This window comes from Echiichthys vipera (genome assembly GCF_963691815.1).
Source record: "Echiichthys vipera genome assembly, chromosome: 21".
NCBI classification, from domain to species: Eukaryota; Metazoa; Chordata; class Actinopteri; order Perciformes; family Trachinidae; genus Echiichthys; species Echiichthys vipera.
In genome coordinates this window covers 8,877,891-8,949,979 of record NC_139846.1, presented here as the reverse complement: position 1 = coordinate 8,949,979, position 72,089 = coordinate 8,877,891, and the positions used below count along the sequence as shown (strand labels likewise).

The 72,089-nt window shown below is 40.2% G+C and overlaps 1 long non-coding RNA gene across 1 annotated transcript; it reads left to right on the top strand.

The window, feature by feature from the left end:
* The first annotated feature begins 13,435 nt into the window (after positions 1-13,435).
* On the top strand, positions 13,436-67,521 carry LOC310963398. Its single transcript, XR_014593690.1, has 4 exons — positions 13,436-13,583; positions 35,695-35,763; positions 66,717-66,853; positions 66,978-67,521. It is a non-coding gene; the product is annotated as an uncharacterized lncRNA (long non-coding RNA).
* Positions 67,522-72,089: the final 4,568 nt, after the last annotated feature.

Below are 72,089 nucleotides of genomic sequence, written 5' to 3'. Positions count from 1 at the left end.
GTCTCTGTCGGTGAAATGAAATGGCATTTTAGAAAATGGATAAAAAATAAAGCTTTATGTCAGAGAATTTATTTCTCATCTGGAAATAACATTGCTGCCCCTGCACAGGGGGACAAACATGCTTTATGTAAACCTTCTGATGACTGATCACAAGAAGCAGATTTGCAGAACTAATTTAAGCTCGAAGGTTGCCACATAGATTATCCTTGATGTTTGATATCCCATACGTAATCACTGCATGAAAGAAGGTTTTAAACTGGAAATGATGAAAAGCTGCATTATAATCTAATTCCATGCAGCAGCTTGGGTAAGTGATCAAGTAGCACTCACAGACTATTAAGCACATGGAGGTTATCCAGATAGAAAAGCAGACTCAATTTCAGCTGAGTAGTCATACACTTCGCTGTCCCAACTTTATCTTTTGCCACTGGTGAGTCTAAGTCCCCGGAGAGCCTCTCCCTCGCCGGCAGCCATCGCTCCTGCCACTGCTCATTAATTAACCTTTGCTGCAGCTATCATCAGTCAGAGAGCAGCCTTATATTCTGGAGAGGAGTAATCATCGATATCGTGTAGGCTATTGTGCTGGAGAATTAGCCCTCTGATGGAGAGCAACACCATCACTGTTAAGAGTTTTAAAACTTCAATATGAATTTGATTTGTGTCCTTCAGATGGAGAGGGATGGTTTCAGACTTTACTGACAAGGTGCACGCAGCAGGCGATGTCACTCTCCTGTATGTGGTAATAATCCCTTTGGTAAAAATTGTCTGTGAGGTCCCCACATCCCACTATTCAGATGTACCTGCTGATGAGGACGCTGTGTTTGGATATGGAGAGGCGCACATCTCTGGAATTGCTATTAATAAGATTTGACTTGTGAGGAAATATGGCACATTGTCAATTTGCAGCTGGTGGCAAGTCATTTCTGTAGTGAAAATGGGATCTTCCGTGCCAATAAAGAACAGCAGCAACTGCTAATGAAGCCCAGTCTGGTCTTATAGCGCAGGGAAATCAGACCAGATGAGACATTTTGAATTTCACTTCAGGCAGATCTTTATACTGAAGCTGGCTCACAGCTGTGAATAAAAAATGCTCCTTAAGGCATTATTATTGCCAATTTTCTTCCCCCTTCAGTTTGACAGAATGTATACTCTCCATCAGAATTTGTCATTTGAGATAATTCCACATTAACAGCAGAGCTAGACGATTAAGAGTGCATCTCTAAGGATTTGGAGATCCTAGTGCATTTCAATTATTTTATCTATTTTTTTTTTTTGTTTATTTGCCATATAACTATTCTTAAGTGCAGTTTACTCTATTCCCAAAAGCTTAAGATTTTTTTTTACCATGCCTGTGACTGAAAGTCAAATGAGAGTCTGTGGAAAATTGAATTTTCTGTGCTTTAGTTTAACACGACATGGTGATACGACCGAGGACTTGCTTTGAGAAGTTTTGACTTTTTGACTTTGGAAGCGAGACCCTTCAATAAAAAGCAGCTTAACCTGTCTCCCTTGACTTTTTTGGTTAATCCCCTCTCTTGTTCTGAATATCACAGACACTTTTTGCAAGGCAGATGGAGCTCTGTCTTTAACTCCTGGAAATTGAGCCACTGTCGTATGACTTTGCTCAGAACTCCAGTGTTTCTCCTATTTCAACCATTATGGTTTGCTGGCTGTGCAAAAAACGAGCAGAATAATGTGTAAACTGGAAAATGAAATAAAAAGAAATGATTTAGCTGTTGTCTGACTAATGTGAGTTTACCAGTTCTGTTGTGGAAAAGGGTTAGCCACGGATGTAATTTAATTAGCTGTTTCTGCCTGTTAAAGCAAAGAGTGGCTGTGCTACAGTGTTTGAGGCCTGGTGTTATTCTTACGTGTAGGATTGAATCCAGCTGGCTGGCCGACAGACAGGCGGGGGAGAGGCCCTTTTCGTGGATGACACACTCAGTAGTCCTTCATTACTGGGAACCAGAAACCATAACCCGCCTGTCAAAGTGCTGCCGCGGCCACTGCTCTTCCGAACCATGTGTAGGCAGGGCATGTCTGCCGAAGGGATCTTTTTCATGTTTATGTCAAATACACTATAAGACTGATAGGAGAGCTAGAAGAAAGGATATGAATGCATGTCATACAGTTTTGTGGGGGCGTCCCTTTCGGCCTAATTACGTTGAGCATGAGTCATTGATCTCTAGTTAGTGGAATTTATGTCTTGTGGAGGAGTTACGGCCCCTGTGCCATTGGTCACAGTGTGCCTTGGAAATTACAGTAGAGCAACAAGTTGGTGTACAGTCTTTCGAAATGAAATGCATGATTACTTCTTCCTTTTCCTCACTTACTTATTCTCATCTCACAGGCTTTTGGATAGAGAGGAAAGGGAAAGCTACTTTTTTCAAGAAAGAATTGACTGGAGACCTGACTGGGTGAGGGATTCCTGCACTATGAGCTTCAGAGATAAGAGAGTCATTATACTCTACACAGATTTTATATCATCCCCTTCCCATAACTGTCCCACATGGTGTGGCTATCTACACAGTCCAAGAATGCAAACCTAAAATTAGTTATTGTTTCCCCTTTTCCTTTGTGATGACCCTTCTTTTCTTTGAAAAAATCCATTTTCTCTTCCATGCTACCACACTCTGTGCAGCTTCCGACAACAGTGTTTTATTTTTAAAAGAGACATCTTGACACTGACAGACGGCATGAGGAAAGGGACATGCGTCACTCTTCTCTTATCCCCTGTGATTTTTAGCTGCAGTCGAAGCCAGATGGTCAGATTCTCTGTTCATATGGTTGCTGTTCCTTAGAGATCATCTTTCTTGGCCTGCTTGGCAAAAACGTAAAAAAAAAAAGATTGAGGAGATGCGAAGAAATGATGAGAAGAATTGAAAAGGCAGGGACAACACAATCACTACTCCTAGGAGAAATTGGAGTAATCACGTTGACGCAAATGTAAGAAACAACACTTCATAGTTGTCACAAATAGAAAAATAGGCAGAAGAAACTAAACAAAAAGAGGTGTCACCACCTTGTAAGAGGTGATAGTAAAATGGGTCATCTTTGCTGGTACAGATGGTGATGGTTTGTAGGTTAAACCAACTGTGAAATTGCCCTTGATGACCTGTTCTGTACAGGATAAAATGACCAGAAGCGTAAAGGACAACTTCACAAAGAGCCACTGCATTAGGGTTTGTCTGTTTTAGTCTACAAACACTGCCTAGCTGTGCGTGTTGTAGCAAAAGACTATTTGTCCACCACCTGGTTGTATTAACCTGGTCGGGGGCCCTAGGGCAAAAAAATGAGTTGCTGCCATTACACAGTATGCTATTTGTGTAATTTTATTAGTCACAAATTGACAAAGGTCACAATGGTCTTTGGGGGGTTGCTCCATAGATGTGAGAAATCGGATACAGCGATTGAGGTGGAGCCCCATTCATTCCTGTGAGAGTTGCTCAGTGAAGCATGAAGTCAAAAAAGTCTAAAATTACTTTGATGCTTGCCACTTCTTCCACCATACTTCTGCACTGTAGGGTCAACATGATTAAATGATTTAATCATGTGGCTCTTGTAGACGTTTGAAATGTTATCAGACCAAATGAATCAAATTCTGAGATTAACACGAGTCATTTCGTGGGGATTATGACGCTAGAATAAAATGTATCCATGGATTTAAAGATGTCTTTTTCGCCATGTAAATCAATGGGGGAAAGTATTTTTGGCCTAAAAGCATTACCACAACCAAGTAATGTAATTCAACCATTTGGTCACCAGGTCAAATTGGCTTCAAAGTCTGACAAACTTTCTGGGGACCTGGGTAGCTCACTTTGCCTGGTTGGTAATCTGTAATCTGTCTGCTACAAGAAACGTATTAATGGTTCAACAAAGGTAGACTGCAAGCTAGCAGACGCAGATGTAAACAGTGCAGACTTTGAAATGATAAATAAAAACTCTTTTGCATGTTTGATGTGACAGGAAATACATTCACAGTTTTTATTGTGAGTTTAGACATGAATTTGCCTGGGGCAGTGCGAACTGACACGAAGATGTGTCCACACAAGTTGAAAAATGCTTTCACTTATGTGGTAAACCGTTGTGCACTGTGAGGGGTGAATAAAGACAAACTGTCCAGCCAGGAAATTAGTGAGGTGAAAATTCACTTTGCTTTCTGTCTGAACACACTTTTATCAGCACACTGATGTACGATGTCCAAACCTCTGGATGTTAATATACCTTCTTGGCAAGAAAACTCCAGAAGTAAGAATCCACGCCCTTTTCTTCAAATCATCCTAATTCATACTATACTTTTTTGTTTTATAGAATACTTTTCTGATGTCTGTGTTTTCTTAGAATATAGTTAGAAAAGATGTGTTTCAATTTATACATAGAGCCACAGTAGTTTGTTTGAAATGAATTGAAGATTGGACAGTAGGCATGAGAAGGGAATCACTAAGGGAAAGGAAAGTATCCTCCACGTGAGAGCGACTGCCTCCAAGCCAAAACGATTCACAGATGCCAGTGTCTTCCCAAGACGAAGCACCCTGTGACTTTAAAATGCAGACAGCACTCTCATGTTATGACAGCAAAGAAATTAAGTGGGGGAAAAAAACACAGAAGAAATGTTTATCATTAAATATATCTGTGAAATCGAAGAAAACAGGAACCTAATGGATGTTGCTTCAATGCTAGAAGATTTTTGAAGTTTACTAGAAAGGCCATTTCATCTCTTACTTAATCACTTTCTGCCACAAAATCCAAAAAGAAGAAAACGATGCACTAAATGTTAATGCTCTTGTACAACACTGCACCTAATTTAGAGACTTTACAGTTCAAAACGTCTCAGAAAAATTTACGGTATGTAGGCTGTAAGATTGGATATTTACTCGCTAGCTTATTTTCAACAGCTGCTCTCCCGACTGTTGGGGTTATGTTCTAAATCAGGGCTGCAATTTTGCTTTGAAAAAAAATGTTATCAAACCGCTACTTTCCCCTCTGTCACAGCAAAGTTGGTTTTAATAATTCATCCCTCCTGACAAACCTCCTCTGGTCCCTTGAATTCCTGCAGTAAAGATTATCAACCTGAGGTTTACTGTGACTGAGAGGTGACACGGCTGCACGCTGGTGCTCTGGGTGTTTACTTATTGTCATTTGTGTCCTTTAGCAAACAGTCTTTGACAGGTTTTGATTTGACTGGAAGGCACAAATGATGGCATTACTTTAATAACCAGCCGTGGTCACAGTGGCTTTGCTCCTGAGCATTGACTATAATAGGAGTAATGTGTGGATGGTGTCCCTCTGGCTGGGCTGCCTCATTAAATGGCTGGAGAAGAGTGACTGGCTGCAGGGGCGATGAATTATTGATGAGAGAGCCTGATTAATTGAAATTTTCCTCCACAACGGCAGGGTATGTGCGTGCGTGGGCATATATGTGTGTGCACTTGGAGTAAGTGGCTTTATTTTGACTATAATCAGTTGATGCATATAGTGCAGCTGTTTTTCTATTTTTTAGTCTGCACAGTCCCACAATGCCAAACATTTACTGTATGTGCACTTACAAATATGACCGTAAATTATATTATTCACATAAGCACAGTCCACGTGGGAGTAATAACCCCAGGCAATCTGCAGAATGTGAGTGATTAATAAACAATTGGAGATATTTGTGTTGAGAGACTGAAAGCATCTCCCTCGATGTCGGTGTCCCGCACCTGCGACACAGGACAAGTGGTGAAAAATAAAAGATGAAGCTGTCAAGAGATGAGAAACAGGAGCAAATTGACACACCCTCTTTACAACGGTAAAGAGGGTGTTTACAAGCTGCGTTTGAATTCAGAAGTTGATCTGAAGGCTGACGTTGAGGTTGAGCCTGTGGCTCTTCCACGAATGACTAACTAATGATGCATTCGGGAGCTCGTCAACTCATAAAGGTCAGACTTTTCCTGGATAGTCACCAGGAAGGTTCTTAAAATGGTCTACAAAATGAAAATGCAAGTTATAAACTGAAATAACTCTTGTAGATTTCAAAAGTATGAGTTGTAGATCACATTCTGTTAATTTCAAAATGCTGTATTAGTCCTCTATACCGAGCAATTTGATGAGGTTTCAACAAGTAATAGACAAGCAATTCATCTTAACATATAAAAACAATGTAGAAGTACAAATGGCAGTGGCCTTTTCATTGGTCTAGCTAAGTGGACGGTTCAAAGATAATTTAAATGTATGAAAAAGAAAAATCATTATTTCCTGTGAAGTATTGGACACCTTTTGTCTCTTCCATCCTCCAAAAGTTTTGAAATGAAAATGGGAAAAAAGGAGTCACCCTTTGGTCACACACACTGAGGCTACATCGTGTGACAAATGAAAGGAAACATCAACATAAATAGGCATAACCACGAGACTACCAAGAGCTGCCAGAACAGCCTCAGCACTCTTTGTCATAGATTCTCCAAAAGTATTTATGTGGACTCTACTGGAGGAAGGAACACCATTTTTCTAAAACAATGAATATATTGGTTGTTTGGTCCATATAATGTCAGAAAATGATGACAAAGGTTTCCCAAGTCCAAGGTGACCTCCTGGAATCTTTTGCCTTGTTTTCTCCCCAACCTCAAAATACTCAGTTTACTGCCAAATGAGCCAGAAAATGTTTACATTTGAAAATCAGAGAAATTAAATCAGAGAATTTAGACATTTCCTCTTAAATAAAAATAACTCAAAATATTGAATTGATTATTGAACGTTTTTGGTGATTGATTGAATAGTACCCAGGATTTGAATGGTTCTATGCACCATATTGCCCATTATTTTGTCCCCCCTCACTATATGACGACAAGCTTTCCTCTCCATTGCTACAGACATATGATGCTGCTTTTAGATGTGGCCAAACAACACCTATGGACTAGTTTCATTCGGGCATACCCTGTCCTTATTCAACCCAGAATAATGCTGCAATTCTCGACCCTGGACAGGCCTTGTCAGACTTTTGAAACAGAAACAAACAGGGACTTTGGAAGCTCCAGCCCCTGATTTGGACACATCTACGACACCTCCATTATCTTGTTTCCTTTCCATCCTTTGTCAACATGCATATACAGACCATTCTGTTCACTGAACTTCTAATAAGAGCCATAAAAGATGCCATCAAGATTCTGTCTGAAGTCGTGCCAGAGGAAATTACAAGCCATCCTGGCAACCAACCGCCAATAACAAATGACTTATATATAAAGCTGCATTGTTTTGAAATTCATGAAGGCAGAATATATTACGATTCAGTTTTTAAAGTGCTTAAAGTGCGTAAACTCATTTTTACCCCTTAGTTTGATGTGACATTTACTGACTCCAATGAAGATCATTGCATAAGCTTCCATATCACTCACAAAGTGTTACGAAGTGTAGGGTAAACCTGAGGCAGAGCCTTGAGGCAAGTATTCTACTGAAAAAATGATGTGATAGAAAGAGATACACTACCACTTAGTGCATGGGTACTGCAAAATTTTGCAGCAGAATAAGGGGTTGAAACTGTGTTGTGCATGTGCAAAGAGCTGTTGTTTCTCTGAATGTCTGGCTCTGTGGCAGCTACTGCAGCATAATGAGTCCCGGAGCTGAAGCTGCAGTCCACACACTGTTTACATTCATGTTAAAGGTTGACGTCTTAAGCATTTCTTTGCTCCCTCTGGAACCACGATAGATAAAGTGAACTTTTTTTTTTTTCACTATGGAAACGACACGCGGCATTCAGTTTATTGTCATGACCGAGTGCTGAAAGCGTCAGTATGTGCCAGTGAGTACTACAGCACAACATGTTTACTTTCCTCGCAGACATTTCAGGCCTGCACTGATCATCTCACTGAGACCAATTAATTGATTTATTTGATTACCAAAAATAATGTGCACAGTTACGGTGCAGTCAATTACCAATGCACATTGGAACTGGTCGATGTAGAGGAGTATCGGAGGAAGAAAGATTGAATGGAGAAAGACTGTGAATACTGTGATTTAAACCTTGAGGATGATAAAATTCCTTTTATTTTATACTGCCCTTTATATCATGATTTACGCCAAAAGTTATTTCAAAAATAATGCTCCTGAGTTCATAGGTCTGGAGGATGGAGCTTTGATTGAACTTCTTTTTAATAAAGTGTGTGCATTTGTCCAAAGCATGTGACAGGAGGAGGAAACTGACAAAAAACATGAAAAACTCCTGTGTTTATGCCCATGTATTGTGTTGGTTTGTTATTTATGGGCCATGTCTGTGAATCTGCACATATTCTATTCTACTTTTTTTTTTTAACTTATTTATTTATTTTGTATATGCTTAGTTGTTAGTTGTTGTGGACATATGCTGGCACACCGGAAGGCTTAGTTTTGGTTGTATACATTTAGGTGTCTGTATGATACTGCATGGGATGGGTCATGGTAACATGACCAGACACATAAATAGAATTTCATTCATTCATTCGTTTTCCTGTCTCCCACAGCAAAAAAATAATACGTGGATAGCCTATAATATTCTAAAATCAAATTCAACTACATAACTAAATTACCCTTCTCCATTAACATATTGTTGTGGACTCTTAACTCATTAAAATAAACTGTTGAGATCATTCCTCTTTCAGGCCCTTTGGGGCTATAGACAATCCAAATAATCCATTACAACTCAGATTGAAGTGAAAGCCTCTCCGCTCCTTGAGGCATTACCGAACTTCAATACTCAAATAATGTAGTTCATTAACCACATGTCCACGTCTGCTGAAACGCCTGACAGTTTTTGATTTAATTTGTTAACTTGAACGTAACATTGTATTTACGACTGACTTCAGCTGTCTCCGCACATAGAACCTTTACCAGGATATGGGTGAGTAAAACAAGTATTCTCCTCACTCATGCAGTAAAAAAGTAGTAAAAACCATTTTAGGCAATCGTGCCATAACTAGATAAGCTCGGAGGCTTCTTGTAATCAAATCCTGCAAAAGAAAGGAACATTGGAATCAGTAGATATATTATCGTTTTCTCATAATATCTTAAGTTCCATTTCACGCTTAGTTAAATTTGGTATTGCAGCACATAGATGGATACTGGGTATACTTTCTTCAGTTACGTAAAGTAATAGCTTCCAAATGAAAGGGGAGGTCTTGCTGTTTCTTTAGGATACATTTCAGTATGTTAACTCCAATCAAAATGGAATGAATGGCCTTCTTTGGCAATTTCTATACTGTGTTAATAAATAATATTACTGTTTATATTATTCAGTGTCTTGGGGAGAAGGCCCACAAACAAAGCTTCTTCTTCACTTCTTCTCCTCTAAGATGTTTTCCTAAGCCTGGAATTTCTCTAAATCCTGTATACCCCTCAAAAACTCCAGATGATTTAAATGAACCTTAAAAATAGTAGGTCAACATGAAACAAAAAAGACTACAGTCATGCTGGTGGATCTGTAATAAATATGTGTATGCTAGATGCTAGTGTCAGCATGCTAACATGTTCACCTGATATTTTGTATGTGTAATAGTTAACGTTCACCATCTTAGTTTAGTGTGTTAGCATGCCAACATTGATAATTAGCACAGCTGAGGGAGAAACCACAGTATTTTTGTAGCATTGACAAGTACAAACTGACCAGTTGATGGTGCTATCTGAACAGTCGAAAAGTATTGAGGATCAGTCTTCTGGGCACCATGGATATATTTTCTGTCTGTCTTTGTGTCTGTCTTATCACTGTCTTGTCTCTGTTGGTCCTGCTGTCTGTCTCTTTCTCTCTTTTTTTCTTCCTCCCCAACCGGTCAAGACGGATGGGCGTCCTCCTTAGAGCTGGGTCTGTTTGACGTTCGCCTGTTAGAGGGAAGGTTTTTGTCGCCACTGTGCGCACAAGATTACTGGATTATTACTGTATATAATATGTTTTTAACTTCTTCCTATCCCTTTTGAACATGAACTATATTATTTGAGTCATGTATTTATCATTTAGGATTCTGAGGATCCCATTTGCTTGTTTTGCTTTTTTTGCTTTCCTCTTTACTTCTCATTTGCTTTATTTGGTTTGTATTATTATTTAGTTTTTAACATGTTCAATTCAATTAAAGAGATTAAGATTCAATTAAAAAACATTTGTTTTATTATTGTTATTATTATTAAAGATAGTGTAACTTGTTGCTGCTCATGGGGGGATTGTTGGGTCTCTGTAAATCTCTGTAAGTCATACAGTGTGGTCTTGACCTACTCTATATGTAAAGTGTCTTGAGGTAACTTTTGTTATGATTTGATACTGTAAATAAAATTGAATTGAAAATTGAATTTACCAATCTATCAAATACTTGTAGTGCTATTTCAATTGAATTGAGGGACATGCATGTCTGTACAAATATCATAACAATCCATCCAATAGTTAAAGCGATATTTCAGTCCGGAGCAATGTGGTGTTAAATGATGCGCAGATTCATTCCTGCAGCGCTTTATATGCAACCATAAAGTCCTAGATGATTTTTTTTGTATCTTGTGCATCCACACACAAAAATTCTCAGGCCTTGGGAGTCAATAACACAAATATAGAACTAAGACTGAGAATAATGCAGATTTTACCATCATTAACTTTTGATTAGTGTGCATTGTCTTGTGTGATTAAACTGGTAAATTCAGAAACATTAAGTCAAAAGGTCTGATGAGTCTGTGATGAGTCAACTTGTTCTTCTTTGAAATGTTCTAATGTTCTATCTTTTAGTCGAAAAGAGCATGAAGCTATTAGTAACTGTCCACCACATCACATCATTTTTTTTCTCCTGCTGTGTCCTTTCTAACTGGCCCTTTCTCATCTAAAGACCACTTACTGAAGATAATAGCTTATTCCTCAGGAAATCAATCAATTTCCCTTTAAAGATTGTCGGCTTGCATTTTGGTTTGCTACTTCTAATGGTGTTTGCTCAAACTGTTTTCTCTCAAGGGCAACTAATGTGAACAAAGGAAAACACTTTTCATGGAATTCACATCCTGTTTGAATAGGATCTAAGTAATTGTAAAATAACAACCAACGATGATAAATCTAATCTCTTCAAGGTCTTGTAACCTAAAGGTGCACACTTTAGAAATTCATTTGCACATTCCCTTCACTGCTCTTTTGATAATATGCGCCTTCACTCACGGCTAGTGCAGAAACTTCAAGGACTGAAAATTAGATTTCTTGATTTGATGTCATTTTTCATCAAGGTTTCTCAGCCTGGGCTGATTGCAGTGCCAACATTTGGCAGACGTAATGTCAATATCAACCCGGTTAGCTGTGTTTTCTTTGGTTGCCGGGCCAATTTTCTATAGACTTTCATCAGGGTTATTGGCAAGGACACTAGGTTAATATTTGATGGGAAAAGAAGAAAAATAAAACAGGTTGTTTGATGTTTCAAGAAAGTTCTCATTAGCAGAATCCAATATTTTGAAGAATGTATTGAATTATCACTATCAATCACTACCCAAGTTTAGCATTTGAAGAGGAACTGATGGATGTATTGTGTATTGTCTTGAATGATTCTTTCACATCTTTTAATATGACATTAATGCTTTTAAGAGATCCTTTCTCAGATTCCTAATGGTCAAGTATTTAAGACACATTTGCAGTATGTATTGTCCTCTTGTGTGTGTGTATGTGTGTGTTGTTGTTGTTTTTGAGTTGTGTCCTTGAGTTTGAAGGATGCTATAAAATCTCTCATTAGCTTTCTCTGTTACCTTCAGGATTAATTTTAAGTCACTGTATGTAACAATTGAATAGACATAAGTGACAAAAAATGACACCAAAAACAGAAAAATAAACACTTTCCACCCAGAATGCAGGTCGACACATTTTCCTTGCAAAAACTTAAACGTATGCAGCATACGTCCACAAGAAAAAACCCTGAGCAATAACTTGTTCTGAGTTTGATTTTAAAACATAATAAGGATAGAAAAGTGGCATGTTTATAAAAATATTTCTGCTGTTTTTGTTGTTTAGCCCCGTAGAAAACCATCTGTCAGATGCTCTACTGTGAACTTCGGCCGTCATTAATGGGTGACAAACAATCAATATGTGCTATTTCAGAACTTCACTATCTCTATTACTATTGTGACAGCTGTCTAGAGCTGCCTGATCTTGTTACTCGGGCTTTGTTGTGTTGAAATATCCCTTAAGGAGGTCCGTCAGAAAGGCCATCACTTTGGATGGCAGACACCTGTGTGGATTGACTTCTCAGTTTTAGAAGCAGGTGGAGTCATGTAGAGTTGTGGTTGATGGTTTTAGTTAGATTTTGATTATATTTGTCTTACAGCTAGCTAGCTGTCTTAGCATAAATACTCAAACCAGAGGGAAACAGCCTTCTGTCTGAAGTTAATTCACCTACCAGCACCTCTAAAGCTCACTAACTAACATGTCATATTTTTGTTAGACTCTCCATTGGTTGCCTGGCAACCTCACAGTGATGACATAAAGCTGCCTGGCACATAAACCCCTGTAAAACTGCAGAACAACTTTCTTTTAACCAAGAAACCTTTTTTTTTAACCCTTGTTTTTTTTTTTTAATTAACTAGGGCCTAGTCTACACTCGAGCACATAGACAGGTATTTTTGTAAACTTGTAAACTTTCCTCAAGGCAACATATTGGCTAATAAAGCAAAGAAGAAGAAAGAATATATTGGCCAAACAGAACATGATCCTGGAAGGGTACCTGGCATCAATCACTCCAAAGCACATTCGGACTGATAGTGGAGGGGTAACTGTACATTTATGTGTAAAGCATTTTAAAAAGTCCTTTGGCAAGGTTGGAACCAGAGTTTATTTTGGCCACGTCGGCCATTGCACGGAATGTTGTCTTGTTTGTGTTGCCTCACAGTTTCATAGAAATCTTCACCCTGGCTGTATTTTTCCAAAAGACCATTTTTCAGTTACCTTAAATGCTCTTTGCATTTGGACAGATGGCCAAAATAGCTACATTTACAAAAATGCGTTATATATTGTGATCTTTAAAGGTGCTGGTACAATAGATGGATTTTGTTATATTCGGGCAAACAAGGCTAGCTGTTTCCACCTGTTTCCAGTCTTTGTTCTAAGCCAAGCTAAGCTAAATGACTCTAGATTTATGGGAGTTGTATCAATCTTCTTGACTTCTCTTTCAATAAGAAAACAAATAAGCGTTGTTCCCAAACATGCCAAACTATTCCTTTACTGCCTTTTTGTTATTTTAGTATGTATGCCTGTTCTCGTGGGATTAATCATGTCTCAATAGTACAAACGTGTGCGGACATGCTACAGTAACTAATGAACTAGATACAGGTGGTTTGTATGGGCATTTAGCCCATACAAACCGGCAGATCTTGTTATAGAATTGGCAAAGGATCATGAGAACAGAGATCATGTACAGATATGTTTTTATTAGGTCTTCTAGATGAAAGACAGCTTACTAGATGTCTTTTTCACAGCCATTGTACTGTAGGGAGGAGAGTCATGTTGGGAACTGTGACCTGTGAATACACTGAAAGCAGGTGTTGTTCTATCAGTAAGTGGTGTTTATCTGAAAGAGCCTTTTTTCTTCTGCTTCCATCCTTCAACTCTTCGTGATTCCAGGTGCGGAGCCCAAAAAAAAGTGAGATCAAAGCAGCTTCACTCATCTCTGACTGTTTTTGATGGTGTTTGTACATGCTTGCCACTGCTTTTGTTCTTGTTGTGCTCCAGTTTTATGGCGCCGGAGAGATAAGAAATTGGCAGGAGGAAATATAGATGATTATGCCTTGGTCATATGATTTGTCCAAGCATCAACAGCATCTATTTCCCCTACTCTAACTATAAAAGTCAACATTATACACAAGTGTCCTGTTTAGAAATGCATGAATTTGACATTTGCGGTGAACTGTGACAGCGTCACTCATTTCACAGTGCTTATGAATCATATTATCATAGAATTAGTACTGCACAAATAATCAGATCAGTATAATTTGATTTCAAAGTGTCAGGCTCTCTATTAAAAAGCATTAACTATAGAAAAATACGGACTGCAATCATTTTTGGATTGACCAGAAAACATAACCCCATGATACATTATTCATAAAGATGTATCACTATATAAAATTGTCTTTGGTTTAAATGTGTGTAGGATTAAAGGGGATCTATTGGCAGAAATTGAATATATTAATTGGCGTCGGTCGCCGTAGTTCCCCTACATGCTTGGCACATGGAAGAAGTTTCAGTTGGTTACATTCTACAACCTCACCTCTAAATGCTGATCTTCAATTAGTTTTTTAAGAAAATCAGCTTTTTTTAAGAAAGGGAATATATTTAAGACATTTGTACAAACCCTGAGTATATCTTCACTTTTTGATGACTATGTAATACATACATCTTAAATCTTGTCCAAAAAAATATTCTATGACACCTCGGATCATCAAAACACGAGACCACAGTCTATAATGTGCTATGAAAATATCAGTGTTTTTTTGCATGAAAACTACACTTTGCTTCTAGTTTGCATGAGATATGATCAATTGCTTTTCCACAACAGCGGACACAAGCAGTTTTCCTGCTGAAATCAGCAGAGGATCCTAAATCATTTCAAGTCAATATAATGTCCAGTAGGGCTGCTAAAATGACCCATTAAACCTCCCCTCTAGACCTGATAGGTGCTGTTAAATCATTCCCAGTGATGCATTTTGTAGATGTAATTATGTTCCTCAAATAAAATAATTTACTCTGCCCATTCCAGCCAGCCTATCTGTAATTATTGCTGAACCCGGGTCCTATAACATTTTAATCAGGCTGTGATATTGAACTGCTCGAGGTGTAATTAAAAAATGAGCAGGAATTAAGCACCAGTGTACGAGGGGAAGGATTGGCAGGACTGTCAAATACAGAAAAATGAACGCTCCGGATTTCTCATTTGCAATGTAGATTACTTTTTGGAGCAAAACAATAGGATTATTGAAATCAAAATCTGACCCAATGAATAAAACATGATAAGCTTAGAATATAATGGCAAGTAGAAAATAGGCCATGCAAATTTTCATGAATCCAGAAATGAGTGGTTATCATTTTGGTGTGCATAAAAAGGGGGGCGAATATAGGAGCCTTGCAAACAGGTTAACTCCTGGAGAACCTTGCATTTTAACGGTACCATGCCTTCCAGAGAGCTTTTATGAACATATAGTTCCTATTTTTTCCACTATTAATAGTGTTGCAACCTTTTGATTTCAAAACAAAAACCAACAGGAACAAGTGCACATGGGAGAAAAAAGCAAGCTAATTACAGCAGCACAGCCGCTGGGATCCACCGCAGAGTCCCTGATGTTCAACGTAAAGTTTGTAACCTAGGCAGTCGTCCAGGTGACAATGAGGCAAGGCGCCCTTAGAGAACTCATAAGACTATCTCCAGGCATCCTCACTTTATACCTCCTGGCCTTTTCTGCTTCAGCTAACCCTGTGAAAATGATCAATTAGTCAGGGGATAGTAATCTTATTTACGCTCTGCTATGATTGAGCTCTACACCACTTGATCTGTGAAGTGAGGTGCTTGAGAAAGACTCAAGTCTGAGAGGCCATGTAATGGAAACACTTGGCAGCTCATCGTGTAGAGGTTGACGTCAATGTCAAAAGTGAGATCCTGTGACAGACGTGATTAAATATTTAAAAGTGTTGATAGTGCAACTGGAGAGTGTTCCTGTGCTATTGGGATACAGTCACTCTAAAGAGGCCTTGTGGACAAGAGCTGTTAATTTTCTCCTGCCACGTCTCACATCTTCACGCCTAGAAACCAAACCCTGTGTACATTCAATTATCCTTAATATAAAAACAAACTGAAGTTTCGTTTTTTCAACCATGTTGTTCCTAATTTCAGCATCGCAGCAGAATTTAAGGAATGTATGGCCAGATGGCAGTTAATTATCTGTCTGCATCACTCCGCAATTACATGTCTGCAATTCATTTTTTCCCTAATCAACCAGAATGCATTATGACATTTCTGCCATTTAAAATCCAATCAGTCAGCTTTGACAGAGTCTGCATTTAAACAAGTTCTTATGAATTATATCATTATTTAAAATCAATGCAGTCAGCCCGGCCTATAAAACCTTACAATTTCTGTATACAATGCTAAAGACGCTAAGGATTCCCATTTAGACGTACAAGTCACTCATAAATTCTTCTTCGATACTTTGGGGGATTAGGATGGATTTTAGTTCATTACATCGTTTAGTTATAATTTAAATCATTGGCTGTTTGCAGTGGTAACTAAGTACACATATTAGGTACTGTACTGTATTTTATGTTAATTTACACTACTATTTTTCAGTGGAAAATAGGTTTTTTGACAACTAAAGTTAGTTCAGATTCATGTTTTCAATACAATGATGATTATTACAGATAAAGCCACCCAATTAAAATTAGCTGTAACATGAAAGTGATTCTAACACATTAAACATCAATAATTAGAATTAAAACGTTTGATACTTTAAGTATTTATGTTTTGTAATTTTACTTACAGAAATATTTTGCTGATTTACATCCAATTTTGTACCATGGCAATGTGGGCAGTGTTTTCAGATTGAGTTTTGTTTTTTATTACTAACAGACACATCAACCTTATCAAGCTTGGTTGCATTGTTACTATTTTATTGTACATGAACTAACTCTCACACTTGAGTTGCGAGGTTAAAGTAAACAGCTCAGCAATGTGCATCCATCTGTAACAGCTGCACTGGCCAGCTAACTCAAAAAATATGGGGCGCTGTCTAATGATGTTGCTTTTCTCATATGTCCTAATAGTACATTTCACAGTTTGGACTGTTATAGAGAAGCCAAACACCAAACAAAATCTACACACACTGCCCACATTACCATACAAGGTTGTAAAAATATCCCTTTAAGTATTTGTACAGTGTGAAGCTGCTACTTTTACTACAAGATCTAAGAACTTCTTCACTAGTTGTGTGATGCATTTTGGATCTACGATCTATTGATCTCAAAGAATTAATACTTGAACTTCTAAAAAAAGGAAGTTTAAATGGAATCGAATCATGACACCCCTGATAATTTCAGTGGAAATAGACCATGGACATTTTTAAAAGAGTTATAAAATGGAACATAACCTAGACTGCAGTAGGCTCACTTAATATTTTCTATGTACATAGGTACTGAATCATGGGTTTGTTATAGTGCCAAGGTTGCAGTAACCAACACCTTTCTGCAGCTGATTAGACACATTGGGAAATAGAGCTAGCTATGTCAAGTTTAAGCTAGCTGGTGAGACAGTCACCCTTTACAAAAAGCCACAGCTAACCTTCGCTAAAGCTGGAACTAAAAATAAAAAAGTTATTGTTTGTTTTTACATAGTACACAGAAAAATATAAACCATCATCTTAATTTTGTTGTTCCACACGACTAAATAAGGCATTAGTTATTAATTAAATCCAGTCATGATGGAGAAAAAACCCAAATTAACTAGCTTAACAGCGTAGTTGTCATCTCAGCTTTTGAATTCATGTAATTTGGTGTTCTGCCTTTTTATTAAATCACATATTTAATTGTATTGACTTGTAGATAAGTGTATTATATTGATTTCAATGGCATTTGAAAAACTGAAAGACACAGCAGAAAAACAGTCCGTGAGAGATGAGATCTGGAGCACATGCTTATTAAAAGAGACTTTAATGAGGTGCAGCAACTAATGTTTCAACATAAAGCTTTTCTTCATCAGAGTAATGAGAGGAGTTTTTACTCTGAATGCTACATGTTGTGTTGAAAATCAGCTGCTGCACCTCATTAAAAACCTGTTACTGTAACCTTATTTTTTCAGATCCTGCCTCCATTGTTGGGTCGGTTTTAAACCACTGGTTTGAGCCTAAACTCCTTCAACTTTATTCCACAATAGACATGGCATAATGACCTCCCTGTGACAGTTAGCTCCTAAATAACAATCAGTGGTCAACCAATCTTTAATGATCACAAAATCAACACCTTTTAATGTTTTCATTATAAATTATACGATAATTCAATGTTCCTAAGTGTCTTTTTATCTAACTAACCCTATAAAGCTGTGATGGAGATTTGCATTAAGTCTAAGGGCCTGTCCACACGAAGACGTGTTTTCCTGTAACCGCACAACTTTAGTATGGTTTTGTCCGACCATCCACATGCAGCCGGCGTTATCGGACCCTGAAAACGGTATCTTTTGAAACCAGGTCCCAGAGTGGGAAGATTTGAATAGGCCCCCCTTGGCGATGTCATCTGGACAGCGAAACCACCTACTTTGTCATCGCCCCACCTTGGACCTCTAACCCTGTCACATAACAACAACAGTGCTGCTGCTTGGATAGAGACACATCCCCATAGACTGTAAACAGGACTCTGAGCGACATGCATGGGAATGAATTAACCATACCGACCATATATTTCTACCTTTTCCCTGATGCTCTGAATAAGTTGCTAAATTGGTCACTAGTTGCTCAGAAGGAAACTTTTTAAGAACGATGGAGAAAAAAGGTTGTTTTTGATCGTGTGGACAAGTCCCATGTTTAACACTTTAGCTCTCATTTGTTGGTATTAAAATGGCCAAATTGAAAGGTCATTGATGTCTGCATAAAATATCAGCTGCACTTTAATCCTGTTTTGTCAGTCTGGTCAGTTTGGAAAGACTGCAACTCAACACATAATTTAAGCTTTCAGACACAATAAATGAAAGACTTTTTCATGTCAGTTACAGAACTGCTTAATTGCCATTTTAATCATGAGTCAATGCAGGTCTAAAGAGAGAATTTGATATAATGAAGTAGAAGTGAGTAATGAATTCTTAAATTCTTCATGTTTTTTTTTTGGTCAATATTCCAAAGCTTTAATTTGCAGAAATTTTAGCAGGTGTCTTCCTAAATAAAATAAAATAGCACTTGGACTGAAAGATTGGTTAATGCAACGTGCCTTCAACTTTAAGTCCACGAGTCTTCTTGTCCTCTAAGATTCACCTACAGCATGGAAATAATTAAGACATTTCTGTCTTGTTATTCTTTTGTCTGATGAAATACAATTTATTCATGAAGCATTTTTAAAAGTAGCAGAAAATCTTCAAGAGAGGAAGAAAGAAATGAGTTAGAAGTGGAGAACCGGCGTAACTATTGGTTGAGTAGGATGAGGCGTTTTAATGGAGTATCGGGGAAAAGGAGATAAGCTTGGAGAGGTAATGGAGAAGTCCCCTCGGGAGGGCTGGCCTGGAAGCCAAACCACCTCCACAGATTGGATTAATATAGCATGGCCGGTTGTGCAGGGCCTCCTGTCTTGAAGAAATACTGATTGCCTTGTTCGCTTTTTCTCATCCATCCAAAGGAAAGTTATCAAAATACTACAATGGCGAAGTGCTGATGAAAACAAAGCCGGTTTCATCTTTTGAAAAACATCAATGACAAAAAGCTTTCAAATGACTACTCTGAAGGGGACAATAGCAAGTGACAAGGAGCATTTATTTATCATGCTCTAATGGCAGCACATAAAAGATGTTTTTTGCTGTTCTGGAGACCTGGTGTGGCGATAAAAGTTTGCCACATGCTGTTTTCCAGACTGTGTTTGTCAAGTAATTTATGCAAATAACAGGTTTAACAAAGTCCGTCCTTCAACACTGTTCCATTGTGATGTACCTTGAAGAGCTGTATATGAACGTACAGTATATTATAGATTTCTCAGCCGAGGTTATTTTGACATCTGTTGTTAGAGAGACTCTGGGAAACCTCATATACAGAAATGATTTGCTGGTTTTAGTTTAAAGCAAATTGCACAATATTGTGTTTTTTATGATTTGGCGCTTCTTCAGTACAGTTTCAGTGTATGATTCACTTTTGTGAATATGGACAGCTGTACACATGCTCTTGTGGTCGTGTCTCAATGGTAACCCAAGATGTGTGAAAGTCTTGCAAGATGATTAAGTTAGGTACTGACCTTGAATGGTTGACGGTAGTATAGATCACAGGATTTTTTGCAAAATCTAGGGTTATCATCTGACTGACTTTGGTCTAGATCTAACTGCTAGTAAGCCTTAAGATAGACATCTAAATTCATACAAATAACATGACTCTTAGTCCACTGTTTCCTGAGGGAAAAGTGGCCAACCTTTTTAGTTTAAAAAAGTCTTAAATGTCTAGACTTATCAGCAGCAAATTTACCGTCTCACACTAAAGACCAGTCTAAAATATTATTGTGAACCAGCCCTTGCTTTCATCATGATTGCATCACTCATGATCCAAAACTAGCGAGTCACTTTGCTAACACAGCCAAACTTAGAGCAAGAGCTTCAATAGAAGACATAGCAAGCCAGCTTTGATTAAGTACTTAAGTACAAAAAGGTCAGCTTGCCGTCTTGAAGCCTTATATTTTGAGGAGCTCTCCCCAACATCTAAAAGCCAGTCCAATTTGTTTGGTGGCAGCTTACTCACTCTCTCCTTTTCTCTTCGTAGCTTCCTCCGCCAAGGTCTTCTTTGTGGTCTTCTTTGCCTCTGCCATAATGTCCACACAGGCTGCTGAACCCATGTTCTGTTCCTCACACAGCTCCAGTTCTGGCGCATAATCACCTCCTCCCAGTAGTCTTAAGCTCCTGTGCTAGCGCTGTAAACACTCATACTCCCCCGGTGCTTTCTGTCCACCAGTAGACTCCGTAAATTAGAGGGTTCCAAGGAAGAGCAGCCGGAGGATATCAGATTGAAAACCAGAAAACATTTTCACTATAAAATAAATTCCAGTTACACTAAAATCCGTGGTAGTGCCGTAAGGAGTTACTTATTTCTCCTGGGAATCCAACCTGCTAACCAACGTTACATAAGTGCAATAACAGGTATTGGGGTAAACAACAGAGGCACCATTAAATCTATTACAAGTCAGTGTTTTTTTTTAAGCTTTTGCTTGGATTTTGTAAACAAGTTTTACAATGCACAGGGTTTTGAGTCATTGTCTAATGGAGTGATATTTGTCAGTCGGAAGAGTGATGATGTGTTTGGGTGAATCACTGAATGTAAGACAGGATCTAGCTCAGACACAAGGCCATGGAGTCAGAGACATACTCTGTAGATTCCCTCTCTCTGCTTTAAAAGTCAACCTCGGTGATCTGACCTCCCTGCTTTAAGACACTCTTTGGCTCCTAAGGGACCCTGCTGAGGATGACAAGGAGCCGGCAGCATTTGTCCACCATTTGTCATGTTTTCTTCTCCATGTCTGTACTACTGCTGTAACTTTTGATGAATGAGAGGAGCGGTTTGGGCACCTTTACCCTTTCTCCGTCACGCACCGTAACCGTGCAGTTAAAACATGTGGCAGTGCCCGAAGACAGCTTTAGATTCAGGGCTGAGCTTCCTCTCGCCACACTGGATGAGCGCTTAATTACCCTGATCTGGAATGATTTTGTGAAATGAGCACAGGGCATGATAGGATTCTCCACCGCAAAACCAAACCGAGGAACACATTTTGATGTGAGCTTTCAGCTGGTGGAGAAGTAACTGATTTTTACTGTTATTAATTTTGGCAGATGTTGTTTGTTTTTGAGTGGCATGATGACGTTCAAGGTTTCTCCAAGCAGTGATTGATTATGCTCTCAGCTGTCGATTGCAAGTACAAGAGTAACTTAGCTCACACTTCCAAAAAATCTGTTTTCATGAAGCATCTAATAACAGTTTGATGGAGAGCCTGTCTGTTACAGGTAAACAAATCAATGAATATGAGACAATCAATGAGGCAGTGAGACTACACTTCAGTAACAATGGCAGCTATGACTGCCATCTCTTGGCTGGCTCCGGTAACTGCAGCTTCTTGCTATCATAAACCATATGAACAGTGGTGGAAAGTACATTTACTTAGGTGCCTGTATACTTTACTGGAGTATTTCCATTTTTATTCTACTTATTCTCAAAAGCTCAGGTACAGTTCAAAGGAAAACACTCCACTATATCTGTGTGATTAGAATTATACATCCAATACACACAATACGCTGTTTTATGTAGTATTCAAAGATGTGTATGAACTAATAAAAAAAATACACTAGAAATATAAATGACACGTTGAAATCATACATTAAAAGCAGTTCTGAAGAGGTGAGTTTTGATTAGTGATAAGAACATTGACAGTTTGGTGCAGTCTCTGATGTGTATGGGGAGAGACTTCCAGAGGCAGGGGGCAGCGATGGAGAAGGCTCTGTCAGCCCAGGACTGGTGTTTGGTCCTGAGTGACAGGAGACAGGAGGTTGGATCTGTGGTACTGGGGGCTGGGGAAGAAGTGTGCTGGTGGAGCAGGTCACTGAAGTAGAAGGGGGCCTGGTTATGGAGGGTTTTGTGAGGAACATTACTTTAAATTTTATTGGTTCTGGGACAGGGAGCAAGCTGAGTTTCTGGAGGACAGGGGTGATGTGGTCACAGGAGCGGAAATGTGAATAGATGAGCAGACGGGTAGTAGAGTTCTCGATGTACTGAAGTTTATGGAAGACTTTGTATGATGAAGCGTAAAGAATGCTGTTGCAGTAGTCCATTTTGGATGTTATGAAAGCATTGATCAGAGTTTCAGCAGCAGAGAAGAAGAGTGATGGGCATGGACGAGTGGAAAAAGGCCGTTCTGGTGATTTAATTGACATGTTGTTCAAAGGAGAGGTTCCTTCCAAAACTCAGAGGTTGTAGATGTGTCAGGAGGGAAACAGAGTGGAGTTGCCGATGATCAGGCAAAAATTATGAGTGGTTTTGGTGAGGGATTAGTGTCGATGATTATCATGTCTGTTTTATTGCAGTTAAGTTTTAGAAAGTTGTCCTGCATTCATGATTTTATCTTGCCAAAGCTGAGTTGAGCGATGAATGATATTGCCAAGGGGGTCATAGTGGATGAACAGGAGAGGAACAAGCACCGAACCCTGGGGGACGCCTTTAGACAGAGAAGCGGGGAGAAGATGCAGTTGTTGATGTTGATCAATGCAAAATACAGTACTTTTTTAAGTTTAAGTTTTTCCCCAACCTTTTTTGGCTTGTGACCAAAAAATTAGTTGGGACCCTTTGTCATATTTTAGATGTCTAGGTCTTTGCTTACACCCGGTTTTAAAATGCCTCTTGGGCGATCAAATCAAAAGTGCTAAATACAAGTGTGCCACCAAGAAATTGGTGAAATTTTGATCCAATCACTCAAACTACTTGCTGAGGTGGTCAGGGACGTGCTTGATCACATATCATTTGCTGTAAACGCTGATGTGTCAGGGGACATTTCACTGCAGATGAGTACTTTTACTTTTGATACTTTGAGTACATGTAGGGGCAGGATACTCGTAGGATCTTGAATGGAGGACTGTTACTTATAATGGAGCGTCTTTCGCCATTGAATTCATACTTTATTTTACATGAAGTCTGGAAATGTCTTAAACCACTGCAAATGAAGAATCCAGAGGCCAACTAGATTAAATTAGTATATTACAGCATTAAAAGGAACTGTACATGACCAATTTTCATGAATAGAACATGAACATTTATAACACATAAAAGCTTTCAACTTCACACATAAACTGATATGAACAACAAGACTACTTACTTCCCTGTGAGACACATCATGCACTTTCCCACAGAAGTCTCTTGCATAACAGTAAATACCTGTTTCACCCATAATAATTCATGTGTACGCATGTTTCCGGGTCCAACGGCTCAACTGTGTGACTATTGATATTACAATTACGTAATGTTTTGTTCCAGACAAAGATGGGACAATTCTTTGCTACTGCAAATTTGCAAAATTTGGTACAATGGTGTGCTTTACAGGTATGTATAAGTATTATACAGAAGGGTTTTTAGATTATAATAAGCTTAGCCTGAAGACTTTTAAAACAATATGAACATGGAGGATTTTTGACATTAGACAATGCTCTGCTGAAGTAATAAATGTTAAAGGTTGAATATGGAGAATGAGCAGAACACCGCCATTTAGTGTCTCAAGATCCTAGTCGCAACAACAGAAAATAACTCCAGCAGTCAGGTTGCCTGGCTTGTCAGACCCGGCCCAGCAGCCTACAGGAGACCGTATTCTGTTTGAGCCTGTTTGAACCCATCCCCTCCGGCAAATAACACCATAAAAACAGGTATTGCAGAGAGGTTTGACTGACAGTTATTGTTAGCTGTTAGCTAAGTAAACATTAAAGGTGGCTAACCGAGAAATGCCATTTGGGCGTGTGTTTTAATGTTGTTGAACTCCTTTATCTCAGTCCATGGAGTGAATGCTTGGCATATTTTGCCCGTCTCCGCTCACCCAGCTGCTGGGAGAAAGAAGCAGCTGCAGGATTGGTAAACTCCATTTCACCAGTGCCAGCCTACAGTAGCTGCACCCAACAACAGATAACCCTGGCAACCCGCTATGCCGGCCGCTATTGGCTGGTACAATGTAAACAGAACATCATTGTCAAACCCGTAAAAAAAACATTTTTAAATATTAATTCAGACTAAATATATTTTTTATGGAAAAGCAATACTTTATTTATGTAAATATAGCTTTCAATGAAGATTCTACATATTCAACCTTTGACTCTGGGCATTGTTTTGAGTATAAAGTAATTTCAGTCAAGAGTTTATGGATGCATATTTATTAATTTTAATATAAGACATACATGTGAATATTGCACTATCCCATTTGGAGATTTGAGTAGGTAATCATTTGATTGGATTTGAGAAGCAAATTTACTAATGAAAACTTATCACGGAAAAGTACAGTATATGATAGCACGTAAGCTAACCCACTGAGTAAACACATTGATTACATTACATTTATTTCACTAATTACAATGAGTTGTATTCTCTGATCAGGAATAGCCAATCAGATAAAATAATTTGCCATACATCTGCCATATTCTACTTTTTTAGTCCTACATTTTACTCAGTTGTGTTTTTCCTGCAAAAAATTGCCACATTTAACCGTTATTCAAGTTAATTGTAATTGTGCGAAAACAGTGATATGTTCAGTTGCTGTTACTATGTCGATCTTATAAAAAAGGAATAAAATAATAGGAAGTTGGCTGAAATTGAAACATACAGGAGGAGAATGAGAGAAAAGATTTAAGAAATTTAATATCACACTTTCAAGTGCAGACAGTAAAGATGCATGAAAAGTGATTACAAACATTACATTCATTTAAGTGATCATTTTATCCAAACGACTTACAATAAGTGCATTCAGCCATCAAAATACTACACAAGAAGTGCAAGAATCATGCAAGTACATGAAGTTATTAAATAAGCAGAAAATTAAAAAAAGTCTTTTCTTGGACAAGCTATGATATTTTTTACAATAACACCAATACACGACTCAGGTGTGTGTCCACTGTCTAGGGTCTACTGTCTTACATCTGTAAGTTGTAAGAAATTTGATGAATATGTTTTTTTCAAATCCTGTGAATATCCCCATTCGTCCAAGTCATCGTTATCCCAAAAGCAATTTCAGTCAAAAGCAACTGAACTTGGTTATTTGTCTAGGGAGATATTTCACCTCTTATCCAAGAGACTTCATCAGTTTATTTTTTTCTAACGTTTATGAATAAAACTGACCTATTTCGACCGTTGTAATTTATAAGCTTTCCTTGTATCTAAAAAGTGGTGTCATTTGCCATCTTCTCTGAAAAAAAACAGGATACAAACCTCTCCCGTTTTTACTGAATCTATGCATGCAAATAAAGCCTCTAAAGCCAATTAAATCTTGAGCTGAGGGCACAGCTGTAGGCTCCTCTGCTTTGGGCAGGAAGAGCTTGGGAGTCGCCTGGATCCATCCATCTTCATCCTTGTCAATTATGCCGTTAGCGGGCTGCACATCTTCATTTCCAATGTGGGCACTGTCTCAAAGTACTTCCCAAAGTCACCGTAATCCAATTATATTCTGGCATTCACTATGATACAGCCCATTAGAAAAGGCTTAATCAATGTGAGGTCTTCGTTAAAGCAATTTATGAATATTCCTCTTGACACTCAGTCCGATACTTTATGGGAACTTCAATCAGACTATTTCCCCCCATGGCGCCATAACATAACCCGGCTTTAGTTTTAATGGCAGCTATTTAAGTAGTAGGGTAATATTCTGTATTAGTTAGGTAATATGATGCCCTCTCCACTTTATACACTATTTAATCCACTGATGATACTTTACAGTCAAACACAAAAGATTTTTAGTATTAGAGAGGTGTATGCAGGACTTTTGACTCTTTGATGGTCCCACTTAGGAGTCTCCACACTTAATTCTTCAAGGCACTGTGCATAAATATCTAATTGCTCTGTAACCCTCAAATTGGTTCTCTCAACAGAGAATAACAAATCGCCAATAACTCATTTGAGGCTAAGTATCCATTACAAGCGCTTCCCCCTTTATCTCTGAGGAGACCACACACACTTGGCAACCTACTAAACTCTCCATTTGGGAAGCCACAGCTGATTTTCATACCACTGGCTGGCAGCCTAACTGACAAATGTATTATAAAAATATTACAGGCCACGCTGATAGAAGGTAAATTATGAGGTGTGGCAGTTTCCTAGAATGCATGGGATTCAGCAAGATTTGAAGAGGTTTATAAAACTGAAGCATGTTGTTGGGATTTACCATCCATGTTCAACATCCATAACAGCACAAACAATTACGGTAGAAGCTGAAACCTTAATTAGTGAAAGAAAGTTAAAGATTACTTTATGAGCAACTCTCACTTTACTAATGCGGCATGGCAAGTACTTGCGCTACTTCCAATCCATGATATTCTCCATGATTCTCATCTGAAGTAGATTTCCAACTTTTTTAGTCTTCTCTTTCTTGTCATTTTTACAGACATATCTGAGTTATTCACAGCCCATTGACTCACCCTAATTTATTATTTAAAAAACATATTTAATTCTAAATCTCAAATTTATCTTAATTTGCACTGCTTTGTGGTAAAACTCTCATTTTGTTGTTACTTTCTTTTCTCTTTTACATATTTTATTAACATAGTATTATAGCATTTCTTTATAGTTATATTTAAAAATAAATAAAAACCTTGCCCATAGATGCCCAAAATGACTGTCCTAAGTGAACCACACACAATATTGTTGTGTTAAAGTGATGCTCCATGCTGTTTTTTCTTTAGTTATTGCAAATGTCACAGGCTCATTAAATGAGGTTCTCTTAGATCTGGATCTGACGCCAGAAGTTTCTCTTTGGCTCTCTATTATTTTTCTTTCCAAAAGGTATGAATGAAAAGAATGGTAGATGTGAAACTGCAGCTAGCACCTCTAAAGCTCACTTATTAACACATTCTATCTTATTAGTTTCATCCTTGCAAAAACAAAACTGTAACAAAACTGTTATCAAAGTTGTTATCATAGAGGTTGTTTATAAACTAAGCTAATCTGTTGTCATATTTAACAGTGGATATAATGCAGATTGTTGTGCACAGCATACACAGTGTAATTTTGTGGTATATGTAAACTGGTAGGAAATTGCATGATATAATTCGTTTTTCATTGCAAGCAGAGATTGGGCAGTGCATTTAAAATGATTTCCAGCAGCTCTGCACTCTGTCCTATTTGTCTTGTCTTTGCAAATGTTCTTTCTGATTGGTAATGTGAAATAGTGGAATGGAACCACTTAGTCACTTCATTTGCATTTGCAGGCAGACTTTAAATGTCAGACATAATAAGCACAACTCTGATGGTTTTAAAATATAGCTTATTATGCAAACTATATTTGTTCCCCTCTCAGATCAGATCCAACATGCTGTACCCTTCCACTTTGCTGACGCATTGATTAGGATGCATTCATTAAATCTCTGATTATTTATAGCAATTTATTGCACTCGTTTCTTAAAAAGCCCATTAAATTGATGACAAGAAAATCGCTCAAAGAAGCTGAAAATAACTTGGGCTCAACTGCAATGATGTGTATATCAATAAACTGTACAGAAAACACATTTCTATAATATGTTAAGCAGCCCTTAGTCGGCCAGTTCCTCTAAGAGCCACACATCAGGCTTATACGGCATGAACCCTTGTCAGTGTAGTCTTGTGAACTGACAAATCTAGCTGGAGAGAAAGATAAGCACAAACCGGCTCCACATTGCAGTGACACTAGGACGGCTACTAACGATTATTTTCATTATCAATTGATCTTGTGATAATGTTCTAGAAAATATGTCCAAAGGAAATGTCTAAATGTCTTTGTTTTGCCAAAGTTATTCAATTTACTAGGATTTAAAACGGTGAAAAGCAAAAATCACAATATTTGAAAACAACTGTTTGAGTGTGCAGGGCCAGACTGAATGAGAAACAGTGAAGGAAGATGAGCTCTACCTAGTGGCCATAGAGGTAAAGTACAAAAAGAGTATCTGACTAAAATAAATTTTAGGTATTTGCTTCTTTTTTTGTATATTGATATACTTTCATGCTTTTTATATATGTTCTACTTTTGCAGGAAGTGTTTAAAACACACACAAACACACTCTACTCACACAAACTCACACAAACCTAACATTTCTTAAACATTTTATTGCTTTTCTTATGTGCATTTTAATCACTCCTTGTTCCTTTTTAATTGAAGAAGAAGAAGAATTCTTTTATTAGTCCCGCAATGGGGAAATTCAATTTTCACTCTATTTTTTCATTTTACACACACACAGGCCTGAAATACACACACATGCTCAGACAGGACCGATATACATGCAACTAATGGAGAGATGTTAGAGCGAGGGGGCTACCAGTGACCGGCGCCCCGAGCAGTTGGGGGTTCGGTGCCTTGCTCAAAAGCACCTCCACAGTGCCCAGGAGATGAACTGGCCACAGTGATATGGTTTGCACCCAGACTGACACCTATGGGACCATACATGTAGTTTAGTCTAATTTTCATGTAATTTGACAAAAAACAATGTACTAAACGTCCATTTCCAGGAGCTTTCTGCTGCATCTCTATGTATTTTTAAATATTGTCATGCACACTGCTTTATTTTAATACATACTCAAGTGATTTGAATACACAGAAATTACATTTTTTGCTTTCTTTTGTATATATATAAAAAAAGGTTAACACTTATTACTTACTATTACTCATTTATTAAAGGTCTTTTGTATACCAGGTGCAGTATTTGTACTTGCAGACAATTTCCACTAGATGGCAATGCCTTCAAATAGGTTGTGTGGTACAGCAGTCTCCCGATCTACACAGAGCAAGTTAACGACCCTGTGCTGTCATTATCGATTTATTAAAAATGATAATTAAATAGCAATAAACATTCACTAGTCACCTCCTTCCTATTCTCTCTTATAACTGAAATCAAAGCAAACATTAGATAATGTAGAACTACTGTAATGCTCTTTGTTTCACTCAATGTGAAATATCAGTATCAGATCGAAAAAATAATATACAGAACCTTTATGAGATGAATCAATAACTCACAGTCACTTAAACTGCTACAATATATCTGTGTCTCACCAAAACTGCTTTTACCTTTAAGAGAGAGTAAGCTCTGACTCATCTCCCATAGTGTGAAAGTCTTATTACAGTAGTTAAGAGCATCCATCATAGTGAAAGGTCAATACAACATGAAAAGACCCATAACAATATTCAGAGCAAATTTGTCATTTGATGTGCTGGAGGAGAGGATATTGAAAGTCTGGCTTCACATCATTCATTGACCTGAAGAAGCTGCTGTGGGAAATGTATTACAATATAATTATTTGAGATAATACGGTGACCATCCTGCATTTTCTGCTGATAAATCATTATCTAGTAATGATGCAAATGCCATTAATCAATGGACTTCTTTTCACTCTCCCTAGCCTGTGCGCGCATAAACATGCACACCATATTTTCCTCAGAGAACATTGAGTGATGCAGGAAAAAGAGCTCTTTATGGGAGCGATTGTCTGGGATCCTGTGTGTTCTGCCTGGTGGACTTAGCCTCAGGCAGCAGTGGAGCGTTTCCTTGAGGACAAGCACTAGTGTAGTTGGAAGGTCAAGCACGTCACTGAAAGTCATTAAACATCCTTTTATTTGCTTTCATACTCAGTCTGCATCGATGAGATCAAAAGTGACAAGGACGAGAACTTACTGTGTTTGAATCTCATTTTGAACTATTTTCACATATGTGGGTTTTTTTTGTGGGTGGGGGGTGGGATGGGAATTGAATTGCAGATGTCACTATAACTGTAACCTCTGCAGCAGAAAGGGGGGCGGGGGGGAGCAACATACAAGGTTAAAGCTGTATTTGTTGGTGAAAAATGAAAGGCTGCTATATAAAACAGTGTGTTTATTAACATTTTAGAGCTGGCTGTCCATCAGCGTCTTCCACAGGACCATTGAATCATGTAATTTCTGTCATGGGTGAAAGATGAGGGGCTAGCTAAGCGGGACGGCAGAGCTCACTAGTTTCACAAGCACCCAGGTAAAGACTCTGAAAATACAGCCACCACAGTCTCTGCTCTTATGATTCGTGCGGAGAAATTTCTTGCTTGAGAGTCTTTCATTTCACATTCATTAGAAAGGTTCTTAAATTAATGATGCATTGTCGACCACGCTGTGTGATAAGATGCAATAAACAAGCCAAGGATATTTATGAGCCTGAGGTAAGGTTTATCACCTCCAGTGGAGCTCAAGTCATGTGCACAGGGCTCATATACACATTACATACTGTAGGTATGACGTGCTAATGTTTACCGTGCTGGTCTCATATCATTAGTCTTTGGTGAGACATCTTCATTCTACATGTTTTCTATCTATGTATCTATGTATCTATGTTTCTATCTATCTATCTATGTTTCTATCTATCTATCTATCTATCTATTTATCTATCTATCTATCTATCTATCTATCTATCTATCTATCTATCTATCTATCTATCTATCTATCTATCTATCTATCTATCTATCTATCTATCTATCTATCTATCTATCTATCTATATATCTATAAATATATCTATAAATATATCTATCCATCTGTCTATCTATCTGTCTGTCTAATGAAATGGATTTAAAGCAGCAATAATTACATCTCTTAGCTTTCTGTTGGTATAGTGGAATAATTTATACTCACTGCATTAACATTTTATTGCCCTGTGCTTCCAAATACATACATATTTACACTAATTCTGCATTCTATTTAAACACATAATTTCCCCAGTCCCCAGTCAGAAATGACAACTGACAGGAAGTCAGAATTTCCAAGTTGGCATGTGGAGAGCTCTCAGAGCACCCCACCTCAAAATCCCACATGGTGGCGCCTAGCATCAGCAGTTTGCTAGTCGCTAACTTTGAGAAAAGATCGATTTTGATGAACAATTTATTATTCAAATCTCTTCTCCAACAAAAATGTCAAAAATGAACTTCCACTTTCTTAATTGTAAAAATGTGCTGCTTTTCTTTGAAAGTTAAATGTGTTTTTTTATGTTTTAGAGTGTTAGTTGAACAAAGAAGCCTTGCAGCATATAATTTTGTGGGGATGTAGAACTTTCCAAATGTTCTAAGATTTTATCGCCCAAATAATTACTTAATGAATCGATTGATAAGGGAAGTAATTAAAAGTAACTTTTTTCTTTTTGCTGAAAATGTTATGATCTTTATAGTTATGCCACTACAAGCAACTCCTTTCACATTACATACGTTTATAGTCATTTGATCAATTACTATGAAAATATGGATGAGTACAGCCTCAAGTCCAAACAAACAACAAAAATCCTGTTCCTTTATGAAGTTGAAAACATAAGGAATGATATATGTGATATAGCCATGCTTAACAAATAAAGTGTGCCACAAAGTACACACCCCCACACCCACACACACACTTGAACACATCTCAAGCCTTTTCATTCTTTCATGTTGAAACCACATCTAATCAAAGGAAATGGGAACAGACTATAAAGCACCTTCCTCAGTTGAATAAATGGAATCTGAAGTGAACATTATTTTATGTACTACAGACAATAGAAAGACGTGCAGTGGTGGAAGAGAATATTGTCATGCAAGTCGAAAGCAGTCAATATCAAAAGTATTTGACACTTATGTATCTTCAAGTTGAAAAGAAAACAGAGTATATTCAACATTTGCGTTACATGACGTCATTTGAAGTTAGAATCAATATGCTGTCCCCTATATACACCCCACAGACAAACCTGCTTTGCACATGCTCTAAAATAATAATAACAACAATACATAATGCATCATTGCATGCCACATGGATGATATGCCAAGTGTACGTCCCACTTCATTAATTCATCCATAATGAGTTTTGCAGCATGTAGGAGCAACTACCTTAGAGGCAGCCCCAAGAGTCAAAGCTAATTAAATCAGACTCTTAAATCCCAAACTACACACATCTGTTTTTGTTTGCGGAGTAAAAAGCACAAATGAGCTGCACTCACACACAAAAAAACACATACCAACTTTGTTTTTTTTTAGCTATAAATGTGGACAACTGAAGACACAGACATGTAAACTCTTAAAGTTTCCAGTCCACAAGTCCTTTCTTTCTGCACAAAACCCCCAAAGGAAATTCAAACCAGTAGGTGTCTCTGTGACACAAACAAATCCTCTATTATTGGACAAGTGCTTCATGGAATGCAAGATTATATTGATCTCCATTTTGTGTGTGTACACTTTTGAGAAAGCTGAAAATTCAAATTAACACTAGGTTCAAGTGTAATGCCCTTTGTGCTAAAAGTGTGATGCACATATCAAGATAACAGGAACTAAAAAGCCTGTGTGAGGCGTCTCATTGCAGGTGGTTGAGCAAGGCTGGGTTAATCTCCTGCTGTCCATAGTCGTCACAGTGTCCTCAAGGACATTATCAGCAATGAAGAGACCCTAATTCGTGTGCTGCCCATATCTTGCTTTTTTCTTGCAAGTGATTAAGAAGCTAGAGCATCTCAGATATTGAGTGGTGTGGTAACCTTTTCCCCCCGTGGTGCATGCGGGCCGAAATAGAGGTGAAGGTTTGGGGGTGTTTTGTGTATCAAGCTCTTTTTCTTTGGCCTCATAAATTGTACATTACTGACTCTGCGTTCCATTTCTGTTGATTCAACACATGCATTATGTTGTATCAAAACAGAGCCCATACATATGTATGCTAATGTTTTTTGAATGAGGAGTCTGCACGCTTAGAGATCCCCACAACTGTTTATCAGTAAGCTAAAAAATTTAGAGGACCATGTGCCTTAAATCTGTCTTTGCCAGGTCCCAGCGCTGTGGAGAATCTACGAGCTGGATAAAGATTCTCATCTCACACGCTCTGGAATACTTGAGCCGGTGGTTTATCTCTGTGAGAGGAGCTGTCTTGGAGACGACAAGTCGCTGTTTGAGTAACCCAGCGCAAACGTCAAAAGTCATCATTAATCTTGTGAATGTGTCATGTATCACACAGAGGTGGTTTGCCACATCTGGTCTTTAGTCATATATCCTAATCATCACCATATCAGGGTTCCAAATCTGTCCACGAATACATTATTCAAATTTAGTTCATTAGAAAAGTAATTTCAGCCGACAGTAAAGTCCACCTAAAAGTGTTGGATCGGTCCTAATGGTGTTATGTTTCATTGTAATTCTCTGCTCCTGTGCTGGGGATATTGTAGCCATTTACTATCATTCATAATGACAAATACATTCCCAAAATATCATAGGAGAGTTTTAAGTTAACTTTTCTTTTATTTATTTTTATCCAGGCAAAAAAAAAAAAAATGCATTTCAAAAGACGTTTCTAACATTTTAAAAGGCACTTCTGGTGTCTTTCTGGTCATTTGCTTAATGATGAAGACATCATTAGTAAAATGAGCTAAAAACAAAAACCCTGATATTGTTTTTCCCTTGTACAACAAATGCATCATCATTATTGCCAATACAATCTCTCTCTCAAGTCTGCCCGGACACGCTGTGTACTTTATATCAGCCGCTTATATAACTGCATGACAAATCAATCACAGGATTGTTTAGATTGTTTTGACCGATAGGCACCTTGAGCCCCGGAGGAGCCCAACAACCAAATAACTACAACACACACTAAAAATAGGTGAAATAGAAAAGAAGGCATTTCCAGCTGCAGCCAAACTGCTGCAGGTATGTTTGTATTTCACTGCAGTAATGTGATCTTAAGCTTATAATCTTACTATTTTACATTTCATAGGTTTATAGAAACATCAGTGGAGGCTCCTGTTGACCTTGATTCAGTGTATACTGAATCTCTCTGTAAGTAATATAAGTTATAGATGTTCTTTCACAGCAAAAACTGGCAAATGCAACCAAAGCTATATACTGTATCTTGCCATGAGGATTAGCTCGGCTTACACTGTGCAATGCTAACCAGAGACAATGCATGATCCATCTGGCTGCAGAGAAAGACGTCCTCCCCCTTCCCTGAACTAATCTCACATTGCTATAACCACAAGTCTCAATTCACCTGTTGAGGAAGGGCTGGAGGCAGATTTTACCCGAGTCAAACGTCACATCTCCTCTCCATTCTCCAAGGACCAACAAAGGAGATTTCATGTGGAACATGCAGCCCCTGAGCCCTTATTTCAGAAATCCATGACTCTCTTTTTTTTAACTGAGTGATATACTGTAGTGTTCTGTGCAACTGTGCTCTTGTTTGCCTTGACCCCTCTTGTCCTCTAAATCTAAAAGCCTGACATACTTTGGGAAATAATTCATAAAATCCTTTTATATGAGCCTCTCATTTAGTGTTGACTCAACTCTTTAGTTATGACCTACTAGAGCTAAAACATTTTCAAACACAACTCTGGTCATTCAACAGCAGTCATAGGAATAATTTCCATTTTCTCTGCCTGCAGTGACAAAAATATACAACTGCTGATGATCCTCAAGTTGATGGAAGAGGATGCATTTATTTACATCTATTCCTGACCTCTAAATGTATATATGAAACAATGAAACAAAAGAAGCTACTTCACAGTAATGTTTGGCAACTTGGCTTGTGGCTGAAAATTAGGCAAGCATACAAATTGTAATATCCTCATTTATAGAAGCCCTGCACATATATAAAACATTATATAAACTTTCAAGAGCAGTGCAGGATGTCAGGCAAGTGTAGGTTTAGCAACAATTACAGTACATACTGAAATCAAACATATGAAGAAGTGTTTGTTTGCCATAATTTATTTTTCTTGTAGTAAACATGTGCTCTGTACTGCACATGTGGTACAGAAGGCCCATTATGTGTAATTGGATAAGCACTGTCCCGTGAAAACATATCTCCAAATTTGGTAAAGTGAGGGATTAATTCACTAGTAAATAACTGTAGTGGTGTTCAAGTATGAAGTAGGATGAAATTAAAATACTCAAGTAAAGTACCTCAGACTTGGGCATAGCCTGAATAATGCTTTCCACCAATGAGAGATTTATTGTCACAAAGCTAAAAGAAGGGCTTTTTCCTAAGCTCATGAAAAGATGATTCTCTGGAGATACATGGTTTTGACAGCAACAACAATATTTAACAATACAAAGAGTGACGTGAATTTTCACAGTTGACAGAAATTTGTTTTGACTGCTTTCGTAACAGTAAAACGGTGCAATATAAAAAAACTTTCAAATGAAAACCAGCTATTTTTGATCACAAGGACTGGCTGTGCGATTCTATTCAGCCGTGACCCACCATTCTTCACCAAAAATGGTCTTAGCTTGCTACCCTACAATGTAACACATAATAGTATTAGTGTTATTGCATTGTTGCTGCATGCGTTCGCCCAGTTGGTGTTTATTTATCTAACACTCCATGTCCACAGACGATGGCAGTGATCCATCCTGACAGCCAGAGGCTGAGCGACAGATTCCACACAAGAGGGAACCCCAAGGTAATCATTTGCATTTGTTTTTTATTGCAATCATTAGGGCTCCCCTGCCGGGCCTCAGCACAAGTCTGTGTGACAGACCCCATGTTTTATCTTAGAGTCAGGGGAGGTATGTTGCTGGGAGCAAGCCGAAGAGTACAGTACGCTGCACTGATAAAGAAAACAGGCTGGCGTCCATGCATCATAGAGACGCTGACATCTGTGTGTCCCTATGTGTGCTTTGTGGAGTTGTAATAGTGCAGAATTTTCACTAAAGACAATCTCTGATTACAAAATCAGTGGATACTAATTACCATACTAATTTGTATGGCCAATTTTCCCTGACAGTGTATTAAAAAGTATGGAATTATTTTAATTTTGCATCATTAAAGGCCAGTGCACAACATAGCACAGACTGCCGATAGCAAGAGAGCACACCAGAAAGGGGGAAACTATGGGGAACAAAAGACAGAGGAATTCTTGATCAAGCTGAGCAGTGTCATGACCTCTCCTGTCTCCCAATGGAGGCCTGCAGATATCACAAGTGGTGCTCGAATGCTGAGCTCCATGGCTGTGCATCAGGATGCAAAGATCACCCCAAGCCCCTATACTTTCCTTTTAATTATCTAGGGGTCTTTGGGAGAATGGGGCTGTGTGCAAAAGATCCTTTTTTTACAGCTTTATCTGGAAAAAATGACCCTAATGGTTAGACAGCTAGCTAGCTCACAAAGAGTTCCCAACAGCTAGCGACAGTTGGAGAAATATGTATTGTTCTGGGGCTTATTAGCTATAACAGAAAGGACCATGGTATTATTATGCTAATGAATGGTATCTTTAGTTTTACAATGGTACGTACTGACCTAGGTACACAGGTACTGGCCCCGGTGCACATGATGTAACATAATGTACTTAAACATGAAAGTGATACTGATTTACTCTACTGTCAAAATGCTTTCTACTATATTAGCCTGTGCAGCATATTCATTATAATGATCCCTCCTTTGAATGCACTGTGTCACTGATACCTCCTGTGCTTGTCACAGTGCATGCAGGATCATTAGGCTTTGATGAAACAATGGCAGGGTCCAAGGTGAGGTGAAAGGAGCCTCCCTCGCGGAAGCCAAACTAGACTCACCGCCGCTGAATATTACACTCATTCAGCTCATTACAGAGCAAACTTGCGCTTTTCTGACTCCCTTGCTTACTGTGTGTCCCTGCTAGCAGCCCACACACACACACACACTCACACACACACACACACACACACACACACACACACACACACACACACACACACACACACACACACACACACACACACACACACACACACACACACACACACACACACACACACACACAAACACAATTCTTAATAGATGCCTGGGTCTCCCCACTCTTTGTCTATGTCCTCCTTATCTGTGCTCCCATGGAGGATGTCTGCCCCTTGTCACCATCGCTGCCGCTTCTCAGTCAACATGGCTCCAACCTCCAAGACTCATTCCAATTTGGTTTCATTCCCACGATACAAGAGCAATTACCGTCTACATCCCACACCGCACTGTACACCACCAGCTTGTCACTGTGCCACCGCATTAGTGGAGGAAATCTTTCATGGCTGTGAATGATAAATGGAAATGTGACACAAGGACCTGTTGCATCTCAGATGTACAGATCTTGTACACTGTATTGATTGTGTATTTTGAGGATTTGTGCTGTTAATCCTACAGTGACGTCAACTGTTAAAGAGTTAAGAGGCAGACATAGTTTGGGCTAGCTGCTTGGAGTTTGTGGGTAGCTATCATAGAGGCAAGAACAAGCTGGTAGACAACTACAAATAGGTTGTACGCCATGACATCTGACTGAGTAGGATGGCAAAAGATACTCTTTTCAAAGACTTTCATGGCGTTTGTAATGGCACAGGTAGTACTTGTAAATAATTTGTTGTTAGGTCTTCTGGGGACAGAGCCTTTACCATCACCACCCCTACAATCTGGAACCCCCTGCCCCTGGCCATCCGGAACACTGACATACTCCCTTCATTCAAAAGCCTGCTATAATCCCATTTCTTCAGGATCACCTACAACATCTGACAAACTGCCATCTTCCACCCTCTCTTTCTCTTAATGTGTTGTCTATTGCTGTAGTGTAGTGTACTTGCCTTCTGTTTGAGTGTCTGTTTCTGTGTGTATTCTTTGTTAAGTGTCTTCGAGTAACAAGAAAAATTTTATATAAAACTGGTCTATTATTATTAATATTATTTGGGATGTATGACTTCTGTTGCCAATCAATGAGGACAGGATGCAGGCCCAATCTCGGTGAGCTCAACCTGCTTCTCACGATCCCCAGACAACTACTTTGATGCAGCCTCCAAGAGGTTCAGGCAAACGATTACTTGAAAGAGGTTGTTCTCAACTTAAATGGATACATGACTGATAGCTGACTGGGAATATCCTCGGAAGGCTGAAGAAACACTTTGACCAGATCATACTCAACAATAAGACCCTCTCCTAATTATTCATATTATTCGTTCCTTGCTCATCTCATTGGCAGAGGTCAATGCGTAGGTCTCAACAGTGGGAGGGTGCCAGGGGTGGACAAGATCTGTGCTGAAGTAATGAGGGCTCTGGATATCAGGGTGTCATGGTTGATACATCTCGCGAATGACATTGAGATTTGAACAGTGACGTGGGACTGGAGGGCTGGGTGGTGGTCTTTGTCATTAGAAGGGCCCAGAGGATCCGTTTGAACTAGCAGATCAACAAGATCACAAAGCTTCTTTGGGAATGCTAAGAAACTGTGAAGGAACCGACAGTGGAGGTTCATCAAGGTCACTTACTTTCCAGTAAGTGTGAGGATATCAAGAAATCTTGAGAGCCTTAATATCTGGGCACTTCATCTTTTACAGGAGCATTCTTTTACCTGATTCAGTATTGTTTGCTTCTCAATGTGATGTTCACATGATCAGAATATACTATACATCTTTATCTGCAGAAACGTGGCCTGGCCCACTCAGATGGGGAATGAGCAGTTGCCCCAAGTGGAAAAGTTCATGTGACTTTGGGTCTTCTCTACCTCTGAGGATAACATTGTGAGATTAACTGCATCAACAATTGTTTGGAACAGTGGCAGTAGTGATGTAATTTCAAAGCTCTGTGATAAATAGAGCTGGGCAAGCAAGAAAAAGCTCTTGATTTAACTGTCAATCGTTGTCCGGCTAAAGTTATATTTAATAGGTCACAAGAATGATGACGATGACGGTGTTCTCCGCTGGGTTGCGTCTTTCTGACAGGGTGACAAGCTCAGCGACCCAGGACAACATCAGTCACAGTTACTGCAGTCTGCTGCTCCATATTTAGGGGAGCTTGTTGGGGTGGTTAAGGCTCTTGGTTGCCTTCTGCTGGAGGTGTAAGAGGATGAAGAGCAAGGACGTCATATATGTGCGACAGCTTATCACATTTCAGCTCATCTTTTCACTTGCAGCCCAACATTTCCAGAACTGATTTTTAAAATGTGTTGTTGAAAATGTGAATTACTCACAGGGTAATATAGTTTTGCTTTGACCCAGCTGAATTTGCAATGATTTAATTCCACAAAACATTTAGTGGCGAGTGCTAAGAAAGAGTGCTGATGTCCATCATAATTTACCCTTTTTGTCACATACAACTCCACCTTGAACCTTCAATAGGACAAATCCCTTTATTGTGACGGTTCACTGATTTTATTATTATTTCTTATTGTTGGTTTGGTGGATGTCTGATTTCTATCTTGCACTAGCACCAGGCCAACTATTTTTTCTTTTATCAGTGCTTTGTTTTATGTCCAAATATCTGCAAAAACAACAAATAATAAGTAGTTAAGTGCTACTTTGCAAATGTTAGAATACTAACCTCTGCTAGACTAACATTTTTATTTTTACTTTTGTTTATGCATTTAGATTGTCTCTTTATATTTAGATGTTCTCTTGTACACTGCCATGTGGAATACTCATATGATTTACATATCCTCATACATTTTTAAACTAAACAACTCACTTACCTTTTTAAGCTAAAAAGGGTACATGCTACAACCACATTGCACATAATTGAAAATAACCTTTTTAAATGTGCATGATGGTAATGGGTGATGGGGTGACAGGTTGTGGGAGGAAAGTTCATGCTGCAATGAAACAATATATCAGAAACTGATCATAATGTACATTATTTTGTGTAACAATGTAACAAATACTATGGCTATTTTCTCGGTCTGTTCCACCATGACCAAATCTTTGACCTGTTACTGCAGACAAATCCAAAGCTCCCAAGTTTTCAGCAACTTAATATATCATAATTCATAAGGACAAAGGGTTACCTACATCATTTCTAAACCCCAATTGCATTTCTACTTCTATCCAAACTTGCTAAACTGAGGGTATCTGTGTATTTCACACCCACACACAGGCCAAAGCGATCATCCTCAGTCTGTCCTCTGCATGTTCATTTTGAAAATAATTAATCAGGAAGACAGCAAGCCAAAGATAAAAACATTAGTCAGAAATTACTCCTGACCTTTTTCTCAGTCCCACAATAGCCCTCCCTTCTGTTTTTCCAGTAAATCAACTCTAAATGAGAACAAAGTCTGGAAGTTTCTTTCCATACATGATGGACCTTGTTAACAATAGCCGCACCCTCCAGTATCTACCCCATTTAAACGTGTTTTGCTTTTAACTTTCTATTTTTAAGAGTTCAAAGGAACTGTCTCTTTGGAGTTCAGGACATCTAGACTGCTGGAGACTCTGAGGGTGTTTCACAAGCTGTTTGATCGGAAGTTTAGCTAGAAAGCCATGGATGAACGGTTTGCGTGTTTAAACTTGTTAGTGACATCTGTGTCTTACATTGTAATGATAATAATGTTTAATATTTTTACCTTTACACATTTTAATCATCTAATGCCATGGCTTTAATATAACATGCATACAATACTTTTATTTTTAAAACTGTTGGTATTAGATGTCATCTTATAGACTGAGCTTGAATGTTTACTATTCATACCTCACTTCCAGTTGAGTAGAAGGCGGAGCACTTTAGTAAAGTGGAATATCAAGTCCGCAGAGAGAGAGTTTAATAATACAAGATCAGACGTCTCAATAAACATGTCTGAATAATAACTAATTCCCTGGAAATGTCAGGACAATAAGGCATCAGCTGTTCAAAAAGGCTGGCTAAATAGGAACTTGTCATCCTGGGGGATTATTTCCAAGGCCAATATATGATGGAAGAATTGTGACCAACAACATGCTGCCTCTATTTTAGATGTGCTAGATTAAAACACTGATGGAGTACACAGTAGATGTGAAGGGTAGAAACAATTCCGTTAAAAAAGTGACAGTGAATTGACAGCAGCATTTTGGATTCTCATCTTGTCAAAATGTCTCAAAGACTTCTTCAAATTATATTTAGTTTCAAATCCCGGGTGAACATCCGTTTCTGTCTCCTTATACAGGAAACAATAAAGAAAGTTTTGTCCAGTGCCATAATGTGGAATGTCAGTCTAACTTTGCACTGAGCGGATCTATTGAAAATGAATTGTAAATGATAGAAAATGTGACTTTGACAGTAATCCAGGATGATTTTTTGAGGTTCAGGATGCATATATGGCTTGGAATTCACAGTGCTGAATGGATATGAAACTCAATCAAATGGAAAAGTTTGACAGTCATTGTTGAAACTGTTTTAAGTGCACACAATATCCTATTAATTATAGCTGGAGCCGCTGCAAGGTGTTAATCGGGACACCATCATGACTTCTAATGCTATTTCCTGGATGTTAACAAATTCTGACTTACTGACTTTATTTAACATCATTACTGACAATGACTTCAAGATGGCTAACAATAATCTTTCCCCATTTCAGCAGTTATACCTTTTCAAGCACTGTATTATGCTTGGAATCAACGCTGGGGAATTATTTTAGGAAACATGTTTATTATCATTCCGGCAGAGTGTAGCTTAGAAGATTAATACTACTGTCATGTCTGTACGATGAATTTGATGCTACCGCCAGCAGCTGGTTAGCTTAGCTTAATTCAATTAAATTTGATTCAATTCAATTTTATTTATAATGCCAAATCATAACAAAAGTTATCTCAGAACCCTTTACAGAGTAGGTATAGACCACACTCTATGAGTTATTTATGATTTAGATAGACCCAACAATTCCTCCATAGAGTACGGGGGCAACAAAAACCTTCCCTTTAACAGGCAGGAACGTCGGACAGACCCAGCTCTATGGAGGACGGACATCTGTCTGCACCGGTTGGGGAGGAAGAAAAGGAGAGAAAAAGAGAGAAAAGAGGGACAGATGACAGAGAGAGAGAAAGACAGACAGAAAGACAGACAGACAGACAGAAAGACAGACAGACACACTTCCAGAGATGCAAGCAACCACAAAAGTAACATTGACTATAGTGATGGCTAAAGCAATGGGAATGTGACTTACAGCTTAGCATAGAGGCAGGGAACAAGGGGGAAACAGCTAGCCTGAATCTGTTTATCTGAAAGTTTGTAAATTCTATCTGCCACAACCTCTGAAGTCCACCAATTAAACTAATGAGACTTAACGTGTTTAGCCAGGTTAGCTGTTTCCCCTTGTTTCCATTCTCTATGCTAAGCTAACCAGCTACCCACTACAGGACTTTAGCCCTGATTTTCCAGTCCCCGAAAGCTTTCTGAAAAAAAGCCCCAGATTGGAGGCAAATCAGCACTAGCTCGGTGACTGCGTATTGGCGCTTGAGTATGTATATCTGTTGCGTAGTTCAAGAGCCAATGAGAGCGGAAGACACATACTGGGGGCCCTCCTGCCACGAGGCTGCCATCAGCAGGGACCAGCTGAGCAGTATGGCAAAGCTCTGTTCCTGTCCAGAGGAAAAGCCGCTGTGGAGCTCTACGCCACCGCCTGAGCTTTGAGTGCAGATGGGAATTGGCAGTGAAGCTTTCCTATACGCTGTGACCACTGGCACTGATCTAGTGGTGTGTGCCCCTTTTGCCAGTCAGTCAGGTAGGAGCGAGACTGACGCTTTTTGAAGTCCTGTAGTAGGAGCTTAGCTTAATCTAAGCTAGTTTACAAGCTAGCTTTGTATTCAACAGACACATATGTGTTGTATGTATGTATGTATAATGTACTCTTATATAACTCTCTGCGAGAAAGCAAATATTTCCCAATGTGTTAAACTATTTATCATAAATGAATGCTGAAATAAAGATAAGATTACAGGATGACAATTACCACCATGTATAAACTCAAAGCAAACTGCCACAAATTCACTCCTGTCTTTTCAGGGATGAAAAATGCACATTCTGCCCGTCTCCAGTCTTTGCTGGAGTTTACCCACCGCCGCTATTATGATTCATCGGGGGAAATCAATCAGGATAGCTTAATCGGCCCTTTGAAGAGTACAAGTCACACGCATTGATGCGCTGTGCTGCTATTGCCACAATTTTAATGTTTTACCTCAGAGGTGTCTTCATCAACATATTGAATAACAGGTGTTGTTTGTAATGGATTAATTACAATTCTCTGTGGAGAGAGGGGAAATTGCAACGCAAAAACTGAATTATCATAATTAAGTCATCATTTTTCAATCGATATGAAAAGAGCAAATTGCATGGTGCTGACTGTATATGAGTGTAATGAAAGCTGAAAACACACATTTCTGCTGTCATGCAAATCAGCTGCTCATGACAAGATTGCAGCTGGAGTTCACAGAGGCAAAAACAATTTTTCAATGGGTGTTAAAACAACGCGTTTGTGCCAACAACTGCCACTCATCCTCTGCTCACCACTACAAATGACTCATCTCGCCTACCTTAGCTCTGGATGTCATACAGGTCTTAGATTCCACACTGGTCTTTATCTTGCATGGCATCTGTGTTATTTGCATCATTCTGTTACTTTGGGATTTTTGTGCACATAGCCTATGCACTACCCTTCTACCCACTACCTCCTCAAGTGCACATATTGAACACATATGATATTTAAGTACAATACATATATATATATATATATAAATATATATATATATATATATATATATATACAGTATATGGATGTAGTCTGTTTGTATAAAGCCTGCCCTTGGCCAACTATTTCAGCCAGCATTCACCTTCCCTTCCATTATCTATCTTTCTTGTGAGGGCACCGCCGCTGCACCACCCACAATGATTGTGATTGCTTTAAAGAAATACACACAAGCCAGAACGTTCTTTCACTTATCCCAGACCGTTATCTCATGCCGCCAGCACACAGCTCTGTGGTGTTAGGTCTGGCAATTTGAGACTACTTCTATGATGCCTATTATGCTAAGATTTTTTTCCGACACTGTCATAGACACATACATACTGAAGTGGCCTTTGAGCAGACCCTTAATCCCAATTGCTCCAGTAGAGGTCTTCAATGCTAAAGCAGAGCAGACTGTGGTTGTACTGGACAGCTTCCAGGTGTGAATGTGACCAGAATGCCCGGTATGAGTCTTATTTGGTGAGCCAAAAGTCTTATTTGGTGATCTGAAAAATGGCAAGCAAGTGCAAGGTGAAAAGCCGTCAACATGCACTTTATCACAACATCAAAGAAGATTTATCCATTCATTTGCATCGTCTCATATGAATAACTTTATTCTTTTATTCAGTTTCTTCAGTTCAGCAGCATACATATAGACATGCCAGTATGTGACATGTGAAATGATCCATCATTAACCAGGGAGCAAAACTTAGTTGTATTGCAATAAAAAAGAAGAAAAAGCTGAGATTTTGCTCCTGCTGATGTGTCGATTCTGCATATCAAATGTGAATATAATGAGCTTGACACCCAAACAGCCGTGTATCCTGTGGGATCTTTCGCAGTAGGTGCTTTGGCTGCAATCTCACAGTTTTTACAACAACTGCGAACCCAACTCGGGACTGTTTAACACACTCCAAACATCTTCAATCCCTGAAATCACTTTGTTTTCCCTGTCTCTCTTAGTACATCTTACTCACACACCGTAAACTCCAGGCAGCCAAATCTTTCAGTCACTTGAGTGTTATCTAATGCTCCATCTCGACGAGGGTCTATAGCAGCTAATCAGAGCACCATCAGACAACCAGAGCTGAGCATGTCATTAGTACTATAGTTGTATTTACATGCAATAATCTCATTATTGTCCTCCCCCTGATTATGTACATAAACCCATTACACTGTTTACAAGCATTGGAAAGTAGCATGTTAATAATTCCATCTTAATCCAATCTGGCATCTTGTAGTTGATTAAATATAATGATTGACTATCTGCTTCAGGACATAAGTAATGTCAGCCTGCTGCTTCTTGTTTTTACCTACAGTCCGACTGGTTGCAGTTTCTACATATTATCCGGTAAGTTCACCCAAATAGCAAAAAAACCCAACACATTTTTCTAATAGACCCTTACAAAATATTTTGGTTTTATCTGCTGAGGTTTTGAACTATCCACCGCTGAGATTTTGTCTGCTAAAGGATGTGGCAAAAATAGTTTGTTGAGCTTAAAATGAACAAACATAACATAATCCTGTACACACGTACTGGATGTACATGCATAATCCAAATGTCCCCAGTTTGAGGCCTTTAGGGACCTTTGTTTCTTTTAAAAATATTTGTAACAAGAAAAACGGAGTGCTCAGTCTGAGAGACTGTTGTACAGGATAGTGTCGTCTGAATAATAACCCTGATGATATCATCATATTTGGTTTGAGAAATTTCGAGTTCAAAGAAAGACACCATCAAGTTGCATTATGGGATGTGTAGGATCCACTGCAAAAACAGTGGTTGTTAAAGGCAATAACAATTAGTTGTTCAAGAAAATAATAGAAATCTCAGATTGCACTCCATATTTTGATACAAATCAAAGAGGGTCTAATGAAAGACTATCAAATTGCATTATGGGATGTGTAGGATCCAGTGTTTGACATCTCTTTAAAATCTGGCTCTCATGATTCCTGCAACTCTAGGGCCGTGCTGTCCAAAATCAGAATACCCTTTTAGATTACCCTGTTATTGGTTGTCATAGTCACAAATATGTCATTATGTGCCATACAATTTTTCTTGAGACCTTTTCTTGAATACATAAAGCCAGCTCTACAAATTCTGCAAACTCACAATGCAAGTCCTTCTAAGACCTCTGCAATCTGATAATAAATAAAACATGAAATTAGCAGTAGATATTACTCTGCGGCGATTTCACACACACAGATTCCCCGACCTAAAACATAGATGTTGCATAACAGCAAATGAATGCATTATAAAACTCTCCAGAGTGAGCCAGAGATTTGTCTGATATAATGTATCAGGAGACATATTACCTCAGGGAATGTCACCCTACCAGGCCAGCCATGATAAATAATGCAAGAAAAAAATACATCATCAGGATGTTTCTCTTTATCCAACATGTGTAGCTGTCAACTTTGATCAATAAGAACGCACTAAAGGCGCTGGTATATAAACACGGCCCTTTTTATGTTTATGCATGCTGTTGAACCCAGAAATGCTGCAACATTTTGATGCAAAATATTATAGCCCCTAAGGCCCAAATCTTTAAGGTTGACCTGGGGAGGGTTGTACAGGCAGGGATATTGTTAGAATGACAGAAATATCGAGGAGAGGGGCTGAGCGGTCGTTATTGCACAATGATGGTGTCGGAGGTTCAAGGCTCTCAAAATAGCAATTTATATCATGCACTCCACATTCACTGTATGTCCACTCTCAGTGCCGCCGTATACCTGACAACACACACCCCACGTAATAAGATGGGAATTTGAATTTCAAATTTCTTTTCTCTCATCTCTCATCACACCGGTGTAGTGATCTAAAGACCCACCCATCAATTTCGACTGTCAGATCAAAAAGGTTTTCATTTGCATCAGCTCGTGTGAATTTTCATCTCACACATGGAGTTTTCATTTTCTGCGAGGCGTCTGAATAATTAAAACAATTTGCTCCTGCTGAAAACATCCTTATGCTTCTTATACTCTGCAATTGAAGGACGTGAAAAAAGGACATGTTTAACCTCAATGTTATTTAACCAGAACATACTTAACATTTCTTTATCACCATGACACTAAATGACTTTTCCTTATTTTATGTTATTACATTTTTTTGAACTGGTGACATGTTGACAGATGACAGTACTTCTGTTTGGGTTCTCAGAGACTCCAGCTGATTAAATACCATGGATATTCATCTGCTCTATATCTGTGATGGTGTCGACAACACTTTTTACGCAGCACTGCTCTCCTGAATCCCTAATATATCTGGATTTTTGTTGCTGGAGTTTTATTCTCTGGGGTCAAATTGAAACCAATCACAATTTCACCATGTTGATTAACATACTATTACTAGTATTTCTTTGACATTTGGGGAAAACAAAGGAAATACATCTTTGTTTGTATGGACTGTATAGCAAATAAAATCAGAAATGTTTCCTTACTTACCAAATTCCACATTTGGTCACCTTCATCAAATGTGAAGGTGAGTTTAAGGCAACGGAAGGTTACCTGTTGGACTGAGTATCGAGTAGTGTAGGAGCTCCTCTGGTTAAACGATGTCTGCATTCAATATTTTTTTTTCCTAGATCTAGAAAAAAATGTGTGTGGTTTTGCTCGCAGCCATTCACTGCAAGCATTCTTTGATTTAATGTGACATATGATTGGCCCACTACTGAAGCAGTTACCCAAAGCTGCTTGGGGCGGCTGAAGCTCAGTCTGTGGGGAATGTGTAGGTGGAGAAGGTGCCAATCTGCCTCCTGGGCATTGCTGAGGTGCCCTCGAGCAAGGCACCAAACCCCTAACTGCCTTGGGGGCGCCTGGACATGGGCAGCCACTTCAATCTCACATCTCTCCATCACCCCATGTGTGTAGGTCCTGTTTGTGCATGTGTGTGTGTGTGTGTGTGTGTGTGTGTGTGTGTGTGTGTGTGTGTGTGTGTGTGTGTGTGTGTGTGTGTGTGTGATGTGTGATAGTAAAACATCTAGGTTCCCCTCTGGGATCAATAATGTACGTAAGTATGGCTGCTCTCATTCACTCTCCGTCCATATACCTATGGAAAATACTGCACTGTAATGTATATATAATCCAGGTATTTATTACAGTAGAAATAACATTACAGAGCAAAGAAGGAAATCAGGTGACAGGTAGTATAAGAGCGCTAAACTCCATGCAGGGAGTAAGTTCTGGCAGGTGGACTGATTCCAAACCACATGACTTTCACCTGGGGGACCGTAGTCCGTCTCCCTGAAGTACCAAACAAAACCACAACCGTTTTTTCTAATCCTAACCAAGTCGTTAAGATGACTAACCCTAACCGTCACCTTTTGTTTACTAAACTTAACTGTCGCGGACCACTTCCGGTCGCCATTTCCAGCTGTTGAGTGATGAGGAGACTGTAACCTTCCTGAAATTAATACATTAAACACACATATGTGCTGCATTTCCATCCTGTTCCTATGTTGTTTTTGTTTGTTTGAGTTTTAATTACATCTGCTCATGGCGTTGTCTTTTTCTGCAGTGGGTTGATGGTTTCACCTGACTGAAAATCAGAGCCACCAACTGTTAAGGAAACTTCCCCTATCAGTGTCTTCAAAAATCAGTAATTATCTCAGTTATAAAGAATTTTTAAATTTTAAAGATTTTTGACCCAGCATTGGCCCTTCAAACGGCTGCAGCCTTTCTTTCACTGTACTCATTTCCTCAGACGCCATGGGCGCCCTCTGTCTGAAACAGGCACGTGTGATTAGCATCAGTGAACTCGGCACAACTCTCTGAATTAGAATCCTGCCGCCATTAATAAAGACCAGAGAGAAAGATGAAACCAAAGACTCGACTGTACTCCTCATGTGGTGCGGCCCCTGAGATCCATGGTGCCCAGGGCTCTGAGGACTTTCTCAGAGGCGTCTTTTTGATGTAAAAGTCAAGGAGTGCTCTCTGTATTCCACAGGCACCCTAGCCCCTGCCTGACCAGGCTGTAATAGCCTATGATCAGAGATCTGTTACTCACTTCTTAGAAATGGGCTCAGGGAGCACAGTCATTTGCCATTTTAAATTGATCTGTACTTTTGGTTCCTGCTCCGATGAGACAAAATCTCTCAGTTTCAATTTCCACTGGCGATATATATTACTATCAATACATTATTAGAGTAATGGGTTATTCTGCAGACTCTGATTTGCATAAGTATATGCATTTCATTGCAGCACGGGGATGGGCAAAGGTTTTAAATGCAGAATACAGATTGTGCGAGGTGTCAGAGAGGACCGCGGGATAGTGTTGATCTTCCTCTGGGCGAGCTCTTTCCCAGTTGTGTCCCTTCCTGCCCAAACATTTTAACATCATCCACCACGAGCTGGGATGGAGAGGCACAGAGGAGGATTTGGAATACATTTGGCTGAGGTAACAAATTAGATTAGTCTATTTATCTACTAGCCACCCTCTTCTCCTGCTTTACCTCCTCTCTTTTCTCAGCAGGAGACTACAGTTGTCTCACTCTTGTCTCCTCTCCTGTTTCCCCCTCAGACAAAGCTGTCCAAGCTGATCAGTCTCACAGATGCAAGAAGGAGAGGATACAAGGAATCAGAGAGGGAGAGCTTAGCATCTTGTGGCCAGATCATGAATATATTCAACATGCTGCGAAAAGCCTGCGACCCAGCTGTTGTAGGGATATTTCATATTACCGTCTTCCACGTGTGAGGCAATAATTGTGTGAATGAAAGCAATGCATATTATATTTTCATTTCCCATTGTCCTTTTCTACACAGGCAGCTGTGGACTTTTATTTGACTGAGCTGGGGGGGGAAAAACGATGTAATAATCCAACATTTTGCTGCATAAAAGTAATGTGCTCATTCTGGCTGAGCTCTGTCAATATTCTCTCACGACTGCTGTTATAATGTACAATAACTGAGTAGCAGGTGTGTACTACAAAAAAAATCGCATTTCAGTTTTGTTTCATGGCGGAAAGACTCATTGGAGCGTATCCAAGAAAAGTCTTGAAGTCATGGAAACTGCCTTGCTGTTTCACTTAGGCTGTCAGGGTTATGTTATAATAATGACTGACAGCATATGATTGGGCAGAGCATGCTCAGTACAGAGAAATAAACATTTTTATTCATGTCTGTGCTCTACAAAGCTGTGGGACTACTCTAGTAATTCAAGCTCCATAAAAACATAAAAGTGCATATTTCCATACACATACCTTACAAAATGATTACAGTAAGTTGTGCAGAATGCTGTAAACAAGTTGTGACAAGGCTATAAGTAAAAGGCAAATCCTGGATCCATGCCAAACGTCTTATGTTTTCCCTGAGTGCATCACGGTCTGGACAGTATTTTCCCCCTCATTTCATACCCAGCTCACAGGCGTCTCCATTGCACTTAAAAGGTCTTGTGGCTATGCATCAACAAAACGGCTTAATTCGAGTAAACAAGTGACTTCAGAGCCACAAAGGTGTTGCGTTAAATCCAAATTAATTAATGTCGTTATCTGTTAATTACATTGTGTGTCATTAGAAATGGTTAGAGTGAATTATAGCCCGCTTCACAATTTACCGTTAACATTCTAGGTGGCTTTTTATTAATGCAAAGTATTAGATTAATATTTAAGTCTTTGACATGGAAGAGGAGCTCATTTAGCACCACTCCAGCATGTGTGCACTCGTGATTCACATGCACTGCACACATGCTTATTATATACACTGCTGATGGGCAAGGTTAGAAACGTTTCACATTAAAAGCTCTGGTTCTTGGCATTTATAAACTGTACATTGATAACAATAACATTATTTATTCAGGCTAATCAATAACATTTTAAACATTAAATATTGCACATTGCATTGTACTTACACTTAATACATGGATAGATTAGAAGAAATAACCTCTTGACAGATATCTTAAAGGTGCCACGCCCTCCTACATGAGAGCAAGACACCCACATTGCATAATTTGTGGTCCTGTTACGTCTCTCTGTGTTCATTCTACACATCTTTGTGATCTTATTGTATCTATGAGGTTGTTTTGCATCTCCTTGTGCTCATTTTGCATCTGTTTTTTTTTCATGCCTTTGTGGTCATTTTATGTCACTTCGTGGTCGTTTTGTGTCTAGTCATGTTGCACGTCTCTAGGTGTCTCTGTAGGTGTTTTGCACTTCTATGTGGTCATTTTGCATCTTTTTGTGGTCATTTTACATCTTTTTGCGGTCAATTGGCATCTCTTTATGGACATTTAGCATCTTTTTTTGGTCATCTAGCATCTTTTTGTGGTCATTTTGCGTCTCTCTTTGTAGTCATTTAGCATCTTTTTGTGGTCATTTTGCGTCTCTTTGTGGTCATTTAAGATCTTTTTGTGGTCATTTTGCATCTCTTTGTGGTCATTAAGCATCTTTTTGTGGCCATTTTGCACCTCTTCTTGGTCGTTTTGCATATTTTTGTGGTCATTTTGCATCTCTTTCTGGTCATTTTATGTTTCCATGTGGCTCTGCTCCAGGACCTCCAGGCCTGTTCAGTAATCCATCCATGATACTAACAAGCCAGCTACCTCTCACCTTCTGACTCGGGTAGGGGGGCCACCAGGGATGACGTAGCATACCTCCACCCCTGGCCACCCCTCTGGCCCCTGTCACGATGTCAGTACATGATGTCAGTGCATCATGACAGTTCAGGGACTATCCATGCCACTTCCCCTGAGGATACCAGCACACAGCAGAAAAGGAAACTCGAAAGATAAGGTCTTATCTCATTGTATCAGTGCTACAGTGTGTGTATCACAATAGGTTGAGGAACATTTTCAGGGTGCGTTAAGTCTCAATGAAATATGGCGACAATTATCTAGTTGTTTGATATTAGAATTGGCAGCAAGATACTTAATGGGGCAAGTGCGGCAGAATGATGTTGTAGTTGTAAAGCCTTTGTGTAACATCCAATGACTGTCACTGCCTCTGTTGACCTAATTCAATTTTCTTTTCAATTACCTGTAGTATATTACCATCACAGCCATTGGTATTGTGGTATAAATCACCCAACTGGACCCTGTGGCTACAGCGGACAGGCACCCCAGTGGGTGATGTAGAGCTGTGTCCTGTCTGGCCCCTGACTCCCTTAACTATATTTTAGATTAAAGAAAAGAACACAAAAAACTCACAACCCACATTTCAGCAGCCAGACTACGCCGCTGGGCCCCTTTATAGGAACCTAATATATAATTACAGTGACTCAAGGTTAGACACAGACACAGCTGATAGCTGAAGAACAAAACTCCTTGAGTTCTGGGATCTGAGGATTATTATTTGGGCATATGTAATTAAAAAGGTCTGGGTGTAATGTTCTCCCAGTTGTGCGGCTTTGTTTCAATCTTCACATCTTGAGAGCTTGTGGCAGGTTCAATGAGGTGAATGCTGGTCAACGAGTGGGGGGCCCATTGACTGGGTTGTGTTACCAGTGTCACCTCAGAGTCCTACTGAGGTGAATGCATTGATTTATTCAAGAAGGAAGAACCGAGAGCAACCAGGTTTGAAAACACCCTTTAATCAATAGGGCCAGTTTATCCAGTGTGCATAATGTGTGAGAAGAATTAGCCATACTGGCATGTGATGTGTGTGCAGACCAAAACTAATATTGTGTGTGGATGCAAAATTAAATGTCATGCAGAGGTCATATGCATCACTGGTTAAGGTGTTTGTAGGTTTTATTGGCACGCCAAGTCAAGGTTAATAGGCTGAGCCGAGCTGTTGTGTCCTTTTTGTCGCTCTGCCTCATCCTTAGCCGCAGTTTATAAGTTCATTTACACATTTATAGACATTTTTCTCTGTCTTGGTTGATCCACAACTTTGGTCCAGATTGAAATATCAGCTATTAACCGTTTGATGGATTGGTACAGACATTGGTAGAGACATTCATGATAACTAGAGAAAGAGTCCTACTGACATCATTTCCCTTTAGCACCATTAAGTCATTTCAGTAGAAATACTCTACACATGCCAGAATCCCAATCAGAATGGTGTGACACAGACAGATTTGAGTTCCTTTTTTGAGTTCTTCATTTGAACATTTTGCGCCATCCAATAGTTGAGATCAGAAGCTTTGTTTCCATTCAAGTGCCAAGAGAATTTTAAGTGAACTTTTGAAATGTTCCAAAAAAATCAAAAGAGTAATTAGGGTTTTTCTTTCAACTGTCTTGGAGCAAATAAACTAGGCTACAGTGCAGTTTAGTCAGAAGTTGGCCCTATAGGCTACACGTGGCTGTAATATACCAGTAAACACGATACCTCAGTCATCTAACCGCATCTAAAAAAATTACTAAAGCAAATTACTAAAGCAAATTCAGAATATCAGTTTTTCCTTTTCTTTCCATTTTGCCAGCATTGTTGTGCCTCACATTGCCTTTGGGGCGACTGCATACCAGTGACGGCTGCTGGTCTTTCAAGGAGGGGAAGCTAAATTTTCCGGCCTTGTCGTACCAACTAGGCATCTTTTCCAGGGAATTGACCAGTGTCCTCTCAATGGCAGCAGAGCTAGGCTGCTTAAACGGCCTTGGCCCCAGCTGGAGCTGCTGCGCCAGGCTACTGGGAAGTGTGACCGCCTGTGAGTGTGAGTGATCCCGACGGGGGGAGAAACTCCGCAGCTGCTGCTGCTCGTTGGGGAAAGAAACCGCAGAGTGACAGAACAGAGGCGCCAAACACAACACTAGTCATTTTTAACAAAGAGAAAGTTGCTGGGGATCGGTAAAGTCTCCGGATAAGTTCAGAACAACGGAATGAAAAACCTAGAAAATGCTCTGCTGGATGTTTATTCTTCAAGATCACTGATTCGCACATTTAGCTGTCAATCAAGTCCGGGCCAGCCCACTGTCCCATAGACCCCCAGAGACCCTGAGTGTCCGATGGGCGGGACAAAGCCCAGCATTTATCCAATGAGCGCCTAGCTTGGCTGCAGTGGAACAACCCGCTCTACGCTTCCCCATTGAAGTCAGTAGAAGCTGAGCGTCCGACTGTGTAAATCGCTGTGTAAATCGCTGTGGAGCTGTGGGGATGAATGAGAAGGAAGTTATTCCGGTTACCAGTGATAAGTAGCTGATTCTGAACAAAAGATGAAGGCTACACACAGCAGTGCATATTTCACCACTTTTTTTGGGTGATATTTTAGGGAAAGCTGAGCTTCCCTTGCAGTCTTGGAGGAATCGCCACAAGTTGCAGGCTCAACAGTGAGCTGAACGATGCCAATTTGCCCAGTAGAGCTGCAGACTCTTACTCTCTAATTTTATAAAGAATCACGTCAAGGTCTTGTCACACCTTTTTGTACACTTTTCATACATTTTTTAGCCAAAAGTAAAAGAATGATGGTCCACAGTACAGTAAAATACAAACAAATACAGGTGTGTGTAACCTTGAGATGAACCCAAGAACCAAAAACGATGGTGTTTCTGTTGTGTGTGTTTTTGTAAAAGCAGAAACGATAAGTAGAGATTCACTTTTCAGCAGTGTTAAGCAGCTTGGTAAAGGCTAGTTAATTAAATGAGATGCCTGAGTTGACTTCTCATCCTTAATGACGTTGATAATTGCTCTTTTTAATTAAGCTCTGTTGTCTCTGACAACCTGTAAATGGAGCTATAGCCAATGCAAAAACATTGTAAATTGCGTGTGATGTCCTAAGACTCTTTGTTGAGAGACTTTGGCACCAGAGGGGACAGGTAACGAGTCTGTCCCACTTTGATAATAAGCTGTGAAGCAAATTTCATGCAATACTTATGATTTTCTAATAAATTAGGCCTATATCCAGGTGGCAAAATCACTGTACATCTGCTTTGCTGAGAAGTGTTGATTTAAAGATGTACATAGAAAATGCGGTTGTACCTTATTTTCCAATTCTATATGATATCTGTAAGCAGTGCATAACACCATATGCCAAACTCTATTTTTCCAATTTCCAATTTGTGGTGAATTAATCTTTTCTAAGGCTTCTCTGACATTATGGACAGTGACTTTAACATATGCTGCTTACTCTGTGTTCAACAGACTGTAAACTAGTAAGAATTAATAACTGACTCAGTGTTTTTCTCATCACTGCTCTGGCTACTAATTACTCACCACATACAGTACTTCTAACAAGTTAATGTGATTCCAGTTTCATTTTTTTCTTTATTATTTAATGTTTTAAACTGGGATGAAGTATTCTTTTCTGGCAGTTGGGGGCAGTGGAAACAAGCTCTAAACACAGCACTGACATACAGTAATCTTCATTTAAGTTGATATGTTATCAACAGTTGCTTATTTCCACATCCAGCAGATATGGAGCGACATTTAGCATTTTGTGTGCCCGGCTGGCCACCTGATGAATGTCATTATTTTTACCCTCATTTCAGCTCAGTTTTGGTCTTCCCCTCAGAAAAATATCTGGCTCTTTAGCTGCTAAATTCTCCATGATGTTCTCCGCATAGTTACTAACCTACAGTACAACCATACTGATGAGAGCCATGAGATTGAACTAAAGCATTAAAGTTGCAGGCTCAACAGTGAGCTGAACGATGCCAATTTGCCCAGTAGAGTTGCAGAGTCTGATGTGTGGCTTTGCCATTACAAGAGACACCTCAACACACCATTTGATACAGTGTTAATATGGAACATTCTGATTATAGCAGCTTTAAGTTGAAATTGACTTCATAACCAACAGTACAACATCTTAGGAGTATTATCACTTCATTGCATTTTTTGACACCAAAAGTGAATATTAGTAACATGGAAAAGATCTTTCAGTATTCATTTTAACTGTGTGATCTGTGTGATTAAATATATAGATTTACATGACCCAGTTGCACGGGAGAAGGAAGATAAATCAAGTCTGTTTGGCAAAAGAACATTGCTGAGGGGAGGCCTAAAGAGACAATGTGCTGCACTTTATTTGCATTAAGCAAATTGGAGTTTTAGTCATATATACATTTCTCAGAGGCAGAGCTGCTCCAGAGGCAGAAGTAATCTTATTAGTTTAGTTAAACCTGGCAGTGCTAAATGACCAAAGTTTGTCTCTGCCCCTGTTGGGCCAAGTTTCTTATAAAAGATTCTCCTTTTAAGGCCACACACTATTTGCCAGAACTAATTTATACCAAGGAGCACATTGGCACCTAAAAAGATGCATTTGTTGGCTTGAACATGCATGGCTATCAAAACTCACATGATTTTGTGTACAAAGACTATCAAAAGTTGTTTTGATTAGGATTTTAAATAAAGAAACCTTTCTAACTCTAGATGTATATTATTCAGACAAAGATTCTTTAACAGCATTGAGCAGTTATATACAATTCATTAAATAAAATAATGAGCCATAAAATGTTTGTTTGGGGTGTTAAATACTTATATTTACCTAAGTGTTGATAAGATATGCATCCGTCACATCCAAATAACAGCTGTCGCTTTATCTTTCACAAGCTCCTTGATCTAAATACTGAAGGTCCTGGTCCAAAAATATTAGATTTCTAAGCCTGAATTATTGATATGATATTAATGAAAGATTAAGTGGGAGAATGAGGCTCCTGAAATTGATGTGAAGTGATCTATTACAGAGAAGGTGCATCACTCACTTCACTGTGGTTATACTTTGAAGAGACGAGTTTAATTTTAGCCTGTTATCAAGTTACTCACACAATTATATAAGGACAGCTGATGGTGAAAGTGACAGTTAGTGGCGGCCCAAAATAAAAAGCTGCTGCTGAGTGTTTTCTGTCCTTTGTTAACGATAAGTACCATTGTAGCTAAGCAATCAGTGACTTATTGTCTGAGTCACTCAAGGTGCGGCCAAGTTTTTTTTCACATTCAGACACTCATTTTCACTCTCATATGGAGTGACATGCTGAAGTGCTGCTCTAGCTAGCAGGCTGAGTAGGATAAAACACAGTAGAGTTCAATAAAGAAAGGATTGGATTCTGATTAGGTTTTATTTTAGCCGTTATCGAACCATGAAAATCCTAAACGGCCAGCCTTAGTCCTTTATTCATTTATATCACGTTGGCCTGAAAATAGTCACATTTAAGGATATTAACGTACTGGAATCAACCATTAAAATATCCACCCTGTGAATGTTTTTAGTCTGTTGAAAGCCTTCCATATTGGGAAAAGAGTCTCCGTGTCCTCAGTAGGGATAAACACAGGCATTTGTGTCTGTTGCTCTAAAATGAAAAAAATGGCAACCTTACAAGAGTAACGATTAATTGCCGGATCATGTATCCAAGAGGAAGTTATGAAATGGCGTACAGAGCAGGTAGATCTCAGAATGTGGTTACCAAATAAGTCAACGAACAAAACTGGCATACCGCGCATTTGTTAATACTTAAGAGCTAGCTACCTATGAAAGGTTAGGGTTAGGTTAGAAGAAAGGGTTAGGGTTGGGTCTCGTTACTTATAAGTTGAGTCACATCGTGTATGTAATGTAATGAATTATTAAGTAGACTATTCCATTGTTTTTCCTCATATTTATTCCCTGCAATCTATTCACCTTGCAATGCAAATATTGCAAAGCAAAAATGGCAAGATGACAAAGCTTCTTCCAAAACAAGACTTTCACCTGGTGGAGAGGAGGGGCCAACTTTATATGTTTACAAATCCTGGCAAATCCTACTCATTCTGCTTTTAAAATGACTCACTCAGTGCCAAATAATACATGACGGCAATTATACACCCGCAGTGCCCGCTAGGGACATGCCAGTTGGCTTCTTGTATTGCTGCTAGCAACGTTGTTGGAGAGGGTGCCAGATTGGAGTGTGTGACTGCTCAGAATGCATGCCCGTTCGGTGAGTGCTGATTGCTTGACCCTGAAAGCGCTGCTTGCATCATCAATCGGATGAGCGCTTCTTGTGATATGCAAAGGAGGGTCATGCATACATAGGCCTACACAGACAGAGATTCCTTCCTTTATAGTCAGATGATGCTGCTATAGTACCACCTATGGACTAGACACCAATCATGTTCACTCAGACATCATATAGTCAGATGACCACCAAATGTGGTAGCAATAGTACAAAGTGTTCAGGAAAAATGATGATTCTTGTAATAAAAGCCCAGCCAAAGCATTTGACCAAACTTTGGGTGGCAGCTGGAGCAAAACTTTACGGAATATCAAAAATCTGAGGCAACTTTTCCAGCTTAGACTAGAGATGTTCTGTACCAAGTTTGGTGATGATTGCACAAAATTTGTAGGAGTAGTGGGAAAAAAGATCTTAACACAGTTCAAAATGGTGGAAAATACATCTGAGCCAAATGGCTTATATGGATAGAAACGTCCAGACCCCAGAACTAAGGAAAAAAATATTTAATTTCTGTAACTTACAGCCCAAAAGTTACAGACCAGTTTTATGGTTCTGGATTGCATTTCAATCAAAAAGCTTGTTTGGATGATATGGTGATTTAATTTGGTCTAACTAGTATTTATGCAACCATAACAGCAAAACTAAACAATTATTACTTTTTCCTCCAGAGGGGCAGCTGAGAAAGTAGAGGAAAATAGACTGTTGCTCAGGCAACTTTAGCCCAGCCTTGGCAAATCCTTGGCCCTCAGTTTAAGCTCAGGGTCCCTGGTCACATTAGAGACAGCAACCAGTTAAAAAAGGATTTTTGTGAGAACAGTGTATATTTATGTAAGCTGACCAGGATTGTACATTAAAGAGAGAATTGTAAAATGAGCAGCAGCTGTTATGGCCCTGACACTGGACCCTGTTATATGGAGAATAAAACCAAGCTATAAAGTCACAATAACACCTCTTGAAGGAGAGTGGGCTTAAAACAGCTTAAAACTGTTACTGTTTTTTTTTTGTGGTGTTATATTATGTTGTGGTTTTTGGTCATTTTATCCAAAAGAAATTGAGGAAAAGAAACAAGGAACTATAAAGTATAAATATTTCATAGAATTGGCTTGTTCTTTTGTAAATCGTGTTTACCCTTGTGGTTGTTTGTTTTTCAGCCATGTAGCTTGTTGTGGTATTTGCCGAAATTTCAGAGTGGGAAAGTTCAGAGCCTGCCACTGAGAAAGTCTATTTAATATCGAACTCCAGCCAGCCAATGTGTCATTGACTGACGATTAACGAGCCCACCCGTCGTTGGTGTGCTGTCAATTGTCCACTCAGAGCTCTTGGTCCTGCTGCTGCAGGGATAATGCCTGGTCTATTTCCAAGTGCCCCCCATCTTTAGTGGTCTGAGTTTCAGCACACTTTTTGCCTTGTATATATTGATAGTATGCAGTATCTGAGTTTCAGGCATGCATTAACAATATAAATATGAACATGCAACATTCTTCAAGCGAGAGTGTAGTGTGTGACACCACAAAACAAGAACGAAAGCCAAATAAACAAAGAACGTCGAAAAAAGCTCCACGGTGTCAAAATACATAAAATCAATATTAACATTAGTCAACTGGTGCAGCTGCTTCCAGCATTTAGATCCTCAAGTTATCACAAGATCACACGCGAATCACAGGATCACATATCACATGAAAATCCATCATGTCAGGCTTCAAGTAATGTGTTTGTTTCCGAGTCCAGTGAGGAGCTACTGGCAGCTACGTGTGTGGATGTAGTTTTTGTGACAACCATGGCTGTACATTCAAAACAACAATGGCGGCTCCTAAAAAGGTTAGCGTAAATGCCACAATAGTATGAGTTATATTTCTTAATTGAAAGAAGAGCAAAGAACGGTACTTTCAGTGTTATAGATGTTTTCATTCTTCTCCAAACTGACAGCCTATGATAGCTGGTGATGGACAGATGATTCATCCAATCATCTGCCAGTAATTTTTTGAAAGTGCCTGCCTCTTGGAAATAGTAGAAATGTGGGAAAATGCATATGAAAGACTGTTAAATATGAATAATTCTGATAGGTATATAGGTGGTATACAGGTGGGTATGCAAGTGAACATAAATACTTATGTGTGTAAATGTGTTAAATAGATACATACTCATGGACAGGGGCGGAGTGGGACACAACAATCCAGTGGGACCATTCTGACTGCACCGGCCCACCACCGGGTCACGACTGACCCACCACTGGCACAACCTATCCCATCCACCAGGACTTAGCGGAAATATGACCACTAGATGGCAAAAGACAAAATCACACAATTGACAATAGAGTGTACAAGCGTTTATGTGTTTGCTACAAATGAACAGATGCTGAAATATACAGTGATATCAAAATAAATTATTAAATACATTGTATGATAGACCTGGATCAACATCCTAAATAATAGCATCCAATCTTCTCCCACCGAATAATGCACAATAAATCCTCTTTTGTACAAAGGCAAATCAGGTGAGCAATTTTGGCTATTTAAATTTAAGGAAAAACAAATTATATCACCCTAACCACATCACACAAAACATGCTATTTCTATAATTGTATGTCCTCTAGATCGGATTGAACATTGGCTACTTTGACAAATCAATTAAGAAAAAAGCCTCTCATTTATTTTTGGGAAAAATACTTTTTTAAGACAAAATCAAATGCTTTCAGTATCAGTAAAATAACAACTGGTGGACTGCAGAGCCCACTGATCTGTACGGACTGAGACTGTTGTTATTCTGACACAAATGGCAGGTGTTTGTGTGTGTGTGTGTGTGTGTGTGTGTGTGTGTGTGTGTGTGTGTGTGTGTGTGTGTGTGTGTGCGTGTGTGTGTGTGTGTGTGTGTGTGTGTGTGTTTGTGTGTGTCTGTGTGTAAAACTTCCGGTGCAGACCGTAATATGACGACACTGCGTCTCCTGAGGAGGATCTATGAAGAGCTCAGCTCAAATGTTTTGCGAATTCTCAACAATGTCAAAGCTTGAGCTAATCGTTTTCCTGTCTCACCTGCAGCACTAGTTGACGCCTGGTTCTGGTTGTTTCGGAATAAATCCTTGATTTTTGACCATTTTGATGCGCTCTCCTCCAGCATCTGCTTTTTCTTCATTCTGGCCTTTTCAGCCCCTCCTTTCTCCTTTCTCTTCTTGCCCTCCATCAGGTGTAACTGAGCAAATCAAACACGCAAATCCGATTCCTTTTCGACTGTAAGAAAATCAGTTACTTCAACCTCGCCCTCTTTCACTCATCCCTATTTGTTCATTGGATGAACGCGGAGCGATCATTGGAGCAATCGGCAGTTCACATTTCCCATGAGACTTTGCTCCCACCATTCTACATTAATTTACGAACCAAAAACAAATAAAATCGTTGGTCATTTTATATTTGTGGTCATGAAAGTTATGTAATGTCTGAATAAAAACAATGAGTTCAAGATAGGAGGCTAAACAAAAATCAGTAGGCTGGACTAATGATAGTGAGTCTGACACTCTAGCAACCTTGAGTGAGATGTAGAGAGACAACAAGTTGGACTATGGCTGTATGGTTTATAGAGATCCTGGAGATTTTAAAGGAACCTTGTAGAGTCTGAAGAGTTTTAACTTAATGGGCCGCATTTGAGCTCATTGGCCGCCAGCTGATAAGAGTCCTCACACATTAACCAAGGCACCAACAACGTATTTAGTGAACCCAGAGTCTATTAAAAGAGTGTTTTGAAAGACTTACCAACTGGCCCGGTAGTTTGTCTCGTAGTAAAGTCCATCCAAGTAGATTACAAGTAGAATCCAAAAGGAAGGAGCCTATTGGTGATTTATTCCAGCAAAAGATGTAAACCTTGTGGTTTGATAGTTTGGTGAAATATAAGTTAATAATAGATAGTAAAAGTCATCAGCATCTTTCTTGCAGTGCCGAAACAACATGCAAGTGGTCAGGGGGCAGGGGGTGTGTGTTGCCAGAAGACGCACAGTGAGTGCAGGCACAGGTAAAGATGACTAGCCTGAAACTTGAAGTGAAGAGAGACAGAATGGTTTGTGTTTGTATCTTTCCCAGCTGCGAAACAAAAATTAAAAAGCTTACAACCCAGAAACTTTTCATAGGCTGCCATTGCCGTACAATGACCGCGCTCTAATAAACCAGTGGCTTATTGTTTTGAATCTAGACATTGACGCAGATGGAGAAGCTTATGCAGAGGGATTACCGTGTCTGCAGCAAACATTTGGAAAAGGACAACTTCATAATTCCCAGAAGAGCTTCTGACCCAAAGAAGGCGTGCTTGCAGAAGAATGTCATTCCACAAGTGCAGCAACTGGCTAGAGATAGACCGGTGGTAAAGATATTTCACCAAACTGCCATAAACCACAACGTTTAAGTGTTTTGCTGGAATAAATCAATGGGCTCCTTCCTTTTGGTAATCGACTTGAATGGAATTTACTACGAGAGGAGCTAGTACCGGTCGAGTAGGTACTGTGAGTCTTTCAAAACCCTCTTTTAATAAACTCTGGGTTCACTAACTACGTTGTTGGTGCTTCTGTTAATGTGTAAAGACTCTTATCATGCTACTGCAGAGGTTAGGTGTTATTTGGAGCAGTATTAGTGTTTAAAAAAAGACGTTTAAATGTGTTCAACTCACTGCTGCGAGCTAATCAATGTTAGCCGCATTTGGCTGTTAGCAACTGTTAGCATCTGTCCCGGATTTCTCCGTTAGTTGAATTGTATTGATGGCTTATTTGATGAGTGTATTTGCTTACAAGAGCCTGGGATGATTCTACACTGGACTTTCACTTTAATCAAACCCCAAAAGTTCTGTTGCTTTTAAATACCTTTCGGTACATACATATATATGTATTAAAACTGGAAAAGGATTGTATGTAATATTTTCGGAACCGTTTTGTACACTGTCAGATATTGTTTTTTCCTAAAAAGGAAAAAAGATGGAAATTTCCTGCCCTTTTCCAAACAGTTTCCAAAGATGGCTTCTCATCTGGAGCGGCAGGTTAATTTTGTGTACCCCGTTTACATCATCTCAACTCCACCTGCTGTACTGCATTTATAACTCCGTTGATCCAAAGTGCTTTAAAGTGCAGACAGAAAAACAGAACAAAGACAGAATAAAAATACAAGATCAAACAAAAATAAATGAAGCAAAAAAGTCATAAAAATAACAAGATCACACAAATAGAGACGACAAACCACTACAGAAGTTTCAGAGGAAGAACAGAAGCTTGTGAGTTTAAGCACAGTTAAAGGCCAGTATGTGAAAGTGTGTTTCAAGTAGGTTTAAAGAAGAAATGTACGGTAGGAAAAAGAGAGTTAAGTAGTTTTGGGGCTGATGCCGCCATAATATTCAGTATGGATGTCAGAACAGACAGGAGTTGAATAATAAAAACGCCAGTCAGTAAAAGACAATGCAATGCAACAGCACCACTACAGCCTTCAAAATAACTATAAAGATGACTCAACACCTCTCTAAAACAAAATCTGAAGATCATAACCTTCATGAAGGTAGTATTTATTGCTGGACTGTTGTATAAGACTGCATTAGTGTCTGCTAGGTTTACAGAATAAGCTAAAACACTGGGCTGCTACATGCATTTAGCCTAATATCATTGTGCACTTTTATTATTTGACTACTTTTAGATGTGGCTTAGAGTCCAGAGTATCACAGTTATATGAGCTAATGGAAGTATTGACCACTGATGCTATTAGGTGTGAAAATGCAGAGGGACTGTTTGTAACAGTCAAACTGCAATTAGCAATAAAAAGTTCTTGAACTCCCTTGGCTGCTGCTTCCTGTTTGGGCACTATCTCTCCAAAGGAACTCAAACAACAGTTATGCAAATGTACTTAGTTATTTTGATACCTTTATAGTTTCTTCCCCAAATATTTGTGTCTCAGGGTGATTTACTTTATATGTCCTTTCATGTTTTATGTTTACCACACAGCATTCATAATATTTGAGTAGAGTTGATTTGTTTTGTAAAACTGTTTCAGTTCACTGTATTTATTTCAGCGTATTTTTCCTCCTCAGCCCGCAGGTGCTCATTTTTATGGTCACAGAAACATACATTACAGTAAAGGCCCTTTACTGGACAACAAACCCGTTTACAATCACTTGGATGGGAGAGTGCTTTGCTTTTTTGCGTCACCTCCGTCTGTAACTTCTGCTAGTCTTTGTCTTCTCAGTGACATTTTCACTAGCTTCAATGCTGCTTTCTACTGTTTGGCAACCCTTGTTTCCGAGGTGTTCATAACTATTATTGTGTCATGCCAGAAAACCAAAAACAGACAGGCACTGACTTGTCTACTGGCACAGGTAAAGGAGACTATTGCTGATTTTTATAGGGTTTCAAAAACCTGCATAGTGTTTCCAATACAATTGCTAGTGTTATCCATGAGTTCTAATAATGTTTTAAAGAAAAAACGTGGGCGAACAGGGGTTGTTTCCTGTTGTCGTTCATTTCCCTAGATGTACTAAGCCAGACCACAACCTTTTTTCTAATCCCATCCAAGTGATCTTAACACATTTCTCCTGAAAACAGCAATTCTACCTTTAAGAAGAACATTCTGGAAACCAAAAAAAGAATACAGTGAGTACAGGCAGAGCTCTGTACGGTATGTAAGACAGCAGAGAACCTAGGCTACACTCAGTGTAACCACCATGGCCTGTACACATCAGCAGTCCTGTTCCTGTGTTCAGTCATGTCTGTGTGTATGTATGGAGTAGGTGTGTTCGTAAGAAAGCGCCACCTCTGCACTTCTTCTATATTAGCTTGTCCTCACCAGGGCCTGGCGACAAAGACGGCATTGCTGTGTATCTGCTGACAGATCAGTCTCTCAGCAGTGGAGGAAACCCTTATGTCAACTGGGTGAGACTGCACACTCGCCCTCCCCTCTGAACAAATAGGATCAGAGTCAAAATGAAAAGCATTATTACTGCTGACATCTTTATCTCCGGTCTACCTTATTTAATAACCAATTTCTTTTGAGGCTTCCTGGAGGAGTTTATCCTTTGGGAAAGTCTCTCCTTGCAGCTGAGAATCTGCTGTTTAGTTATGTACACCCTGTTGCCGGAGGGGAAGAAGACGTATCATAGCTGTTAGCCTTATAGTTACACACGGCCTGTCGTCCTGTCTCATATTATGCCTAATTCTATAAAGCTCTGGGGAGTTTCATTGGGCGAAGGTGTTTAGAATGCACATGCACATGTAGCGGAGGAAAAAAGACATATCCTGAAAGATTTTTGCATAAAATCTTGCATGTGGCATATCATTTGTCATTGGAAGCAAGACAATTAGTCATATGGTTAATCATTTATTAAAATTATGGGCCATTACTCTCATTTTACCCACTGTACATGTCCATACATAAGACTAATGTTTATATTCCAAGAATAGTCTTTTTCTTCAGAGACCATATGCAGTAAAGATAGATATAACATTGGTTGATAGACTTTCCCTACGTAATTCGTTTCATAGAATATTCTTTTGTTTTTACTGCATTTAAATACAGATGGGATCACTCCTTCCTTTAAACAGGCTTTTTGTCCATTCCTGCCAAAGTCTTCAGACTTGAAATGACAGCGGAAGACACCTGAACAATCATTTGGCTCAAAGTCTTTTCTTGGCACTGCTGCTGTCTTTTAACTTTATCTTTTGGGAACCGTTCTTAGCTGCAAATCAGGCACACAGGCTAAGCTAGATGTCAACATAACTGTATGTCACTTTAGTGCCATGAAACTGATTTAACACATTTTTCATAATATAGCTGATATATTACTTCAATAAAAATACTCATCCATGTTTTCTTTACCTGACATAAACTACCATTTACTTTGATTGATTATCAGGGCACTTTTTTTTCTAGCTCAAAAGAAGGATTAGGGCCTACTTTTTTGATATGTCAAATTCAACTTGTCTATAACAGTAAAATCTTGTAAAACGCCTTCTAATCCCATAAATGTTATTCCCTGTTGTTCAGTTCTAACATTTCTATCATTCAAACAAGTCTGTGAATATTCTCATTTGTCCAGGTCATCGTTATCCCTAAAGAAATCTTAGTCAAAAGCAACTGGATTTGGTTATTTGTCTAGGAAGACGTTTCACCTCTCATCCAAGAGGCTTCATCAGTTCATGTACGCATCTGTCCAGGCTGGGACTGGTACAACTAACTGGTGTGGAGACACAGGTATTTAACCTCTCACAAGGCCGATGATGTCACTGGGACCCTTTGTGCTCCAAGCGCCAACGATCTTCGTTAGAGTGACAGTCGTTGGTGGGCAGTAGGTTTCGACTTTGTTAGTGCTCTATTGAGTCTTAACGACAGTTGTTGGAGTCAAGGGAGGCCAGATTGTTGAATCTCCTGGGAAGGGATGAAAGGGCAGCATTGTAAATTGGAGATAGGTGGCGTCTTAGACCTCCTCCTCTGTTTAGCGATGTATCTCTACTTTTACATAGATGGCTATCATTGGAACATCCAAAAGCAGCACAAAAGTCTGATATTTAAGGTCTTTATACACATTCTATGGTCAGATTGGTTCAGAACCATGGATGTACGATTAGAACTGGATAGGGCACTGCCGCTTACTCTTGAATACACTTTTTTTCCAGTGGCCACTAGCGTTACTGCAACAAAAAATCCCCCTGCGGCCCAAAACTTTATCATTTTCCCACCATTTTAACCAAACTACCATTGTAAAAGAAACGACTGTAAAACTGTTGAAAGGACACCGCAAACTACAAACAGGGTTGATCATGACTCTTTCTATTTAGAATTTTTAACCTATCAACTTTTCATATTGGTAAAACTTTCCTGGAGCCCATGAAGCAACTTTAAAACCAGTGACGTCATCCCAATGTAAAGACTATAATATAAACATTACTGCACATATTCAGTGGGCTACATATTATGGAAGTAAACCTGGATGTCCAGAAACGTTTTGCTGTGTGAAGTCTACAGCCATGCTAGCAGCTCTGTGAGGCAATATTTAGGCAAAGTGATGCTTTTAGCTACAGTAAATGCGAAAGAAATCAGCATAAAACATTTGCTAATTAATTCTAAACACACAGATGTGTCACGAATCCCCGGCCATGAGGTCTGTTTGGGTGTTTTGTTATGTCTTGTGGTGTTTGTCACTTTCCTGACAGTGCTCGGGGGCGTGTCCTTCTTTGGCTGCTCACACACCTGGCTGAGATCACCCACACACCTGCTCCTCATCAATCCCCTGCAGTACTTAAGGAGCAGCCACACATGCAGTGAACGCCGGATCGTTGTGAAGTATTGTGTATGCTACTGCATTTTCCAGCCATTTTTCGTCGTCGCTACTATTGGTTGTCTGTCTGCCTCAGCCTGCTGGAGCTGGTCCCTTGCAATCCGTGTCTGCAATTAACCGTGTCTCTCTGCCTCAGGAATCACTCCAGGAAGTCAGCCCGGGAGCCCAGTCCGCTTAGCCCCACCGCCTGTCAGCCAGCCACTCTCTGGACCTTCCACACCTCTGGGATCCAAACCTCGCCTGCCAGCTTCTCTGTTCTTCACCACCTCACCCTTTATCAAATAAACTGTTTAAACACTGCCTTTTTGTCCAATCTGCTTCTGGGTCCTCCTCAGAACCCTGACAGTACGATCCGGCCATGACGGACCCAGCGGATTTGGACAGACTACGTCAAGCCATAACCCATCAAGAATCTGTTTTAGGACAACATGGTAAGGCCCTCAGAGAAATCACAACTGGGTTACAGACTCTTACCACCAGCTTGACTGTCTTTCGAGCCCAACTCGGCTCACAAGCCAGCGTCGCCTCTGTGCCCGGGCCCTCTGCTGCTGCCGCCTCCCCCTCACCCTCCGCCTCCGATCGGGAGCCCTGGGTTCCCGCACCTGAGAGGTATGATGGTAATCTCGGCCATTGTCGCTCCTTTTTATTGCAATGTGGACTCGTTTTTGACCAGCAGCCCCGCACCTATGCAACTGAGAGGTCAAAGATAGCTTATTTGATTGGGCTCCTCCGAGGTGAAGCGCTGGAGTGGGCTTCTGCTGCATGGGAGAAGCAGTTACCAGTCACCGCCACCTACGCCGCATTCACAGGGGAGATGCGTAAGCTGTTCGACCATCCTATAAGGGGTAAAGATGCATCTAAGAGGTTGTTTGCACTGCGACAGGGGGGTCGCAGTGTGGCCGAATACGCCATTGAGTTCCGCACTTTAGCAGAGGAAAGCGGGTGGAATGATGATGCACTTTCTGCTGTTTTTTCTAATGGTTTGACTGACCTTTTGAAGGATGAGCTCATCTCTTACCCAGAGAGTTCCAGTTTGGACGATTTGATCTCACTCGCTATTCGCATTGACAACCGCTGCCGTGAACGCCGGAGAGAGAGACGCCAGGCTGGAGGCTACGAACGCTCCCGGGCTCCCCGCTCTGCTGGTTCGGTAAGCCCCGCACCCCCCAACCCTGCTCCAGTTCCTCAGGACGTCTCCAGGAGGGAGAGTTCCCCGGCTGCCGAGCCCATGCAGCTGGGTCGTTATCAGTTGGATGAGGAGGAGCGTCAGCGACGCAGAAGAACTAACAGCGGTCTCTACTGCGGCCAGCCCGGTCACTACATTGCCACCTGCTCCCAGCGGCAGTCAAACGGGCAGGCTCGCTAGGAGGAGGAAGCATCCTAGCGAGTCGCGCCTCTGTATCCCAAGCTTCCCATCAGCGAACCCCACTTCACATTACCCTCTCCCATAAAGGTCAGTCCATTACACTGCAGGCTTTGATTGATTCAGGGGCAGATGAAAGTTTTCTGGATTCTCTTGTTGTCAAACAGCTCGGCCTCTCCACGGTGCCTCTGGAGGTTCCCTTGGAGGCTAAGACCCTGGATGGCAGACTCCTGGCCAGAGTGAAAATCAAGACCTGCCCAGTCCGTCTCCAGTTCTCTGGTAATCATATTGAGGACATTAGCTTTTTTGTTTTGGACTCACCTTACATGCCTGTTATCCTCGGTTACACTTGGTTATCCAAACACAATCCCCATATAGACTGGTCTGCAGCCAAAATCCTGAACTGGAGTGTGTTCTGCCATGCTAATTGCCTTAGATCAGCTCAGCCCCAGCCCATCACTAGCCCTAGCTCTAGCCCTGACGCCCCAGACCTTAATCATGTGCCCCCTGTCTATCACGATCTCAAGGATGTATTTAGCAAGCTTCAGGCCTTGTCCCTACCCCCCCATCTCCCATATGACTGCAGTATCGACCTGTTACCTGGTGCGACGTTGCCTGGAGGCCGCCTGTATAACATCTCCAAACCTGAGAGAGAGGCTATGGAGACGTACATTAGGGACTCCTTGGCAGCTGGCATCATCAGGCCTTCCTCCTCGCCACTAGGGGCGGGTTTCTTTTTTGTGAGCAAGAAGGATAAGAGCCTAAGACCGTGCATTGACTTCCGGGGCCTCAACAACATAACTGTTAAGAACAAGTACCCTCTACCTCTGATGTCTGCCGCCTTTGATTCCCTCCAGGGGGTGACAGTCTTCACTAAATTGGACCTGCGCAATGCCTACCACCTGGTGCGTATCAGACAAGGGGATGAGTGGAAGACTGCTTTCAATACGCCATTAGGACATTTTGAGTACCTGGTCATGCCTTTCGGGCTTACGAATGCTCCAGCTGTTTTTCAGTGCCTAGTCAATGATGTCCTTAGAGATATGTTGGGTCGTTTTGTTTTTGTGTACCTGGATGATATTCTTATTTTTTCCAAAGACTCCATTGAACATGTCCAGCATGTCCGGCAAGTGTTGCAGAGACTCCTGGAGAATCGCCTTTACGCCAAGGCCGAGAAGTGTGAGTTTCATGCCTCCACTGTCTCATTTCTCGGGTACATAGTCTCACACGGACAGGTTAAGATGGACTCTGCTAAGGTCCAAGCCGTCCAGGAGTGGCCTCGCCCTGAGTCCAGGAAGCAGCTACAGAGGTTTCTTGGATTTGCTAATTTTTATAGGAGGTTCATTCGGAATTACAGTCGTATTGCTGAGCCCTTGACTTCACTCACCTCTGTTAACAGACCCTATTCCTGGTCCACTGAGGCGGAGAGCGCGTTCCAGGGGCTTAAGGACCTGTTCACCTCTGCCCCCATCCTCACCCAGCCTGATCCCACCTCTCAGTTCGTTGTTGAGGTGGATGCCTCCAACATCGGGGTTGGAGCGGTTCTCTCTCAGCGCTCCCCTAAGGACGGCAAATGGCATCCATGTGCCTACTTTTCTCGTTGTCTGTCTCCTTCAGAGAGGAGTTATGATGTAGGTAACAGGGAGTTGCTGGCGGTGAAGATGGCCTTGGAGGAGTGGCGCCATTGGTCCGAGGGGGCTAAACATCCGTTCTTGGTTTGGACAGATCATAAGAACCTGGAGTATATCCAGACTGCCAGACAACTCAACCCTCGCCAGGCCAGGTGGGCTTTGTTTTTCGGTCGCTTTAAGTTCTCTCTGACCTACAGGCCTGGATGCCAGAACACCAAACCAGACGCCTTATCCCGAGTGTTCTGCAAGGAGGGGGATTTGGACGAGGTGGCTGATACCATTGTTCCTCGTTCCTGTGTTGTTGGCGCCATCACCTGGGACATCGAGAAGGAGGTCAGAGAGGCACTTGTGACCCAGCCCGATCCAGGTAACGGCCCTCCTGACCATCTGTTTGTGCCCCAGTCTGTCCGACCCTCTGTGTTGTCGTGGGCTCACGCTTCTAGGTTGACCTGCCACCCAGGAATTGCTCGCACCCTAGCTTTCCTCCGCAGAAGGTTTTGGTGGCCGTCGTTGGAGGCTGACACCAAGTCCTACGTCTCTGCTTGTCGCGTCTGCGCTCAGAACAAGGGCTCCAATCTTCGATCCGCTGGACAACTTCACCCCCTGCCCATTCCTCGGCGTCCATGGTCCCATATTGCTCTAGACTTTGTAACTGGCCTGCCACCATCTGAGGGTAAGACGGTGGTTCTCACTGTAGTCGACCGATTCAGTAAGTTTGCTAGGTTTCTACCCCTGCCCAAACTCTCTTCTGCCAAGGAGATGGCTGATATTCTGGTCAGGGAGATTTTTTGTGTCCACGGTCTGCCCTGTGACTTGGTGTCTGACAGGGGCCCCCAGTTCGTGTCCTCCGTATGGAAAGCATTCTGCGTTGCTATCGGGGCCTCGTCAGTTTAACTTCTGGTTTTCATCCCCAGTCCAACGGCCAGGCGGAGCGGGCCAACCAAAAGATGGAGAGCTCCCTCCGTTGCCTGGTCTCATCAAACCCCACCACCTGGGCTACTCAACTTCCCTGGGTCGAATACGCCCACAACACCTTGCCTACCTCTGCCACAGGTTTGTCCCCGTTCCAGTGTCTTTATGGTTATCAGCCTCCCCTATTCCGTCAGGCGGTGCCACCGCACTTGGCTCCGTGCCCGCAAGACCCTGCTTAAAGCCTCAGAGCGGTACCAGCTCCACTCCAACCGCAGACGTGCTCCTGCCCCTACATACAGCATAGGAGATAAGGTATGGCTGAGCTCCAAGGATCTGCCACTCAAGACTGACTCTAAGAAGCTGTCCCCTAAGTTTGTCGGCCCTTTTGTCATTGAGAAAGTGATAAACCCGGTGGCCGTCCGCCTCAAGCTGCCCCGCACTCTCCGGGTCCATCCCACTTTTCACGTTTCCCGCATTAAGCCTGTTCTCACCAGCCCTCTGCTCCCACCCCCCCTCCCCCACCCCCTCCTCGGGTCATCGATAACGAGCCTGCCTATACTGTACGTCGGATTCTGGATTCTCGTTTCCGGGGTCGTGGCTGCCAGTATCTGGTCGATTGGGAGGGGTATGGACCTGAGGAGAGGTGCTGGGTCCCACGGCACCAGATTCTGGATGGTACGCTGGTGAGGGAGTTCCACCGTCTGCATCCTGGGAAGCCAGGTGGGGCGCCCAGAGGCGTCCGTCGGAAGGGGGGTACTGTCACGAATCCCCGGCCATGAGGTCTGTTTGGGTGTTTTGTTATGTCTTGTGGTGTTTGTCACTTTCCTGACAGTGCTCGGGGGCGTGTCCTTCTTTGGCTGCTCACACACCTCGCTGAGATCACCCACACACCTGCTCCTCATCAATCCCCTGCAGTACTTAAGGAGCAGCCACACATGCAGTGAACGCCGGATCGTTGTGAAGTATTGTGTATGCTACTGCATTTTCCAGCCATTTTTCGTCGTCGCTACTATTGGTTGTCTGTCTGCCTCAGCCTGCTGGAGCTGGTCCCTTGCAATCCGTGTCTGCAATTAACCGTGTCTCTCTGCCTCAGGAATCACTCCAGGAAGTCAGCCCGGGAGCCCAGTCCGCTTAGCCCCACCGCCTGTCAGCCAGCCACTCTCTGGACCTTCCACACCTCTGGGATCCAAACCTCGCCTGCCAGCTTCTCTGTTCTTCACCACCTCACCCTTTGTCAAATAAACTGTTTAAACACTGCCTTTTTGTCCGATCTGCTTCTGGGTCCTCCTCAGAACCCTGACAAGATGTCATTCATTTTTTTTGACCTGATGATAGTGTGAGA